A 72,089-nucleotide genomic window follows, 5' to 3' on the forward strand; every position below is an offset into this window, starting at 1 on the left:
TATCAGCAAAGCCAGTCTTTTATTTTTTTCTTTGTTTCTTTTTTTTTTTGCCACCTCACCTTTTGGGAGACTTAATTCAACTCTTATGTTCATCTTAGTCTCAACCCGATTCAACATCATCGTAGCAAAAATATATCTGTTGAGTGTGGTATTTTCTCTCTTTTATTTTGCCCCTTGGGCAGCAGAATAAACATTTCACCGTATACAATGTTACTAAATAATATCCCGTCTAGCCCATCTCCCCACCCGCTACCCGCCCTCATCCAATATCAAAAATCCTACCCTTTTGGCCCTGGATCATGTTATGCATCCACCATCCTTTCGGCATATCTCACTGATTGCTTATATTTTTTCCCAATCTTTCCATCTTGTTACAAACCCCACTTCACCTATTTCTCCACTGAACTTTAAATACTCTAAGTTGTAAATATTTATTTATGTTGCAGAACCAACTTTTCAAAGAGGGACTTTTGGGGTTTTTCCACATCCGAGGAATTAAACTCTTTGCTGCATTTAAAAAGCAAGGTAAAAGTGTTTACTTGTATTGTTTAACGGCCCCCCACCCTATGTGAATGAGTATGGGGTACCCATTCACCTGTGAAAAAAAGTAAAAAAAAACACAACCCGCAAGGGTTAAAATAGTTTATTGCACGGGGGTCTTCTTCCGTCTTCGGGGGTCTTCTCGCCGGACTCCTCCGCTATCTTCTGCTCTTTTGCTAGCTCTTTCACTAGCGGAGGAGCCCGGCTTTCTTCTTCGCCGCCCTCGTCTTCCGACTTCGGGGGTCTTGTCCCCCTCTTTGGGGGTCTTGTCCCCCTCTTCGGTTCTTCCCTGCCCGCAGACCCTGACAACCAACGGCCAGGGTTGTCGGGAAGAGGCCCTTGTCCTCATCAACATGGGGAAAAGGTGCTTTGGGGTGGCGGGGCCGCGCGGCCCCCCCTTCCCCAAGGCACCCCCCCATGTTGAGGGCACATGGCCTGGTACGGCTCAGGGGGGGGGGGGGCGCTCGCTCATCCCCACCCCCTTTCCTCGGTTATTAATATTACCTCTTTCCAGAATCCTCTAATTTTGGGGCACGTCCACCATATATGGATCATGGATCCTATTTCTGAACATCCTCACCAACATAAATTAGAAGCTTCTCTTTGAAAGTGGCTGTGCTTTGTCTGGGGTTAAATACCACCGAGCCATACATTTAGAATTCATTTACAAAACACTACAATTTGGTGAAATTGCATGCGGCATCCTTAGTATTTTATGCACTTCTGCCTCTGTGCTGCCGGTCCCAATCTCTTCATCCCATTTTTTTTTATATATGGGGGTGGCTCCGATATAGAGAGTTTTCCCAAAGTGTTTTAGCTGTGTGCACCTCCACCAATTTATATCTGAGGCCGCGTACACACGCGCGGACTGTTTGCCCAACCTTGTCCGTCAAACAGTTTCGGCAAACAGTCCGCTCAAAATTTGCATGAGCGGACTTGCCCACACACGAGCGGACTGTTTCAGCGAACTGTTTGCCAAACAGTTCGCTCAACTTTTGAAATGAACGGACTCGCCCACGTAAAGAGGAGGCAAATCCGCCCATTTCGAGCGCGTGTACAGGTAGGCGGGGCCCGCGAAGGAGACGTCGCGGGCTCCGCCACCTGGAATGGGCTTAAAGGGGAACCCCAACGCCGAAAAAAATCGGCGTGGGGGTTCCCCCAAAGTCCACACCAGACCCTTGTCCGAGCACGCTACCCGGCCGGCCAGGAAAGGAGGGCGAGCGAGCGCGCCCCCCCTCCTGAGCCGTACCAGGCCGCGTGCCCTCAACATGGGGGGGGGGGGGTGCCTTGGGGAAGGGGGGGCCGCGCGGCCCCCCCACCCCAAAGCACCTTGTCCCCATGTTGATGAGGACAAGGGCCTCTTCCCGACAACCCTGGCCGTTGGTTGTCGGGGTCTGCGGGCGGGGGGCTTATCGGAATCCGGGAGCCCCCTTTAAGGGGGCCCCCGGATACCGGCCCCCCACCCTATGTGAATGAGTATGGGGTACAATGTACCCCTACCCATTCACCTGTGAAATAAAGTACAAAAAAAAAACACAACACAGGGAAAAAATATTTTATTGCACAGCTCCGGGGGTCTTCCGTCTTCGGGGGTCTTCTCGCCGGACTCCTCCGCTATCTGTGTGTAGCTCTTTTACTAGCGGAGGAGTCCGGCTTTCTTCCTCCTCGCCGCCGGCCTCTTCTCCCGACTTCGGGGGTCTTGTCCCCCTCTTCGGTTCTTCTGCCGGGCCACCGCGCCTTCTTGTAGCTCTTTTACAGGCGGTGGCCCGGTCTTCTGTCGCCGCTGCCTTCCGTTCTTCTGTCGCCGCCTTCGGTTCTTCTGCCGGGCCACCGCGCCTTCTTGTAGCTCTTTTACAGGCGGTGGCCCGGTCTTCTGTCGCCGCTGTCGTCGCCGCCGCCGCCGCCTTCCGTTCTTGTTCTTCTTCTTGTTGTTCTTCTTCTTCTCCTGGAGATGTTGACTCGACGAGCTCTCCGGCCGGAATGCCAGGGACACGCTCCGCTGCCACTTATATAGTGACAATGGGGCGGTGTCACATGGTATATGTCACATGGGTTGGTCACATGGTGACCCCGCCCCCTTACGATGTCATAGTCCCCATGTGACATCAACCCATGTGACCAACCCATGTGACATATACCATGTGACACCGCCCCATTGTCACTATATAAGTGACCGCACAGCGCGGCTCTGGCATTCCGGCCGGAGAGCTCGTCGAGTCAACATCTCCAGGAGAAGAAGAAGAAGAACAAGAAGAAGAACAAGAACGGAAGGCGGCGGCGGCGGCGACGACAGCGGCGACAGAAGACCGGGCCACCGCCTGTAAAAGAGCTACAAGAAGGCGCGGTGGCCCGGCAGAAGAACCGAAGGCGGCGACAGAAGAACGGAAGGCAGCGGCGACAGAAGACCGGGCCACCGCCTGTAAAAGAGCTACAAGAAGGCGCGGTGGCCCGGCAGAAGAACCGAAGAGGGGGACAAGACCCCCGAAGTCGGGAGAAGAGGCCGGCGGCGGGGAGGAAGAAAGCCGGACTCCTCCGCTAGTAAAAGAGCTACACACAGATAGCGGAGGAGTCCGGCGAGAAGACCCCCGAAGACGGAAGACCCCCGGAGCTGTGCAATAAAATATTTTTTCCCTGTGTTGTGTTTTTTTTTGTACTTTATTTCACAGGTGAATGGGTAGGGGTACATTGTACCCCATACTCATTCACATAGGGTGGGGGGCCGGTATCCGGGGGCCCCCTTAAAGGGGGCTCCCAGATTCCGATAAGCCCCCCGCCCGCAGACCCCGACAACCAACGGCCAGGGTTGTCGGGAAGAGGCCCTTGTCCTCATCAACATGGGGACAAGGTGCTTTGGGGTGGGGGGGCCGCGCGGCCCCCCCTTCCCCAAGGCACCCCCCCCCATGTTGAGGGCACGCGGCCTGGTACGGCTCAGGAGGGGGGGCGCGCTCGCTCGCCCTCCTTTCCTGGCCGGCCGGGTAGCGTGCTCGGACAAGGGTCTGGTGTGGACTTTGGGGGAACCCCCACGCCAATTTTTTTCGGCGTTGGGGTTCCCCTTTAAGCCCATTCCAGGCGGCGGAGCCCGCAACGTCTCCTTCGCGGGCCCCGCCTACCTGTACACGCGCTCGAAATGGGCGGACTTTCCGAGCGGGAACAGTTTGCTCATTTCGAAAGTAGCCTACACACGGGCGGACTGTTTGCTCAAACACAGTTTCAGCGGACAGTTTTTCGGAATTTCCGAAAGACTTTGTCCGTCCAACTGTCCGCTGAAACTGTCCGCTGAAAGCCCACACACGGGCGGACTGTCCGCCCAAACACTGTTCAGCGGACAAGGTTGGGCGAACAGTCCGCCCGTGTGTACGCGGCCTAACACCTCGTGTTTACTCCTGAGCTCCTGAAAAGTGCGTATTTTACCGTTACTTATGATGTCTTTTAATTGTGCATCCTTATTCCTAAACCACCCTCCCTGGGAACGTTCTTTCCCCGGTGTGAAGTAAGCCAGTCTTAAACCAGAACAGCAGGAGATGGTTTCTTGTGATGTGACCAAGGCGAAGGCAGAGATGAAGTGAGCTGGACAGCTTTAAGTAGGCAGGTCAGACGAGCATCATCAGGAACAGCTGGTAACTGTGGAGAGAGAATAGAGCTGGCAAATAGCCGACAGCTGAGCGGCCAGCCCAGAGAAGGAAGGGCTAAGCCAGCCCTGACATTTATATACTGAATAATATTATTTATAGGGATGGACCTGATACCGGTAATATAGGAAAATAACTTCGGAGTGGGAGAAGTAAGAAATAAACCTAAAATTCTATTAGATTTGTACAAATAAAAAAATTCCTGTAATAACTTTCAGTTTTAACCACTTCAATACTGGGGGGGGGGGGGGGCACTTATACACCTTCCTGCCCAGGACAATTTTCAGCTTTCAGCGCTGTCGCACTTTGAATGACAATTGCGCGGTCATGCTACACTGTACACAAACTACATTTGTATCATTTTGTTCCCACAAATAGAGTTTCTTTTGGTGGTATTTGATCCCCTCTGCGGTTTTTATTTTTTGCGAAACAAATAAAAAAAGACCGAAAATTTTGAAAAAAAATAACAGTTTTGGTTTTGTTTCTGTTATAAAATTTTGTAAATAAGTAAATTTCCTCTTTCGCTGATGGGCACTGATATGGCGGCACTGACGGGCACTAATAAGGTGGCAATGATGAGGTGGCACCAATGAGTGGGCACTGACGATGGGCGCTGATATGCGGCACTGGTAGGCGGCACTGATGGGTGGCACTGATATGCAGCACTGATGGGCATTGATAGGGGGCACTGGTGGGCACTCATGAGTTTGCACAGGTGGGCACTGATGGGCACTGATAGGCGACACTGATGGGCACTGGAAGGATGAAAACATGGGTACTTATGGGTGGCACTGATAGGCGGCACTGCTGGGCACCGATGGGCATTGATACATGGCACTGATGGGCACTGATACACGGCACTGATATGAGGCACTGATGGGCATCCTTGGTGGCACTAGCAGTGGTAGGCATTGTCAGTGGGCACTGATTTGCAGCTGCCTGGGCATTGATTGGCAGCTGCCTGGGCACAGATGTACATTTCCCTGGGGGTCTGGGAGGGGCATACCTGGTGGTCCTGGGCGGCATTATGGTGGTCCTGGGTGAGATGCGAGGGGGGGCTGCGCTGATAATCGATCAGCACAGACCCCCCCATCGGCTCTCCTCTACTCTAGTCTGTCAGACGCGGGTGAGGAAAAGCCGATCACCGGCTCTTCCTATTTACATCGTGATCAGCCGGCCATGGCTGGACACGTGGTAAAGAGTCTCCGTCAGAGGCTCTTTACCTAGATCAGAGTTGCGGGGTGTCAGACTGGCAAACGACAACAATGATCACCACGATGCTGAATATCCTGAGGACGTCATATGACGCCCAGTCAGGATTTTGAATTTACTTTGCCGACGTCATTCTGCTATATGGCGGGTGGCAAGTGGTTAATCCGGAACACCTCCGCATTCATTATGCAATGGGGTTGATTTACTAAAGGCAAATAGACTGAGCACTCTGCAAGTACAGTCGCTCCAGAGCTTAGTAAATGTTGGGAAGTTTCACTTTGCAATGAATACCCAATCACATGCAAGGAAAAAAAATAAATAAAAAAAAATAAAAGCCTGTTTGCTTGCACATGATTGGATGATGGAAGTCGGCAGAGTTTCCCTTCATTTACTAAGCTCTGGAGCATTGCCCTTGCAGAGTGCTCAGTCTATTTGCCATTAGTAAATCCCCCCCCCCCCCCCCCAATGTATTTACACAACATGAAGTTTGGAGCCCCTGTAAACACACCTGGGGCCAGTGGAGAGTTCCTGAAGACAGAGGATTGTGTATTGTGTGATTGTGCGGTGTGTGGATCCGGTGTGTATGCAGCATTGGTGTACTGACCATTGTCTCCATTCTGTGTATTGCCTCTATGGAGGCCTCTATGCAGCGCCAATGTAATGCACATTTCTAGAGGCTGAGGAAAGGGACGCAATAGGGGTGCAAATTGTGAGCCGACAAAGAAAATAGACAATTTATGGAACAATTTGTTTCCTTTCATTACTAAAATGGAGCTTTTATTTGTAGCATTGAATGTCAGTTATAACGATACTGAGGCTCCGTTCACATCTCCGCGTATTGGGGGGGGGGGGGGGGGTGACAATCGTGGTAAAAACGCACAAATAGAATAGCGGGACGCCCATCGCCCCAAAAGAAGCTCCTGTGTTTCTTTTGGGGGCGACGGGTGTCCCGCGATTCCGTTTGCGTGTTTTTTAACCAACGCGATTGTCGCCCGACGAATCGCGTGAACATCGTGCTGCGTTCGAAGTGCTAATAAAATCAAACGGGCAGTGCCCCAGGGAACACACGGCACGACCTTGCGTTCCCTGGTGCACTGCCCATTTAATTTTATTAGCACTTCGAACGCAGCACGATGTTCACGCGATTTGTCAGGCGACAATTATGTTGGTTAAAAAACACGCAAACGGGAATCGCGGGACACCCGTTGCCCCAAAAGAGTTCGATTTGCCACTATTGTGAATTGCATTGAGAATGGCGGCGATTCCGCCTCGCAATTCGGGAACGCGGAGATGTAAACGGAGCCTGAATGACGACACAACAGCTTTCCATGTCGGGGGAGGGGGATCTGCGCTGGAATTTTTGACATAAAGGCGGGAGATTTACTAAAACTGGAGAGCGCAAAATCTGCTGCAGCTCTGCATAGAAACCAATCAGCTTCCAGGATTTAGCCTCCCTCCCCCCCGTTCACACCAGTGCGACTTCAGTTGCGACATGCGCTTTACAAAATGCTTCATTGTATATTGTTACTGCTATGTCATCATTTATACTGTTGTATATGGATCAAATAACATATATTCAGCTAATGCCGACCATCTATTGTAATTCTGATGGACGGCTACAAATGAAAGTTACAATGTATTCCTGGGAGAGATATATATACAGACCTTTCATGTATTATGTGGCCCTGCATGTCATTCCATAGATGGATCCATATGGGGGGTAATACACAACAACTGTAAATATACAAAATCTCATCCATCACAAAGATCTCCATCCAGACAATGGTGGGATCCCGGACACACAATATACAACGCTGAGTTCACTCACACAGCACACCGACACAACCTCCCCACCGGAGGGCGCTCCGCTGCAGGCTTGTGTCTATCTTCCTTTATAAAAGGTGAATGTGTTATGTTTTTTATATCGGTCTTTTAAAGAGAGTTGTAACCTACATAATATATTATATGACTACAGTATATATATATATATATATAAAAGCTTTGAAGTTTTTGCCTTTCTTAGGGCTATTTTAAAAAGTTGTAAATATATATAAATATATATATATATATATATATATATATATATATATCTGCGCCATGACACCAGCACAGGATATAAATGCATTTTACCACCTCCCGCCTGTGTATTGGCAAATGATGGGGGCAGGGCGGCTCTCTCATTCTGGGGCGATGTCATATGACGTTGAACCACCCTTGAGCACCTGCGGGGGGGTGCGCGGTGGTGCGATCGGTGGTGCGCTGTGTCCCTGGGATACCGATCTCAGTAAAGAGCCGATGAAGAGGCTAATCACATATAAACAAAGAAATTCCGGTTATCAGCATTCCTTTCCTCACACTGACATAGTGCTAGAAGAGGAGAGCCGATCAGCGGCATTTCCCCACAGGAGATTATCAGTGCAGCCCCAACAGTGCCCATCAGTGGTGCCAGTCAGTGCTGTCTTTTAATGCCCATCAGTGTCACCTATCTGTGCTGCCTTTTCGGTGCCTGTAACTGCCGCCTTATCTGTGCCACCTATCAGTGCCCATCAGTATCGCCTAGTCATGCTGCCTTTCGGTGCCTGTAAGTGCCACCTTATCAATGCCACCTATCAGTGCTCATCAGTGCTGCATATTAGTACCTCCGCATCAGTGTCCTTTAGTGGCGTCTCATCAGTCATGTCTTATCAGTGTCCATCTGTACCCGCTTATCAGTGCCCACCAGTATCACCTATCTGTGCTGCCTTTCGGTGCCTGTAAGTGCTGCCTTATCAGTGCCCATCAGTGCCACCTATCTGTGCCCATCAGTGCTGTCTTTTAATGCACATCAGTGTCGCCTAGCCGTGCTGCCTTTCGGTGCCTATAAGTGCCGCCTTATCTGTGCCACCTATCAGTGCCCATCTGTGGCTGCTCATCAGTGCCCATCAGTATCGCCTAGCCGTGCTGCCTTTCGGTGCGTGTAAGTGCCGCCTTATCAGTGCCACCTATCAGTGCTCATCAGTGCTGAATATTAGTACCTCCACATCAGTGCCCTTTAGTGCCGTCTCATCAGTGCCCATCTGTGCCACCTATCAGTGCCTATCAGCGTTCATCAGTGCTGAATATTAGTACCTATACATCAGTGCCCTTTCGTTCTGTGTAATCAGTGCCACTTATCAGTGTCCATCAGTGCCTCCTATTAGTGCTCATCAGTGCTGCATATTAGTACCTCCACATCCATGTCCTTTAGTGCTGTCTTATCAGTGCCCATCTGTGCCACCTATCAGTGCCTATCAGCACTCATCAGTGCTGAATATTAGTACCTCCACATCAGTGCCCTTTAGTGCGGTCTCATTAGTGATGTCTTATCAGTGCAGCCCATCAGTGCCACCTCATTAGTGCACATCTGTGAAGGAGAAACATTTCTTATTTACCAAATTTTGGAACAGAAACTAAGAATTTTTTTTTTCAAAAATCTAAAAAATGATAAAAAATTTCATATGTGTAACAGTGTTGCATGACTGCGCAATTGTCATTCAAAGTGTGAAAGCTGAATATTGGCCTGGGCTGGAAGGGGGTAAAAGTGCCCAGTATTTGGTATATAGGATATGAAAGCAGCACAGTCCTCTAATAGAATATTTTTTAGTTATAGGAGGCTTTTGACTTTTTACTACAAAATGTTGGTCCCAATAACAAAGCCCCTTTTCCCTGAAGACCCCAATACAATATTCTTCACTATAGGGGGGCTTTTACCTTTTATGATTCAAAATGTTCATCCCAATTACAAAGTCCTATACAGTCCAACTTGTTTCCCAAACGTCGGCCCTTTGAAGGCGTCCAGCACTGAAAACAGACGTAATCCACACACTTCTATATCATGGATATCAAGAAATACAAAATTCAAAGTCCTCCAGGGCTGCTCAGATATGCATAGAATACACAGGCGCACAATGGCGCGTCTGGCGAGGAGTGGGGTCTATTGACTGATGATGTCATGCATGCGATCAGAGTCCCCATTGGAGATCTCCGGAATATACATCACTTCTATGGCACAAAGGGACCCTGATATACATACGCTGAGCAACCCATAATAAACACACCGACCAATACAAATCCCTCATCCAGCACAATACAGCAATCACTACACATCCTCCGTCCCCCCCATCCCCCATCCATGACTACCAATACATCCCAATAATCAATTACTGGACACCCCCAATACTAATGTCTGTCACCCAATACTCTTCTCACATGGAGGACCAGACTGGTCAAATAGAATAAAGTTTGTAAACTCAATTTTAAAATGATATATTTTACAGACATGTGCAATTCGTTTTTTTTTTAAAGAAATTTTGACAAATTCGTCCATTTGGAAACATTCGTTCAGTGAATTTTTCTGAATATTTGTATATTCGTAAATTAGAGAATTCGTAAATTAGAAATTAAATCCAAAAATTCTAAAATCTGAAATGATAACTAATAAATTATAGGTATTGGAATTTCCTTTAAAATTTGGCAAAATTAGCGAACGTAACGAATAAAAATGTATCCGAAGTTACCAATCACCCGAAATAACAAATGCCGTATCTAAACGAGTAGAACGCAACTAATTAATAATCATAATAATAAATACTTATTATTATTATTATTTCTTTTTTATTTCGATCCATTCTATTTGTTTAGATACGACATTCGTTATTTTGGATAATTCGTAAATTTGGATAAATTCCTATTGGTTACATTCACCAAGCCAAATTTGAAATCCTTTACTTTACTATCCTTGAAATTCCAATACCTATTATATATATATATATATATATATAATAGTTAGTTATTATTAGTTAGCTATTATTTAGAATTTTCCAATTTTTGTTCTTTTGAATTTTTTGATTTTCTTTCTTATATTCGAATATTCTTATTTTAGAATTTACGAATTTACAAAGTAAGGAGTGGGGTCTATTGACTGATGATGTCATGCATGCGATCAGAGTCCCCATTGGAGATCTCCGGAATATACATCACTTCTATGGCACAAAGGGACCCTGATATACATACGCTGAGCAACCCATAATAAACACACCGACCAATACAAATCCCTCATCCAGCACAATACAGCAATCACTACACATCCTCCGTCCCCCCCATCCCCCATCCACGACTACCAATACATCCCAATAATCAATTATTACTGGACACCCCCAACACTAATGTCTGTCATACATACATGGAATGGAGATAGATAATAGAAAAGATTCAACCTTTTCAGGATTTTCCACTCTCAGTACCTTTGTGCTTAAAGAGTAGAGGAGAGTATTACAATAAGGGGTTAAATGACGGAATATTAGTATATTTTTTTTTTTTAGCAGAGAATCTGGAGAATAAACTAGTGATTGTCACACGATTTTATGTCACATGGTATTTGTGCAGCTGTGTTTTAAACGCAACTTTTTGGGGAAAAAAAAGGACACTTTCATGAATATTTAAAAAAACAAGAACAGTAAAGTTACCCCAATTGTTTTGTATAATGTGAAAGGCGATGTTATGCCGAGTACAGGCATACCCCCACATTTAAGTACACAATGGGGGTTTATTTACTAAAGCTGGAAAGTACAAAATCAGCCTCACTTCTGCATGGAAACCAATCAGCTTCTAACCCCGGCTTGTTCAATTAAAGCGGTTCTGCACCTTTAAAAAAAATATTAAAAGCCAGCAGCTACTAATATTGCAGCTTCTGACTTTTAATAAATCACACTTACCTGTCCCGCGGTCCAGCGAGGTCGGCGGCAGATGACAAGCGATCGTTCGTCTCTCTGCTGCCCCCGCCGCCATCTTCTTGCGTTGCGACTTCACTGCCCGGTTCCCTACTGCGCATGCGCGAGTCGCGCTGCGCGTCTCTGCTGGTCCCCGCTGTGTCCAGGGAACTGTGTGTTTCCCAGAACACAAAGGGGGGGGGGATCTGCGGCGGTCTGTCCCAGAAGTGGGTGCGGATACCTGGATTATCCAGGTAACTGCACCCCCCTCCCCCCTTAAAGGTGCCGATTGTGGCTAGAGTTGCCACCTGTCTGGGATTCACCCAGACAGTTCGGGTTTGGAATCATGTGTCCGGGTTTCAGACTGCCTGAAACCCGGACACATTATTCAGACCGAACTTGGCTTCCAGATGCATCTGGATGAGAGGTGCTGACTGCCAATGAGTGAGTGAGCTCACCATCCATCCCTGTCTGTGATTGAAGTCTCCTCCCTTCTCTCTCCTGCCTCTGAGTGAGCACACTAAGGTAATTCAGGGTTCTCAGAGCACCCCTTTAATCAGAGTTCCTCTTTACACCAGAGGCCACAGTATTCCCCCTTACATCAGAGTCCTCTCCGTACATCAGAGTTCTCAGTGTTCCCCCTTAAATCAGGGTTCCCAGAGCATCCCCTTATGTTAGAGTCCCCAGAGTCCCCCCTTAGGCTCGGTTCACACAGGGGGCGATGCGAGGCGACACGACTTGCCTCGCCGCGACCTCAGCGGCGACTTGCAAATGACTTCTGTATAGAAGTCAATGCAAGTCGCCCCCGAAGTCGCCCAAAAGTAGTACAGGAACCTTTTTTCTGAGTCGGAGCGACTCGAGTCGCTCCTCTCAGAACGGTTCCATTGTACAGAACGGGGGCGACTTGTCAGGTTGCGGCGCGGCAAGTCGTGTCGCCCCCGTGTCGCCCCCTGTGTGAACCGGCCCTTACAGTGAAAGGCAACTCTGCAAATTCAGATGTAAAAGGGGAACTCTGTGGACTCTGATGTAAAGGGGGACTCTTGTTATTAACGTCATATATGATTAGAAATGCTATTTGATAGAAAATTATATGTATAGTTTATACTATAAAAAAAATAAAGATTCCTGTGTGCCACTAAAGTGTTCGGGTTTGACTTGAAGAAAAGGTGGCAACGCTAATTGTGGCACCGGAGGGGGGAGGGGAGGGATCACATGAGTGGAACTTCCACTTTAGGGTGGAGAACCGCTTTAAACTTTGGTAATAAAACCTGGAAGCTGATTGGTTTCTATGCAGAAGTGAGCCTGATTTTGCACTTTCCAGCTTTAGTAAATAAACCCCGCATTGTGTACTTAAAAGTGGGGTATGCCCGTAAATAGATACCAAACACGCCACGCTTTATAATTGCACGCACTCGTGGAATGGCGATAAATGACGGTACCTAAAAAAATCTCCATAGGCGACGCTTTACATTTTTTTTCACGGTTACCAGGTTAGAGCTACAGAGGAGGCCTAGTTAGGGTCGCCACCTTTTGTTCAAGTCAAACCCGAACACTTTAGTGGCGCACAGCAAAGAGTCCCCCTTTACATCAGAGTCCACAGAGTTCCCCTTTTACATCTGAACTCGCAGAGTTCTCTTTTACTGTAAGGGGGGACTCTGCAGACTCTGATGTAATGGAAGAACTCTGGGGCCTCTAACATAAGGGGTGCTCTGGAAAACCCGATTTAAGGGGGAACACTGAAAACACTGATGTACAAAGAAGACTCTAATGTAAGGGGGAAACACTGTGGCCTCTGGTGTAAAGGGGAACTCTGATGTAAGGGGTGCTCTGAGAACCCTGATTTACCTTTGTGTACTTACTCACAGGCAGGGGAGAGAAGGGGGGTGAGACTTCAATCACAGACAGGGATGGATGATGAGCTCACTCACCCTTTGGCAGCACCTCTCATCCAGGTGTATCTGAGGCTGCTTGACTTCAAATTTCCGGGCCCCAACTTTCCTTTTCTGAGGCACAGCACCAGGGAATTGAGTGAGAGAAGACAAAGAGGGGGTAGGGGTGGGGTAAGAGGTGCAGATCGAACCCTCTCTCCTCTCCCATCTGTGTGGTTTTTTTTGGGGGGGGTTGTTAGTGTTGCCTTTAGGCAGTGTGAAAGAGTCTAACAGACACTCTCAGCTGAGACAACTGCAGCCAGCAATCCTGCTGGGAAGCCATAGTCCAGTGTAAATAATGTGTCCGGGTTTCAGACAGTCTGAAACCCGGACACATGACTCCAAACCCGAACTGTCCGGGTGAATCCTGGACAGGTGGCAACCCTAGGCCTAGTGCTAGAGTTATTTCTCTCGCTCTGGCGATCGCGGGATACCACACATGTGTGATTTGAACACCGTTTACATTTGCGGGCGCGACTTCCGCTTGCGTTTTCTTTGCTTCGCGAGCTTGCGGGGGGACGGCGGGGGCGCTTTAAAAAAAATATAAAATAAAAAAAATTGCTGTAATAAATTTCAGGTTTGATCCGGAACACCTCCGCATTCATTATGCAATGGAGTTGATTTACTAAAGGCAAATAGACTGCGCACTGAGCTTAGTAAATGAGGGGAATATTCACTTTGCAAAGAATACCCAATCAGGTGCAAGGAAAAAAATAAAAACAAAATTAGCTGTATTTTTGCTTGCATATGATTGGATGATGGAAGTCGGCAGAGATTCAATGTATTTACTAAGCTCTGGAGCATCGCCCCTTGCTCAGTCTATTTGCCATTAGTAAATCCCCCCCCAATGTATTTACACTACATGAAGTTTGGAGCCCCTGTAAACACACCCGGGGCCAGTGGAGAGTTCCTGAAGACGGAGGATTGTGTATTGTGTGATTGTGCGGTGTGTGGATCCGGTGTGTATGCAGCATTGGTGTACTGACCATTGTCTCCATTCTGTGTATTGCCTCTATGGAGGCCTCTATGCAGCGCCAATGTAATGCACATTTCTAGAGGCCGAGGAAAGGGACCCCATAGGGGTGCAAATTGTGAGCCGACAAAGAAAATAGACAATTTATGGAACAATTTGTTTCCATTCATTACTAAAACGGAGCTTTTTATTTGTAGCATTGAATGTCAGTTATAACGATACGGAATGACGACACATCAGCTTTCCATGCGCTGGAATTTTTTTTACAAAAAATGGGGAGATTTTCCAAAGCTGCAGAGAAACCAATCAGCTTCCAGGTTTTATTATCAAAGCTCAATTGAAGAAGCTGAAGTTAGAAGCTGATTTGCTACCAATGCGCAGCTGCGGCAGAGTCTGTGAGCTCCAGTTTTAGTAAATCTCCCCTAAAGCTTCTCTAACTGAAAGTTAACACTGCATGCTAAGCTTCCCCACAAACGAACCCTCCCGGTACCAATCAGCGGTGGCCCGTCCATACAGAGCGCATGGATGCCACCCCCCCATCCATGCATCCGGCCCCCTAATCTACATACCGGACGCATGGATTCCAATAGGGTTTTTGTTTTGAAGCACATGATTAGAGTCAGAGGCTCTAACTGGCTTAAAAAAACAGCGGGCTCGTGGCATAGAGCACTGCGCCCTGCGCCCACCCAGTTGTGTGACAATAGGGAATTCATATTTGCTATTGTCTTCCTGATTCTCCTCTCATCCAATCCAGACCTGAGCCCTGGTTGGCCGGGAGTCTAAGGACTCCCGACCAATCGGGTCTCGGTTAGGACCCACTTCCTGTTTGGCCCAGAGGAGAAGAAATGGCTCTGGAGCAAAGAGCAGCAGCCCAGATCCATGTCTACCTCCTTCCTAAAGTAAGGTCCTAAAATTGCTGCCGAATTCCCCTCCGACTCCCATGGGTGCACAGGAGGAGGGGGGGGGGTAATTGCCGCATTTCTGTCCCTCTCCTGTGTGGGGGGATTTGGCGTTGGTTTGCCGCACCAAAAAAAATATCGAACACCAGTCGCCACTGGTACCAATCACTGACTCTGTTCATCCATAACTAAAGTGTAGTAAACCGCGTTTACTATGCTTCAGTTTATGAATGGACAGGAAGCATCTGTACAGAGCTATTCCTGTTTATTCATTATGTGCAGTTGAGGCTGCAGAGATGGAGATTGAGGGCTGCGTCCTACATCACCTGTCTCAAAGGTAAAACATCAGAGGCCTGTTTAAAACCCTGATACCTCACCAAACCCCCCCCCCCCCCAACAGTGCTCCTAAAAAATAGTAAAAAAAAATAGTTAAAATAATATTGTGAAAGGAAAAATAAAATTGTTAATGGTACCATCCATTTTGTTCTTTGCAAAGTGACACCATTGGTGGAAGTACCAGGGTCGCAAAGGTCTCACGACCGGGCCCTAGTGTTCCACCACTGGGCTCGGAGGGAAGGGCCCCCGGCCTGGGGTCAGGGGGGGCCCTTCATGTTGTCTTGCATCCGAAGGTTCTAGTTATGCCTCTGCATTGGGCTACAACACTTGTCTGTCATCAAGGTGCATTGAGGTGCCATTCATTGCCAATCCATGTAATGAGCATTGCTGCACACCGGCTCTAACAGAAAATCTCCAACCAAATCAGTGCAAATCAAAGCCAATATATATATATAAAACACGTTGGTGTGCTCTGCAAAAATCAGGACCGTACTGCATTGCCATGTACTGCAAAAACCAAAGGCCTACCAGTGCATGCGCTATCGTGCAAACAAGCCCTGATTGTGAAAAGTATAAATAAAAAAAGGAATTCTTATCGGATAATAACCCAATATGGAGACCCTAATGCAATATTCTTCACTATTCTACAATATTCTTCACTATTCTACAATATTCTTCACTATTCTACAATATTCTTCACTATTCTACAATATTCTTCACTATAGGGGGGCTTTTACCTTTTATGATTTAAATGTTCATTCCAATTACAAAGTCCTATACAGTCCAACTTGTTTCCCAAACGTCGGGCCCTTTGAAGGCGTCCAGCACTGAAAACAGACGTAATCCACACACTTCTATATCATGGATATCAAGAAATACAAAATTCAAAGTCCTCCAGGGCTGCTCAGATATGCATAGAATACACAGGCGCACAATGGCGCGTCTGGCGAGGAGTGGGGTCTATTGACTGATGATGTCATGCATGCGATCAGAGTCCCCATTGGAGATCTCCGGAATATACATCACTTCTATGGCACAAAGGGACCCTGATATACATACGCTGAGCAACCCATAATAAACACACCGACCAATACAAATCCCTCATCCAGCACAATACAGCAATCACTACACATCCTCCGTCCCCCCCATCCCCCATCCATGACTACCAATACATCCCAATAATCAATTACTGAACACCCCCAATACTAATGTCTGTCACCCAATACTCTTCTCACATGGAGGACCAGACTGGTCAAATAGAATAAAGTTTGTAAACTCAATTTTAAAATGATATATTTTACAGACATGTGCAATTCGTTTTTTTTTTAAAGAAATTTTGACAAATTCGTCCATTTGGGAACATTCGTTCAGTGAATTTTTCTGAATATTTGTATATTCGTAAATTAGAGAATTCGTAAATTAGAAATTAAATAAAAAAAAAACTAAAATCTGAAATGATAACTAATAAATTATAGGTATTGGAATTTCCTTTAAAATTTGGCAAAATTTGGCAAAATTAGTGAACTTAACGAATAAAAATGTATCCGAAGTTACGAATCACCCGAAATAACAAATGCCGTATCTAAACGAATAGAACGCAACTAATTAATAATCATAATAATAAATACTTTTTATTATTATTATTTCTCTTTTTATTTCGATCCATTCTATTTGTTTAGATATGACATTCGTAACTTTGGATTAATTCCTATTGGTTACATTCACCAAGCCAAATTTGAAAGGAAATTCCAATACCTATTACTGTATATATATATATAATAGTTAGTTATTATTAGTTAGTTAGCTATTATTTAGAATTTTCCAATTTTTGTTCTTTTGAATTTTTTGATTTTCTTTCTTATATTTGAATTTTCTTATTTTAGAATTTACGAATTTACAAAGTATCTTTGCCATCATACCGAATGACTCGAAAAACTAAAAAAAAACCTGAATGAAATGGAAAGTAACAAATTTTTCGGCAGTGCATATCTAAAATGTTATATAAAATGTATACCTTTATTTTTAATTATATATTTTATTCTAAACACATCTATCTATCTATCTATCTATCTATCTATCTATCTATCTATCTATCTATCTATCTATATATATATATACACACAGGGCCGGACTTACCATTAGGCTTGACTGGGCTCAAGCCCACCATGGGCCCCGCCGAGATACATAGCCACACGCCCAGTCCCGCCCTATGATGGACATAGCACAGGGACTGGGTTTGACTGTGAGCTGAGCCGAGTACACTTGGCTACTCTCGGCTCTGCTCGGGACTGTGAGAGGACCCGAGAGCCGTTGTAACAACATATTCGGTGATCCATCGCAGTTTGCTACGGAAGTGACATTCTGTCACCGCCATCTTGCTACACCCCACGCTCGTCCACAGTAAGGATACACTAAGCCCTTGTACACACGGTCGGAAATTCCGACGGAAAATGTCCGATCGGACCGCGTTGTTGGATAATCCGACCGTGTGTGGGCTCCATTGGATTTTTTCCGTCGGAATGTCCGACCAACAAAGTTTGAGAGCTGGATATAAAGAATTTCCGTCAACACGATCCGATCGGACTTTGTCCGATCGTTTGTAGAGAATTCCGATCGGACAAAGTGCCACGCATGCTCAGATCAAATTCCTACACCAAAGCTATTGGCTACTCGCCTGACCGTAGTCTCATCGTAACGAAATAACGTCATCACGTTCCGAACGATCTGATTTTTCCGACAACTTTGTCCGACCGTGTGTATGCAACACCAGTTTCCGACAAAATCCGTCTGAAAAAATCCAACGGATTTTGTTGTCGGAATGTCCGACCCGAGTGTACAAGGGCTAAGAAGGGGTAAAGCGGACATCTTGTTACACCCACCGGAGCATTTTAGACGTATTTATAACAGTAAAGTGAGTTTCTATAGTGAAATACAAGACTTACAACTCCGTCTGACTACTTAAATCTTGAATTTTAAAAGCAGCGGACTTCTGTCAGATTAGCAAACCTGTGAGATGAGCAGGGATGCCGCTGCTTTTAAAATTCCAGATTTAAGTAGCCAGACGGAGTTGTAAGTCTTGTATTTCACTATAGAAACTCACTTTACTGTTATAAATACGTGTAAAATGCAAAACTCCGGTGGGTGTAACAAGATGTCCGCTTCCCCCCTTCTTAGTGTATCCTTACTGTGGAGGAGTGTGGGGTGTAGCAAGATGGCGGCGATGGAACGTCACTTCCGTAGCAAAGTGCGATGGGTCGTCGTATATGTCGTTACACCACCGAGAGCCGCCGAGATGCACAGGACTCTGTATCTCAGCGGCGCCATTTTTAAACTTCAAGCCTGCAAGGACAAGGCTGCAGATGGACACTGATAAGGCTGCATTGATGGGCATTTAGATGTAAGTTTTTTCCTTAAACTTCCCTCCTAAAAGATTTTTCCTTAAAATTCCCTCCTAAACTTGGGGTGCGTGTTATACGCAGATAAATACAGTAATGTATAGAAGGTAGGGCCCGAAAGTGACTAAAGCCCAGGGGCCCCCACCACCCTAAGTCTTGCCCTGTGTATATATATATATATATATATATATATATATATATATATATATATATATATATCTCAAATCTACATACAACAACTAAGGAAATAAGCAGTGACAGCTGGTGCTCAATATTTGAGGGGAGGGGGGGGCGGCGGCGGCGGCAAACCAACAGCACCCTCTCTCCCTGGCGGGAGACGGATGAAAAGGCAGCAATCAGCTAGCTGCCCCCTCACTGGAGAAGGACGGATGGGAAGGCAGCAGTCAACCTCTCTCCCCCCCATTGCGGGAGAAAGAAGGATGGGGGGCGATTAGCCCCCCCATGGGTGATGGACAGATTTGATATATAAATCTAAAGTGACAATTTTACAGGCTTATATGCAAGTTATTGTAATAAAAAGGGTTTGGGGACCTGGGTCCTGCCCCAGGGGACATGGATCAATGCAAAAATTTATTTTTAAAACGTTTATATATATATAACCGTTTTTTCAGGAGCAGTGATTTTAATAATTCTTATAGTGAAACAATAAAAGTGAAATATTCCTTTAAATTTCATACCTGGGGGTGAGTATAGTTTGCTTGTAAAGGGGCGCATGTTTCCCGTGCTTAGAACAGTCCCTGCACAAAGTGTCATTTAAAAGCACTCGCAGCTATAATGAATTGTCGGCTCCTGGTAATACAGAAAACAGTCATTGAAAGTCATTGATAAAAAAAAAAAAAGCTTGGGGGTCCACCCAAAAATCCATACCAGACCCTTTATCCAAGCATACAACCTGGCAGGTCGCAGGAAAAGAGGCGGGGACAAGAGAGTGCCCCCCCCCTCCTGAACCGCACCAGGCCACATGCCCTCAACATTGGGAGGGTGCTTTAGGGGTAGCCCCCCAAAGCACCTTGTCCCCATGTTGATGGGGACAAGGGCCTCATCCCCACAACCCTGGCCGGTGGTTGTGGAGGTCTGCATGCGGGAGGCTTATCGGAATCTGGAGGCCAACTTTAACAAGGGGACCCTGGACCTGGAGAGGAGAGATCACCCATCGCAGGATACCGAGAGTGGATTACCACTGCGGAAAAAATATTTTTAATAAAAGACTTTTCCCAATAGTGTCTGTGTTTTTTTGCAATCTTTTTACACTTTCTTTGTGAAATGATAGGGGTACAATGTACCCGTTACCATTTCAAACGGGGGGGCAGGATCTGGGAGTCCCCTTGTTAAAGGAGGCTTCCAGATTCTGATAAGCCCTCCACCCGCAGACCCCCACAACCACCGGGCAAGGGTCTCTATCAACATGGGGACAAGGTGTTTTGGGGGGCTACCCCCAAAAGCACCCTCCCAATTTTGAGGGCATGTGGCCTGGTACGGTTCAGGAGGGGGGGGCGCGAATTTATTATAGCCGCAAGTGCTTTTAAATGAGTTTTTTTCCTTCAGAAATGACACTTTGTGCAGGGACAGTTCTAAACACGGGAAACATGCGCCCCTTCACAGGCATACTATAGACACCCCCCAGGTATGAAATTTAAAGGAATATTACACTTTAATTGTTTCACTTTAAGCATTATTAAAATCGCTGCTCCAGAAAAAACGGGCTTTTAAAAAAGAAAAAAATTTGCATTGATCCATGTCCCCTGGGGCAGGACCCGGGTCCCCAAACACTTTTTAGGACAATAACTTGCATATAAGCCTTTAAAATTAGCACTTTAGATTTTTCATGTTCGAATCACATAGACTTTAATGGTGTTCGGATGTTCGAAGAAATGTATTGCCTGTTCGCAGTTTCTGATGCGATGCGAACCGGGGGAGGGGGTGTTCGGCTCATCCTTACTTGTAAACAACAAATGTCAGAAAAAGGGTTTGGCCTTTAAGTGTTTAAAACTTGAAAAAAAATGGCTTGATCTTATAGTTAATTGCAGACATGCAATGGTGATTAGAAGATCCAACTGCCCAATGTTTTTTTTTTTTAATTACTGCCACCTAAATAGCACCATCAATGTATGCAGCACTTTACATATACATTGTACATTCACATTAGTCCCTGCCCCCAAGGAGCTTACAATCTAAGGCCCCTAACTCACACTCATACATACACATATCAGGGGCAATTTTGACAGGATCCAATCAGTGGCGTAACTAGAACCTTCAGGGCCCCGATGCAAGAAACCATGAAGGGCCCCCCTGAACCCCAGCCAGGGCCCTTCCCTCTGAGTCTGGCGGTGGCGTGGTCACAGGTATGACCTTTGTGAGCCCTGTAGTTCCACCACTGGTATTATTTTATTTTTTATTTTTAGATGCCCCATTGGGGGACTGTCCCTAGGCAGGATGAGGTCCCCATCCCCAGAAGAGATGAGGTCCTTTTCTCCAGGGCAGATGAAGTTACTGCCCCAGGTGAGAAGGGGTCTCTGTCCCCAGGGGAGGTGGGGGGTGACTATATATATTAGCAGAGACCCCAGAGAATAAAATAGAAAGTTTTTCTTAGTTTCTGTTATAACATTTTGTAAATAAGTACGTTTTCTCCTTCACTGAAGAGGCTGCACCACCAATCACTGATGAGGTGGCCCTGATGAGCACGGATGAGCTGGCACTAATGGGCCCTGATGATGGGCACTGATATGCAGCACTGATGAGCACTCATAGGTGGCACTGATGTGCACTCATAGGTGGCACAAATGGGCACTGAAAGGCTGCACTGATGTGCACTCATAGGTGGCACAAATGGGCACTGAAAGGCTGCACTGATGGGTACTTATGGGTGGCACTAATAGGTGGCACTGATGGGCATTGATAGGTGGGCATAGATGGGCTCTGATAGGGGGCACTGATGGACACTGATGAGTGCCACTGATTGACACTGATATATATGGCACTGATTGGCATCACTGATTAGGAGGAACTGGCAGATATTGCTGGTGGGCCCTGATTGGCATCATGTGTGGGCAAACATTGCCACCCATGGCCACCAGGGATGCCATGCCTGGTGGTCATCAGTGGTGGACATCCCTGGTGATCCTACGTGGGCATCCACTGGGGGGCTGCGCTGATAAATAATCAGCGCAGACCCCCCTCCCCGTCAGAGGAGCAGCCGATCAGCTCTCCTCTACTTGCGTCTGACAGACGTGACTCACCTGAGTGAGGAAAAGCCGATAAACAGCTCTTCCTGTTTACATCGTGATCAGCCGCGATTGGACACGGCTGATCACACGGTAAAGAGCCTCCATCGGATCGGAGTTGCGGTGTGTCAGACTGACATGCCACAACAACGATCGTTAGAATGAGCGCCCCCCCACCCCCCCCCCCCCGGCTTGTTATCCTCACCACGTCATATGACGTCCGATCAGGATAACGCAACCACTTTGCCGACATCATTTTGTTATATGGCGGGCGGTAAGTGGTTATCGAAACGAAACAAATTTTTTCGTCATGCGCGGGTCTAGTTAACCCTTCAAACGACGAGAAAAACCAGCATGTCAGATTTATCATGTGATTATTGTCAGCGTCCGTAGCCGCAAGCAATAATCATTGTGTGTTCTCCCAGAAGGGACAGCTCTCCGTGAAAAATTATTCACGGTAAAAGGCAGAAACTTTTTTTTTATTATTTATTTTTGTTTGTATTTTATTGATACCTAGTCAGATGAATTCCTAAGAGCGTTTTCCCCAAAAAAATATTGTATGAATTCGTGACCTTTTATTCAAAATGTGAAAAAAACTGGGAGATCGTTAAGTGCGTTATCAGCCGATTGTAATTTACTGAAGACAACTGAAAAATAAATTCTGATTGGGTTATCGCACTTTTGCTTTGTGTTACTAAACAATCTGACATACCTGCAAGGAAAATGTTATCTTTAAAGAACAACAACCATCTCTCCCAAGTTACTTTTTACAAAAAGTATTTATTGATCAACCTTTTTGTATATATTGCCGTCCAAAAAAAGGTGCAAAAGCAGAACAAAAAACATCAAATAAAACACATTTTCAAAAACAAACAAACAAAAACAAAAACAAACACTTTTCTCAGAAAAGAACTTTTCGATTTCAGCACTTTTTTTTGCCAAAACTTCCCAACACATAATAATCAGACGAGACATGAGATGAGCGTGCGGTCCTTCTCTGAAGGGAAATGGCTCCATCTGCGTGTCAATAAAAAAAAGCACCACGCTCCTTTCTGTTCACCGAAAACATCGACAAAGGACGTATACTCTTCATTTACAAAACATGTTCGCAATGTAAGCAGGAGACCCCCGAAAGCGTCATCCTGTTTTACCAAATTAACATTTGATTCACACTTTAGGTCAAGCGTTAGAAGAAATAATATCTACGTTTGACGGCGAGGCTCGATGGATAAGGCGATACAATAGGCGTACATTTCTGCTCAATTTTCTGACAATTTCTTTAGATGCCTCGAAGATACAAGGACCCAACCGTGATTCTTGGAATGCTCCAGGTTCTTGGTCGCAACGTCTGTGTACAAAATAATTAGCGTGTGTATAACACACAATTGTGTCCTTGTGAGAAATAAAAACACAACAATATATATAAATATATTAAATTTCTAATGAAAAAAAATAATTTGCTGTCTTGGAAGACTTTAGATGCGAAGATTCTCTCCTTCTTTTGTAGTCTTTAGATATTTTAGTTTTTTTTTTTTTGTGAGACCTGATATTAGTTGCTCAATGCAGGAAACAGGCCAAAGGGCGGCCATTTTGTTCACCATGGCCGCCACAAATCTGCTGCATTGCAAGCCTGAGCTGCCTGTTTGCCTCCTTGGTTAAAGTTGGCGAGGGGGTGACAGACGTTCTCTTTTGTGGACCTCAGTTTGTTGGGCTCACTCCAGAAACCCATTTGTATAGTTGAGTATTTGTTATTTGGAGGAAAGCTCGCTTCCTTCATCGATGATGGGAAAGCTGGTTTGCAGGGAGCCATGGCTGTAACAGAAGAGACAGAAAGACGATTAGTATCACTGAAATAAGTCAAAATATAAAATGTTATATCATTCTTAAACATGGCGGAGGTGGATGGGGAAGTAGGTAAAATTTGTAGCTGAAGAAAAATTGGGTGTTCCCCAAAGCGACCCAACTCAACTCAACCCAACACAATCCAATCTAACCTAACTCATCCCAATCCAATCTAACCTATCCCAATCCAATCCAACCTAACCTATCCCAACCCAATCCAGCCCAACCTAACACAACCCAATCCAACCTAACCCATCCCAACCCAATCCATAATAACCCATCCCAACCCAATTTAACCCGACCTAACCCAACCAGCTGTGTGACTGCCTTTCCGCACCCAGGTAGCCCTGAATTCTTTTTCAAATCCTATTGGGTAGTAGAACTCTATTTCTGCTTTATTTTATTAACCTAACCCATCCCAACCAAATCCAACCCAACCTAACCCAACCCATCCCCAATCCAACCTAACCCAACCCACCCCAATCCAACCCGACCTAACCCAACCCAATCCAACCAAACCAAACCTAACCCAATCCAACAAAACCTAACCCAACCCAACCCATTCCAACCAAACCTAACCCAATCCAACAAAACCTAACCCAACCCATTCCAACCTAACCCAACCCAATCTAATCAAACTCAACCCAACCCAACCAAACCCATTAAAACCTAACCCAACCCAACCCAACCAAACCCATTAAAACCTAACCCAACCCAACCCAATTCAATCAATTTGGATGGGCCCATGGTGTTTCGATTAGCTGGTATTTCCACAAAGATATTCATTTAACTTTTTTTTTTAATAAATCTCCTTGATAAAATGATGCATTGACATGATCAAGGTAATCTGAGAACTAAACCATACTTGGTCCCCAAATATTTAGTCATGGCACCAGATAATATTCAAAAACATTTATCACACCAAAGGTAGGTCTATGCCCACGCAATGCACACAATGGTGACAGGAAAAAAATTATTTAAAGGCCCTGTCCTTTCACTAGAATCTTTTGAGGTCAATTGGAGACAAAATGGCCATTGTATGATATCGCAAAGTGGACATTATGCCTGCATTTGTCCAAAAAAAAAAAAAATGGGTATATAGCATAATGTTAATAACTTACCTTTTGTTGCCCTGTGGAGCTGATCTCTTAGTAAATTGACGGTCATCTCCAGTATGTCGGCCTTCTCCGGTTTGGAGGGAAGTTGGTTTTTCTGGAACTCTTTCTCCAGTAAGAGCCGCAGTTGCTCAATGCTGCTGTTAATGCGATCTCTCCTCATCTTCTCAATGACGGGCTTCCTCAACTGCCAGGAAAAGATAGAAAATGGTTAACATGCAGCCATGACTGTAAGAACGGTTCTATATGAGCAACATAGCAGGTCAACATCATCCTCACAGACAGGCAGGTCTGAAGGACTGAAGTACTCAGTATCACCACATGGGGGAGCCCTACACAGCACAATCATTGCATGTAATATGTAAATCTGAAGCATCTATTGCAAAGGTCTGGCTCTGTTTACCTTCAGCTGCATGAGAGTAACTTGCCTACCATGCTATCTTATCCACATGGCCACTACAGACCTGCAATTACTCAAGAACTAAAGGTACTTAGGTATTTAGGATCTGCAAGCTCTAAAATCCTCCAGGTCTAATCTGCGATAGCTCAATTGTTTGCTTTCTATTGCTGGGGACTGAGTCATAAAATGTATAATACGATCAAAAATGATATAAAACGCACACAAAAAAAATATAATAAAATCATGTCCTCAAAAATGCACCAATTTGCCAACCAAAAGCGATACCATCCTAAACCAACTTAATCCAAACCACAGATAAGTGTTTGATGAATATGTGCCAATAATACATGTTCAAATTATATGTTAAAAGTTTAAAAAAAAAAAAATATTTGTTATAACTAAACAAAAATATAAAAAAACAAAACTAAACTAAAAATACAAAAGTTTGTTATAATAAAAAAAAAAAACAACTAAACTTTAAAAAAATATAAAAAATAAAAGTAATCATTTGCCAGAACTGAATCAATCAAACCAGGACTAATCTTACACCCCTTTCACACCGTTTTCAGGCGATTTAGCGCTAGAAATACCCTCTGCTAAGCGCCTGAAAAACCGCCTCCTATTCATTCCAGTGTGTCTCTTGACTCTGGGGCGGTGCACTTGCAGGATGGGGAAAAAAGTCCTGCAGTCCTTGTGAGACGGGAAAAAAAAGTCCAGCGCTCCCAAAATGCCCCTGCCCATTGGAATGCCTTAAAAGCGCAGCAAAACAGGAGTTTTTAACCCCTTTTTTGGGGGGAAAAGTGCCGAAAAGCGCCCCTTAAAGTGGTTGTAAACCCATTACAACCACTTTAACCTACAGGTAAACCTAGATTAAGGCTTACCTGTAGCTGCAAGAAAGCTTCTTTTATATATATATATATATATATATATATATATATATATATATATATATATATATATATATATATATATATATATATATATATATATATATATATATATATATATATATATATATATATATATATATATATGATTTTATTTTTTTTCAAAATAAAGATTTGTATATTTTTAACTTTTAAAGCATTTTGTTAAAAGATAAATAAATAAAATATATATAAATGCTTTACAAGTTCAATCTATTTTTATTGCAAACTATTTTTATATATACATAAAACTACAATACACAAATGATATAGATATATATATATATATATATATATATATATATATATATATATATATATATACACAACTCAGAAAAACAACAATGCCCAAATCTCTAACACTACAATTGTACGGTGTGTATATAATATAATATTTGACATAACACCCCATAGGAACCATTACATCTATATAATAGAAGTTAATTCTAATACTAATAGAGTAGGACGGACTATAAAAAAATTAGACACATCCCAACTTTTTAGTACTAAAACGATTATAATATCTTGGTCCTTATCATGTATTATCAAAACTAGGGGGACGTAGATAAAATTTAAATAAAAAAGATGGGGGGTGTGGAGGGTAAAGGAGTATTACAACCAGATACTGCTCCACATAGGGAAACGTTGGGCCATTTTAGATCCTATATTTCCTTCTAAATGCTTTTAAAAGTAAAAAAAAAAAAAATCTAAATCTTTATTTGAAAAAAAAAAAAATCATATAATAATAATATAAATCTCAAAAAAAAAATACAAAATGCTCCAAAAGATAAAAAGTTTTATATAAAAAAAAATAGAATAAGTTTGAAAAAATTGCTTAAAGCTTTTACATTTTCACCCTTTTAACTTTAGAACATTCTTTAAAAGATAATAAAAAGATAGAAACTTTAAGCTTTTTTAAAACTATATATACATATATTTAATATATATATATATATATATATATATATATATATATATATATATATATGCATATATTTTACAAAATGCTTCAAAAGTTAAAAGGATAAAAATCTTTATTAAAAAAAAAAAAAAAAAAAATGATATATATATATATATATATATGTGTGTGTGTGTGTGTATGTATGTATATATATAATATATGAATATACACATACACATATATATATATATATATATATATATATATAAATATATATATATACACATACATACACACACACATATATATATTTTTTTTAAATAAAGATTTTTATCCTTATAACTTTTGAAGCATTTTGTAAAATATATACATAGATACATACATACACACACACACACACATATATATATATATAAATGTGAAATAAAAAAAAAAAAAGATTTTGAAAAGAAAAGCCTAAAAGAGTGTTAAGCTTTTTTTTCAAACTTTCTCCATTTTTTAAAATGAAAGTTTTTATCTTTTTAACTTTTGAGGCATTTTGGTTTTTATATATATATATATATATATATATATATATATATATATATATATATATATATATATATATATATCTATGTGTGTATATATAACCAAAATGTCTCAAAAGTTAAAAAAGATAAAAACAGCTTAACACTTTTTCATGTTTATAAAGAGAAGTTCAAAAGTTAAACAGATTAACTTTTTAGGCTTATCTTTTCAAACTTTTTTTTTTTCCACATTTTTATTTATTTTTTCCAACAAACGAGGGTCCTACCTTTCTTGTGTCTTTGCCCAGGTTGCTATCCAAGTCCTCCTCAATCCTGTTACAAGGAGCCATGCTAGCAGGTTATATCCCCAGTAAAGTAGTAATCCTCCTTTGTGGCCAGCCAGCCAGAGTGTGTCTGAGTGTGAATTGCTCCTTCCTCTTTTATACCCCCCCCCTGTTTGCATAATAAAGTGTGAATAGGGGACTCTGCGAAGGTTCCCACAGTCGGCAGCCAATGGCGGTGCAGAGGGGAGACAATGGAAGTGTGCAAGCAGGCAGTCTGTCCAGCAGCATCTGTAACAGGCCATAAACCTTACAGAGGAAGAAGAGTGTGGGAAAGCCTCACGGCCCATAACACGGGGGGCAATTGAGCTCCACACTCTTCCTCTGACAGCTGTTGCTATCAAAACAATTCGCTTTTTTTTTTCTTTTTTCTTTTTTTTTTTTTTAGGCTCATTAAAACTTAATATTAACCTGTGGCACATGACTGCTTATAAAGATTCGGCATGTGCGACACTCACAATGCAGGCATCAGCCAGATGCTCAATAGAGTTGAGCGGCACGTTCGGAGGCACATGTCTTATGGCCTGTATGGTGCCGGAGGACAAGCGTCGGCACGTCTCTCAGACTTTGTCCTTGAGTCTTTTCAAATTTAGTACACCTCTAACTTTGCAGGTTAGAAGAATTGCAATTGTTTAGTATATTACAAGTGGTTTTCATGAGACTCACGTGGGCAAGCTTTGAAAGTTCACATATCCTACGTGTGTCTTCAGCATCCTCAAAGTGTCTTGATGTCTTCAATTCAAAAAAAATACAACGAAATGGCGCCCGTCCACACGCTGCCTCAACATACTTCTTGGAAGGTTTCCACATCCTGCGGAGAAGTTATTGCCCTGCTTAGCTTAGTATCGTCCGCAAATACAGAGATTGGACTGTTTATCCCATCGTTCAGGTCGTTTATTCGACCATTCCGAGTACTCCCCATTTATCACCACCCTCTGAACTCGCCCTTGTAGCCAGTTTTCAATCCATGTACTCACCCTATGGTCCATGCCAACCGACCTTATTTTGTACAGTAAACGTTTATGGGGATCTGTGTCAAATGCTTTTGCAAAATTCAGATACACCACGTCTACGGGCCTTCCTTTATCTAGATACACCACGTCTACGGGCCTTCTTTTACCCAGATACACCACATCTATGGGCCTTCCTTTCTCTAGATACACCACGTCTACGGGCCTCCCTTAATCTAGATACACCACGTCTACGGGCCTTACTTTATCTAGATACACCACGTCTACGGGCCTTCCTTTATCCAGATACACCACGTCTACAGGCCTTCCTTTATCTAGATACACCACGTCTACAGGCCTTCCTTTATCTAGATACACCACATCTACGGGCCTTCCTTTATCTAGATACACCACGTCTACGGGCCTTCCTTTATCTAGATACACCACGTCTACGGGCCTTCCTTTATCCAGATACACCACATCTATGGGCCTTCCTTTATCCAGATACACCACGTCTACGGGCCTTCCTTTATCCAGATACACCACATCTACGGGCCTTCCTTTATCTAGATACACCACGTCTACGGGCCTTCCTTTATCCAGATACACCACATCTACGGGCCTTCCTTTATCTAGATACACCACGTCTACGGGCCTTCCTTTATCTAGATACACCACGTCTACGGGCCTTCCTTTATCTAGATACACCACGTCTACGGGCCTTCCTTTATTCAGATACACCACATCTATGGGCCTTTCTTTATCTAGATACACCACATCTACGGGCCTTCCTTTATCTAGATACACCACATCTACGGGCCTTCCTTTATCCAGATACACCACGTCTACGGGCCTTCCTTTATCTAGATACACCACATCTACGGGCCTTCCTTTATCTAGATACACCACATCTACGGGCCTTCCTTTATCTAGATGCACCACGTGTGAGGGGCCTTCCTTTATCCAGATACACCACATCTACGGGCCTTCCTTTATCCAGATACACCACTTCTACGGGCCTTCCTTTATCTAGATACACCGTGTCTACGGGCCTTCCTTTATCTAGATACACCACATCTACGGGCCTTCCTTTATCTAGATGCACCACATCTACGGGCCTTCCTTTATCTAGATACACCACGTCTATGGGCCTTCCTTTATCCAGATACACCACGTCTACGGGCCTTCCTTTATCCAGATACACCACGTCTATGGGCCTTCCTTTATCCAGATACACCACATCTACGGCCTTCCTTTATCCAGATACACCATATCTACGGGCCTTCCTTTATCTAGATACACCACGTCTACGGGCCTTCCTTTATCCAGATATATCACATCTACGGGCCTTCCTTTATCCAGATACACCACGTCTACGGGCCTTCCTTTATCTAGATACACCACGTCTATGGGCCTTCCTTTATCCAGATACACCACATCTACGGGCCTTCCTTTATCTAGATACACCACGTCTATGGGCCTTCCTTTATCCAGATACACCACATCTACGGGCCTTCCTTTATCTAGATACACCACGTCTATGGGTCTTTCTTATCTAGATGGCAGCTCACCTCCTCAGAAGGTTAAAAGATTGGTTTGGCAAGAATGATTCTTCGTGAATACATGCTGATTGCTGTTGTCATTACTAAAATCTTGTATATAGTCCCTTATCATCCCCTCCAAGAGCTTACATACTATTGATGTTAGGCTGACTGACCTGTAATTCCCAGGGATGTATTTTTCATAGTAAGCTCCTCTTAGTAGACAATGGCTTCAACTATGTATTCTACCAATGGGAGAACCCCCTTTAACATATTTCACCCAATAGGGGTTTAATTGTAGAGCACATCTATGATCAAGCCCCTATGGGGTGAAACATTTTAGAGCAGATTTCTCCAAACTTTCTACACAAAGGGTCCGTTTGCTGTTCTTTGGATTTTAGGGGGACCGGAGTGTAGCCATTGGTAGTAGAAAAGGTCCTGATAACAGTGGAGGTAAACAATGCCCCATCTTCAGTATTAGGGGGAGGAATAGTGCCCTGTCATTGGTGTCAGTGGGAGGAATAGTGCCCCATCTTTAGTATTAGGGGGACGAATAGTGCCCCATCATTGATGTCAGTGGGAGGAATAGTGCCCCATCATTGATGTCAGTGGGAGGAATAGTGCCCCATCATTGGTGTCAGTGGGAGGAATAGTGTCCTATAATTGGTGTCAGTGGGAGGAATAGTGCCCCATCATTGGTATCAGTGGGAGGAATAGTGTCCCATCATTGGTGTCAGTGGGAGAAATGGTGTCCCATCATTGGTGTCAGTGGGAGGAATAGTACCCCATTATTGGTATCAGTGGGAGGAATAGTGCCCCATTATTGGTGTCAGTGGGAGGAATAGTGTCCCATCATTGATGTCAGTGGGAGGAATAGTGCCCATCATTGGTGTCAGTGGGAGGAATGGTGTCCCATCATTGGTGTCAGTGGGAGGAATAGTGCCCCATCATTGGTTTCAGTGGGGGGAATGGTGTCCCATCATTGGTGTCAGTGGGAGGAATGGTGGGAGGAATAGTGCCCTATCAGTGTCAGTGAAAGGAATAGTGCCCTATCATTGGTTTTAGTGGGAGGAAAAGCATCAAAAGGGCCGGATAAAGGCAAGCAAAGGGCCACGTCTGGCCCCCCCGGTACAGTTTGGAGACCCCTGTGTTAGAGGGTGTTCTCCAATGTGTATTTTTCAATAACCGTTTGCCAAGGCAGTGTGTGGATGGGCGCCATTTTGTTGTAGTCCTTGATGTGTCTGATAAGCCAGTATTAAACCCAACCAGCACCTCCAAACATTGTGGCCAGTAGGCTGCGATCAACGATTGAGGCACTGTGGTCGGCATCAATTCTTTTAGGTTTTTGGTCTAGACATGAGGAGCTGGACACTGACCCTTAGAAATGAGAAAAAAATGTCTTTAGTTGAGCCTAATTGCTTTGGTTGAACATGTGGTTGAATTTTATAGACGGTTCTTGGTTTCTAAATTTTAGCTCCAGAAAAAGTTTGTTCCAGATCCCCAGATCTCTTAACACTAAAGGGTTACATTCCATGCTTTTTACATTTAATGAATTGGCTGAATCATAAGACCACGTAGTATAACACCTTTATGGTAAAGCTTTGATGGGAGCAGCCAATCCGTATACATCATGCTGGTTCTGGGGCAGTGCAGCTAAACCTAGTCACCTGGGATATATATCAAACATGACCTGGATGCAGGGCAGGATTAAGAGCCTCATGTGCTTGGTGCTGAGGATTTTGATGGGCCTTTTACTGGGCACCCTTTTGCTTTCCAAGAGCCTGTGCTGGCATGCGCCCAAACTCAAAAGTGCGCAGCCACACAGGCATAACACTAGGGAAGCCTGGCATTTGATTTCAAGTTTCTGTAAGGGCCGTGCATCAGTGTGCACTCTGAGCTGAAAGAGTGCAGGGGCACAGGCCTAACACTATGGAAGCCCCAGACTTCTGTAAGAGCCCTGCATTGGCGTGCCCCAGGCTTCTGTTAGGACTGCTCATGCAGTGCCCATTATCAATCCCACCATCCTGCCCAGGAGCATGTGGAATGCAGGGCCCATCAGGAGAGATCTCTTCCCACTGATCCATTGCTTTCCATGTCCTTTTTGGGTGGCTGGGCCTATATTAAGGTAGGGGCCTGGAGCTGCAGCTCCAATAGCCCCTACGTTAATCCAGTTAATCCAGCCCTGCCTGGATGCTTCCATCAGAGGCTAAGCACTTTTGGTTTTGTGTCCGTTTATGTTAGAACCCAACTCTAGTCAATATATATATATTTTTTAATAGAGTGAGGAAGGGATATAACTTGTAATGTTGCCAAGATATTGGCTCACTCCCAGTCCTGATGACCACATCAAAAGTGAGGAAATCTATTCAATGGTGGCACAGATTACAATAAATGTCTAAAGGGATTTCTTACAGGCTCTCTTTTTTTCTATAGTTGGCCCCTATTGGAAAAACTTTGTTCATTTCCTGTCTTGGTGACCACACGGGAAGTTATGGAGTGCTCCCACCCCCTCCCCCCCCCCATCTAAAGAAACAACAATAAACCACCGTTATCGGTTCAAAATCCCCCCAATCTGTTCATTTTGATTGTGTCTTAAACAATTAAACAATGCATATGCTTTTATAAAAGTTGGATTTCTTTATCATTTAATAAATAGCTGATATCTGGCCAAATATGTTACAATTTACTACTAAGGATACATTTCTAGACGTGTGCCGGCCTACATAAGAGGCAATTTAATTATTACATGATTGGATAAGTTGCCGAAGTTCTTCCTTATGCCGCGTACACACGACCGGACTTTTCGAGGGACTAGGTCCGACGGACTTTCGGCGGAGTTCCGACGGGCTTTCCGAATGAACGGACTTGGCCACACACAATCACACCAAAGTCCGACGGATTCTAACGTGATGACGTACGACCGGACTAGAATAAGGAAGTTCATAGCCAGTAGCCAATAGCTGCCCTCGCGTTGGTTTTTGTACGTCGGACTAGCATACACACAAGCGGATTTCTCGGTCCGGTGGAAAAATTTAAAACATGTTCTATTTCTAAAGTCCGGCGGATTTTTGGCAAGCAAAGGTCCGATGGAGCCCCACACACGATCGAATTGTCGGACTCGTTCCGTCGGACCTTTGCTGTCAAAAAGTCCGGTCGTGTGTACGCGGCATTAGACTAAAGCCTCATACACACGGTCGGACTTTGTACAAACTTTCCCGTGGACTTTTGTACAAAGGGCGTGGTCCACAAGTTTGTATTGCATACACACGGTCGGACTTTTTGACAACAAACACGAACGTAATGACGTCACAACGTACTGACGCCGCTTCAAAAGAGGACGTTCAATGACTCCAGCGCCACCTTTGGTGAACTTCTGTATTGTAGTCTGATCTTTTGCATTGGTTCTGAGCATTGCGTGTTTGTACCTTGTACAAAAGTCCGATGCTTTTGCGTACACACGGTCGGACTTTGCTCCATCGGACTTTTTGTTGCCAGAAAGTTTGTCCGTTCGCACAGCCAACAAAAGTCCGATGAAAACAGAAAAAGTTTGTCCGATGGAGCGTACACACGGTCGGATGTTGCTCCAAAACAGCTAATTTGCATGTTTGTTGTCAAAAAGTCCGACCGTGTGTACGGGCCTTAAGGGTCACAATGCATGTTACAATCTCTATACAATCGACTTTAGATCTACCAACTATGAGGTCCTATCCAAATTATCCAGTCCGGCAGGCCTTTACACCACATATTTGTTTGTAGAGCTAATGGAGATTGTACAGTCAGATGGTAACGTGGCTGGTGAGCTTTAAGTAAATTGCAAAGGTGGCCATGCACCCTACAACTCAACTTTCAATCAATTTTATTACATTTTCCTTAATTGGAAGATTTTACCATTTTTGTACAATTCGTGATTTATTTTTTATTTGTTTACATTTCAATAAAGCTTCATTTAGGTTACATAAAGGAGTTAATGCATTAATTTGGTTACGAAAAGAAGTGTAGTATACATCTATTAAGTAGAAAAAGAAAGAATGTAGCACATTAGTATAAGAAAATTCCATCCAGTGGTGTTATCTAGAAGGGCATTCGGGGTAGTGCCTAATAAAGAACCAGCCACGGGTCTATTAAAGTTGCTTAGCATCACAATACGTAAATTTGTCCTACTTTCCAGGCCTGGGTTCCCATAGGAATGGTCCCAGAAGCCTTTTGATGTGGTCTTTCCTTTGATAAGACCAAGGAGCCAGCTCCACCCAGTCCCTCCTTCCCTCACCTTATCTGTACTTGGCACTCCCGTGTCACATCTCACAAGTTGATGTAAAGCACACTCTGGTGTGTAGGACAGGGTGGTAGGCAGGATTTTCCCATACAGACACATTGAAGATCGTGGAACAAAATTTTTTATAACGTTTGAGAAGAAGAAGATGACGGCAAAAGGTTCATAGCCGCCATTTCTTCTTCCCAGCTTGAAAATGGATATTAACAAATTGTTCCTTTTGTCTGACATTGGTGGTGTCTTTAAATGATGTATTTGTAATGCATTTTATGAACTAATAAAGGCCACATGTACAGGGTGGCTATCGGACAATCCAGTGGTATTTTATATGGGTCTTCTCAAAAGGAGTATTGATTGGCCATGTTTGGAATGCCAATGATGGAGGAAGTGCGCATCCCCCTCCCCTCTTCACTGGTCAAATATGAATAGTCAACGATTAATCTTTAGGACCGCGCTGGCGTAACCCATGGGATTGAGTGCCAAATGTTCATCTTTAGGATCCCACTGGCACAAACGATGTAACTGAGGGACAACTATTTGTCTTTAGAACCCCACTGGTACAACTTATGTAATTGAGGACAACTATTCATCTTTAGGACAAAGCAGGCACAATCCATGTGATTGAGGGCCAACCAATTATCTTTAGGATCCCACTGGCACAACTCATGTGACTAAGGCCAACCAATTATCTTTAGGATCCCGCTGGCAAAGCCTATGTGACTGAGGCCAACCAATTATCTTTAGGATCCCGCTGGCAAAGCCCATGTGACTGAGGCCAACCAATTATCTTTAGGATCCCACTGGCAAAGCCCATGTGACTAAGGCCAACCAATTATCTTTAGGATCCCGGTGGCAAAGCCCATGTGTCCAAGGCCAACCAATTATCTTTAAGATCCTGCTGGCACAACCCATGTGACTGAGGGCCAACCAATTATCTTTAGGACCCCACTGGCGCAATTTATGTGATTGAGGGCCAGCTGTTCATCTTTAGAACCCCATTGGCACAACCCATGTGACTGAGGGACAACTATTTGTCTTTTAGAACCCTGCTGGCACAACTTATGTGATTGAGGACAACTTTTCATCTTTTGGACCCCCCTGGCACAACCCATGTGACTGGGGACCAATCAATCATCTTTAGGACCCTGCTGGCACAACCCATGTGACTGAGGGCGATCCAATGATCTTTAGGATCCCACTGGTATAACCAATGTTATATAGAGCCAACTATTTGTCTTTAGGACCCCGCTGGCACAACTCATGTGACTAAGGGTGATCCAATCATCTTTAGGACCCCACTGGTATTACCCATGTGACCGAGGGCCAATCAATCATCTTAAGGACCCTGCTGGCACAACCCATGCGATTCAGGGCCAACTATTCATCTTTAGGACCCTACTAGCACAGTGCATATGACTGAGGGCCAACTGTATTCATCTTTAGAACCCCATTCTGACAATTCATGTGATTGAGGGCCAATCAATAATTTTTAGGACACAACTGGCACAGCGCATATGATTGATTGCCAACTATTCATCTTTTGGACCTTGCTGGCACAACCCATGCGATTGAGGGCTAACCAATCATCTTTAGGACCCTGCTAGCACAACCCATGTGACTGAGGGCCAGCCAATCATCTTTCAGACGCTGCTGGCATAACCCATGTGACTGAGGGCCAACTGTTCGTCTTTAGAACCCTATTCCGACAATTCATGTGATTGAGGGCCAACCAATCATTTTTAGGGCACCGCTGGCACAGCGCATATGATTGAGAGCCATTAATCTTGTGGACCTTGCTGGAACAACACATGGGATTGAGGGCAGTTGGATAGTGCCTTTATGTTTGATGGCTGTCTATGGGCGTCATTGGAAGAAACCAAAGACCACTGTTTATGGTCATGTTGCTACATGAAATTGGACCGCCAGGTGATTAACATAGGAGTGCTTATGGCAAAATTCCTTGGCCTCATATCTGCACATAACGCCACCTATCCATTAATACACAGAGATCCTAAAGGACAATATCTGACATACATGCACAGTCTGACCACCCTGGGCATCATAAACAGAAATGCTCTGCTCTCCATGTAAACATAGAGGAGAAATAGGGGAGCTGGAGATCTACAGCCCCAGAAGATTGCTCAAAACGCCAGATTGGTCCTTTTATATCAAAGAGTACCCTAAGGCCAGCTTTAGGACCGAGCCCCACATAGGAAATGTCATGATTTAATAAAAGTCGATTTTATTATCTTTCAAGGTGGGCCAAAATCACCTGCACACACTTCAGCCCCTTTTGGTTATTGTTGTTGTGACAGAATATATTTGCAAACAAAGTGAATCGACAGTTTCTTTATTTTGCCTAAAAACATGCATAACGTGTTACCCGAAAGTAAGACCAGATCTTATATTAATTTTGGCAACAAAAGACACAGTAGGGCTTATTTTCAAGGTAGGTCTTATCATGCAATGTGTATTTGCTAGTTCCTGTGCCCCCTGTCTTCTTTCCCCCTCTCCCTCCCTGCCTGTCAGCTCAGGAGTCATTAGCATTTAGCATTAGTGCTTGTAAAATCCTATAATCTACTCTATTACCATATTGTATAAGGTACAATGTGTCTGTTTCTGTAAGATAATTGTGCCAAATATGTTCCTTACGGTGCCGCTGGGCGCTTCCGTGACCCGCCGGAGCTCTCCTCCCCGCTCTGAGCACTGCAGAGGGAGGGGCCAAGATTCCCAGCTGAACGCCGAGAGAAGAGGAGGAGAACAGCTGGAGGTCAGCGGGGCTATAAATGAAGGTATTTGGCACAATAATACAGAAAAACACACACATTGTACATTATATAATACTGTAATAGAGTGGATTATAGAATTTTACAACCACTTTAACCACTTAAGGATCGGGCCTATTTTTTTTTTGTTTACAAGTTAAAGTCTGTTTTTTTTTGCTACAAAATGACTTAGAATCCCCAAACTTTATATATTTTTTTGTTAGAATGTAATATAAAATGGCGGTCGTTGCAATATTTTATGTCACAACGTATTTGCACAGCGGTCTTACAAGCGCAATTTTTTTTTTAGAAAATATACACTATCTTTTTAATTAAAAAATAAAACATCAGTAAATTTAGCCCAATTTAGTTCTATATTTTGAAAGATAATCTTACGTCGAGTAAATTGATACTGAACACGTCACGCTTGAAAATTGCGCCCCCGCTCGTGGAATGGCGACAAATTTTTGTCCCTTAAAAATCTCCATAGGCGACATATAAAAAAATTTCTAGAGGTTACCAATTTGGAGTTACAGAGAAGGTCTAGGGCAGTGATGGCGAACCTTGGCACTCCAGATGTTTTGGAAGTACATTTCCCATGATGCTCATGCACTCTGCAGTGTAGCCGAGCATCATGGGAAATGTAGTTCCAAAACACCTGGGGTGCCAAGGTTCACCATCACTGGTCTAGGGCTAGAAGTATTGCTCTCGCTCCAACAATCGCGGCAATACCTCACATGTGTGGTTTAAACACCGTTTTCATATGCGGGCGTGACTTCCGTATGTGTCCGGTTCTGCGCGGGAACTCGGCGGGACGTGACACTTTCAATTTTTTTTTTTTCTTATTTATTTTACCCTTTTCTTTTTTTTCTTTTTACACTGTCTTTTTATGAAAGAAAATGTTTATGCCTATTACAAGGAATGTAAAAATACCTTGTGTTAGAAAAAAAGCTTGAAGGGTCCTCTTAAATATGAGATCCGGAGACCTCAGATCTCACATTTACACTTTGAATTATACCAACATTCCAAAGCCCTGCTTACCTGCTGGCCGACTAGTTGATTTGTGTTATAATCTTTGGACGCGGTCTAAAGTGTCTCCGTTTTTTTTGGTCCTTTATTGGTGATTTAAAATGTCGAACATGTAGGCGTAATGCCCAGTAGTGACCTGCAGGGGTCACCAAAGCTTTTATTTTAGCCTAGAGGCGATTCAGTTCGCATTGTGCGCTATATAAGTATTTCATTCATTCATTCAATAATAGAAAAGAAAGCACGAGACCCAGGAGGCCACATCTCAGCGTCCCCCCGAAATTTAATGATTCTTTCAGAGTAAAAAATCTTCTTGCTTCATATTAATAAACCGTTTTCTCTTTTCTTGTGATCGGGTTTTCTTTGCAAAGTGAAATTTCCCTTGCAAAGTTTGCAAAGTAAACAGCCTTATTTTCTTTAGTAAATCAACCCCGTGATCTTGGGCCGCCAATCATTATGTATCATCTCCAATCAGCATTGTTTTCAATAAGCAGTGAGGTGAGATGATGAAAGAGCTTGCCTATCTTCTACCTGGATAATGACAACCTACATTCAGAAGATGATATCCTGTAAAGTTTCAGGATCGGAGCCTGGTGCTGGGATGATGTAAATCCAGCTCGCAGGTGCAAGAATGGTACCCTGGTCTTCTTCTGGGCCCATCATCATAGTCTGCCACAAGAAATAATACCATTGATGGTGCCCAATGGTGGACTAAGACAGGGGCGGACTGACAACTCATGGGGCCCCCCAGGCAATAGGAGATTATGGGGCCCCCGGGCAATAGGAGATTATGGGGCCACACAGTATACACACACACACACACAGACACATACTGTCCCTGGTTTTATTGAGGCTGACAACCCTGATGGGGCCCCCTAGTGGCATGGGGACCTCTGGCAGTGCCCCAATGGTCAGTCCGCCTCTGGACTAAGATGATTTCGGATCCAGAACAAGACTTTGCTCTACTATCTTCTCCTGGTCTTCTTCTGGGCCTGACATCATCTTGGTCCACCACTGGGCACCATCAATGATATAACTTTTAGTTGCAGACTATGATGATGTTGGACCCAGGAGAAGATAGAAGTGACAGAGACAGAGTGACCAGGTGGAGCGCTGACCTTGCACCACCAGAGGAGGGCACACTAACGGTGGAAGTGTGCTATAATGTGGAAGTATGCTGTGCATGCTAAGACTTTATAGCAAGGCAGGGGCAGACTGGGACGGCGGGCAGAGGGGGAATTACCCCATGAAAAAGGCTGCATTGTTTCTGCCACAGACATGGTTAATGGCTTCCTCGGGAAGAGGAATGAAAAGTCTTCGAGTTGCGGGATGAAGATGAGTAAGGCCGTGTACACACGATCGAATTGTCCGGTGTACTTAGTCCGGCAAACAATCCGGCGGATAGTCCGGCGGGCTTTCTACCCAACGGACTTGGCCACACACGGACACACAGAAAGTCCGGCGTTTGCTAGCGCGATGACGTACAACACGTACGACGGGACTAGAAAAAGGAAGTTCAATAGCCAGTAGCCAATAGCTTCCTTCTCGTACTTGCTTCTGAGCATGCGTCATTCTTAGTCCACTGGACTAGCATACTGACGAATGTATTATCCGCTGAAACCCAAGTCCGGCGGAAAGATTAGACTGCAAAAATACTTTCTAAGTCTGCCGGACTTTACGCTGAGAAAGTGCGCTGAAGCCCACACACGATCGAATTGTCTGGTGAAATGCGTTTCGGCGGACTAAGTACGCCGGACAATTTGATAGTGTGTACGCGGCATTAGCCTTTTTTTAAACTGAAGCCAGCTCCATGCCCCACAAGATGCTCTTCTTCCCCAGCCTGCCCCGACCAAGCCTCCTCGGCTCCCCCCTGCTGGACAGGTAGGGAACTCAGAGTCGGTGCAGCAGGCACTGTCCAGCTCGACCCGCCTGGTGAGCAGAGAGTACTTGGAGTGGAGCTTCAGCCTGGGATGGGGGTCATAAGGAAGAAAACAAGAGAGAGAGCGGGAGGGGGGCCGAGTCGCTGCACCATGGGCCTTTGGGTTGTACTTGCCCCCTGGGCCAAAAGTTTTCCTGGCAGCCCCTGTAGCTAGAGCTATATTGACAATTGGAATAATTCAAGAGACAGGCAACAAAAACGGGGGAAAGGTCTAAGGGAAAAAAGGGAAAGGTTGGGGGGACATGAGTGAAACCTTTAAATATAGAATGTTAAAAGGGTGTCAGGAGAGCAGTATTTTCCATATGCCGCGAAGATCAAGATCGCCGGGACCTGACCTTAAACTAGCAGGGGGAAAGTTCAAAACTAATCTTAGAAAGTTTTCTAAAAGTGTAGTGGATGCTTGGAACAGATTTCCAGCAGAGGTCAGTCAACAGTAAGCCAATTTAAACATGCTAGGTTCAAACATAAATCTATATTAAAAAAAACAAGGTTTAATAACCCCCCCAAAAAACCCAAATATCAAAAAAGGGGCAGGCTCAAAAGGCCACTTTGTCTTTTTCTGGGATCGATCTTCAGGAACCAACACTGGATTCAGTTCTGCTTAAAACAACAGAGACTATAAAGCCGGCCATACACCGAAAGAATTATGTACAATGTTTTTTTTGTTTTTTTTTAATGTTTGTTTTTGACTGCATTGATGAGAAAGTTTCCTCAGATGAATGAAATTCTAATTCTCCTTTTCTCAACTTGGCCAACATAAGCTATTTCTAACAAATTTTCTTTAAACATTATTTTTTATGGAGGAGGGAGGGGTAGCACTGCAAATGCTGACAGACATGGAGGACATATGTTATTGTCTGGCTAAACTCCACCCTGGCCAATCAATTTTCCCCAAAGGTGGCTCTACCAAGGAGTGTTGACAGGGGCCATGGAGGGGACATGAAGAGGAAATGGTTGGTCCGTGGAGGAGACATGGAGGGGACATGAAGAGGACATGGTTGGTCCGTGGAGGAGACATGGAGGGGACATGAAGAGGACATGGTTGGTCCGTGGAGGAGACATGGAGGGGATATGGAGATACATGATGGATACATGGAGGAAACATAGATAGAGGGGACATCGAGGGAACATGGAGGGAATGTTTATGAGACATGGAGGGGACATGAAGGGACTTGGTGGAAACATGGAGAGGATATGGTTGGGCTGTGGAGGAGACATGGAGGGGACATGGAAGGGAACATAAAGGATACATGATGGATACATAGAGGAAACATAGAAGGGCATAGAAGGAACATAGAGGGAACATGGAGGAACCATGGAGGGATTGTTTAGGAGACATGGAGGGACCATGGAAGAGACATGAAGGGATATGGAGGAAACATGGAAAGGACATGGAGGGTACACAGAGGGAAGGACATGGATGGACCATGGAAGAGAAAAAGCGGAAACATAGGGGGAACATGAAGTTGCCATTGAGAGAACATGGAAGGGACATGGAGTAGACATGTAGGGGACATGGAAAGAACATATAGAGGGCATAAAGGGGACATGCACAGAAAATAGAGAGTACATGGAGGGGAAATGGAAGGGACATAGAGGGAACATGGAGGAGACATGTAGGGGACATGCGCTTTTTTGCCCCCTTCCTCTGGGGGTGGGGCTGGTTGGGTCCCCGGCGGCTGCCGGGCTGGGAAATGTCCTGGAGCATATGTTGCCGGCCTTCAGCTTGGGTTAGGCTCTCTCTCTCAGATCAGCAGGGGGGACCCCCCTGGAAATGTTACCATGTATGCTTTCGTTCTCTTCCCTAATCTTCTACCCATTCCCCCATTACCCCCCTGTTCCCAAGCTTTACGGTTAAATCTGCTATCTTTTAAACCCTCTTTGTCAAGGTATTGTTGACTCTGTTGCATTTTATATGTCAAATTAAAGTTAAAATAAAGATTAAAAAAAAATAAAGGGGACATGCACAGAAGAACATAGAGGGTACATGAAGGGAACGTGAAGGGGACATGGAGGAGACATGTAGGGGACATAGAGAGAACATGTAGAGGGCATAAAGGGGACATGCACAGAACATTGAGGGTACATGGAGGGGAAATGGAAGGGACATAGAGGGAACACGGAGGAGACATGTAGAGGGCATAAAGGGGACATGCACAGAATATTGAGGGTACATGGAGGGGAAATGGAAGGGACATAGAGGGAACACGGAGGAGACATAATGGGGACATGCACAGAAGAACGTAGAGGGTACATGAAGGGAACGTGGAGGGAACATGGAAGGAATATGGAGGGGACATGGAGGAAACATGGAGAGAACATGTAGAGGGCATAAAGGGGACATGCACAGAACATTGAGGGTACATGGAGGGGAAATGGAAGGGACATAGAGGGAACACGGAGGAGACATGTAGAGGGCATAAAGGGGACATGCACAGAATATTGAGGGTACATGGAGGGGAAATGGAAGGGACATAGAGGGAACACGGAGGAGACATAATGGGGACATGCACAGAAGAACGTAGAGGGTACATGAAGGGAACGTGGAGGGAACATGGAAGGAATATGGAGGGGACGTGGAGGAAACATGGAGAGAACATGTAGAGGGCATAAAGGGGACATGCACAGAACATTGAGGGTACATGGAGGGGAAATGGAAGGGACATAGAGGGAACACGGAGGAGACATAATGGGGACATGCACAGAAGAACGTAGAGGGTACATGAAGGGAACGTGGAGGGGACATGGAAGGAATATGGAGGGGACGTGGAGGAAACATGGAGAGAACATGTAGAGGGCATAAAGGGGACATGCACAGAACATTGAGGGTACATGGAGGGGAAATGGAAGGGACATAGAGGGAACACGGAGGAGACATGTAGAGGGCATAAAGGGGACATGCACAGAATATTGAGGGTACATGGAGGGGAAATGGAAGGGACATAGAGGGAACACGGAGGAGACATAATGGGGACATGCACAGAAGAACGTAGAGGGTACATGAAGGGAACGTGGAGGGAACATGGAAGGAATATGGAGGGGACGTGGAGGAAACATGGAGAGAACATGTAGAGGGCATAAAGGGGACATGCACAGAACATTGAGGGTACATGGAGGGGAAATGGAAGGGACATAGAGGGAACACGGAGGAGACATAATGGGGACATGCACAGAAGAACGTAGAGGGTACATGAAGGGAACGTGGAGTGGACATGGAAGGAATATGGAGGGGACGTGGAGGAAACATGGAGAGAACACAGTGGGAAGGACACAGAGGGGCCATGAAAGGGACTTGGAAGAAACATGGATGGAACATGGAGTTGCCATGGAGAGGACATGGAAGAGAGAACATGTAGAGGACATAAAGGGGACATTCACAAAACACAGAGGATACACAAAGGGGACATGGAGAAGACTACAAAACCACAATCAGTCCCCTAACGTTCCTGATTGGTAAAGATCTGGATCGGTCAAACATTATCTCACATCTTTAGACATCCAAACTGTACTTAAAGCTGTGACCATGAGCTGCTGTAGACATCCCCAAACCTGTCTGACCAGCCTCTGATAAAACAACTGGGGGGGTAATTCTTGTACCAACAAAGTGTGTCTTGTGACACCTCCATGTCCTCTCCCAAGTCTAAAGCCTCTATAAGGTGACAATCTGTCAGTCCGCCCCACCCCCACCCCACCCCCCCCCCCCCAACTGGCATTCCTCCATTGTTGTGAGACGCACAGTAGGAGCTCCTGCTAAAACCCGACACACTTGTATCCTGGCTACACGTTTTTTTAGGGGTGGAAAAAAAAACACTTAGGGCTGGTTCATGTCCATGTACAGAGTATAGTGCGCCATAACCCATGGGCGGATGTATTGTGTATATAAATTATTAACATTTTTCATTTAGCGAACCATCAACTTTCCCAATGGCGATGGCTCATTTTTATATTTCCTACTATTTTCATAATTTAAAAAAAATGTTTTGTTTTTTTTAATTGTTTTTATATTTTTGATTTAATTCCTTTTTCGGGTGACTGTATTTCTATGGTCTCTTCAGCAAGTGTTTAATATTTAAAAGCCCCCCCGCCTGAGGAAATAAACCATTTTTAAATCCATTTTCTACGTGCCGCAATGCGCCAATAATGGGTCTCCAATGGTAGCATTTAAAATGAAAAAAAATTTGATTGGGCGCTATTCTTTAAAATGTTACAAGCCCTATGAAAGTGTCTCTGCATTCCAAGATCCTTAAAACCCGGCAACTCAATATCTATAATATTTTTTTTTTAATTAAATTAGATAAAAAATTGCTTTGGGAACATTTCTTTGCTCTTCTGATATTTAATTCCGATTGTTTTCTTGGACAAAATTCTAACTGGGAATGTGGTTTGGGGGAAAAAAAATCATATTTATTGTAATTCGTTGGGGAAATGCAAAATCATAGAAGAATTCAAAACATTGGCATCCCAATTGAACAACATTCTCGCCTAGCAGTGAAAACGAGTCGCTGGTTCGAATCCCAACCACGACACTAACTGCCTGGAGTTTGCATGTTCTCCCTGTGCCTGCGTGGGTTTCCTCCGGGTACTCCGGTTTCCTCCCACACTCCAAAGACATGCAGGTAGGTTAACTGGCTTCTGTCTAAATTGGTCCCTAGTATATGAATGTGAGTTAGGGAAAAATGGAAAATACCGCACTCTAAACAAACAAAACTAAGCCCCCGCACACACGGTCTGGAAATTCCGACCACAAAATCCATCGGATTTTTTTCCGGCGGATTTTGTCCGAAACTGGTGTTGCATACACACGGTCTGACAAAGTTGTCGAAAAAAAATCTGATCGTTCGGAACGCGATGACGTTCGTTCGTTACGACGGGACTACGTTCAGGCTAGTAGCCAATAGCTTTGCTCTCGTACTTTGATCTGAGCATGCGTGGCACGTTGTCCGATCGGAAATTCTCTACAAGCGACTGGAAAAAGTCAGATCGGATTTTGTTGTTGGAAAAATGTGAGATCCTGCTCTCATTTTTTTTTTTCCCCGTCGGAATTACCGACGGAAAAAGTCAGATAGAGCCCACACACGCTCGGATTTTCCGACAATATAATCCGATCGGACCTTTTCCGTCGGAATTTCCGACCGTGTGTACGGGGCGTAACGCTAAGCAGCAGCTAAAATGTGAGATACGCACACATAGACAAATAGACAACAGAAATGGCTGCGCTGAAAGTACTGATAAATACAAACAATATGCAAATTAATTGTAATTAATCAAACCAAATGACTCTAATTACATAGTGAATGTGAAAAAATAAACAGAAAATAAAAGGGAAAAAGTCCAAAGCTGAGAATAATTCCAATAAATTGAATTGTTCAAATAACTTTGAAAACAGTCCGTGATTCTTGAAATATTAACTCAAATAAGTTAATAAATAAGACTTAATCTTCCACCACCAAAAAGCGACAAGCGCCCAATGAAATGCACGCTTACCAAAAGGCGAGCTATATATATATATTGAGCTTGCGGCTATATACCCAGCAGGTCTTTCATCCAGGGAATCAGGACAACAACTTCAATGGTGTCAGCACAATAGAGGAGAGATGGGCAGCCGGTGGACAGGTAGCTCGATCGAGCAAAATACACGGATGGATATCAAATGTCACCCAAAATATGAAAAAAGGAAGCTTTCCATAGTGTAAATCTGGTATTAAAGTGGTTGGAAACCCTTACAAACCACTTTGACCTACAGGTGAGCCTAGATTAAGGCTTACCTGTAGGTACAAGAAATATCTCCTAAACCTACACGGTTTAGGAGATATTTGCCCAAAGACAGGCACCGCTGTCTACGGTGCATGCGCCGTAGACTGCGGCGCGCAGGCGCACTGAGCGCATCATTTCCAACAATGGAGCTGCCGCGCGTGTCGGCTCCCGTGTGCATGCGCAGGAGTGACGTCATCGCGGCTTCGCCGAATGACAGCGGCGGAGCTGCGAGACCCCACCGAGAAGATGGATGCGGCGGACTACAGGGGACAGCAGCGACTTCGCTGGCTCCTGTGTCAGGTAAGTGACAAATAATGGGCTACTATGCGATGCGATGCGATGCGATGCATAGTAGTCCATTATGCTTTACCTTTGCAGGGAATGAAAGAGGAAGTAACACCCATCAGGGTTTACTTCCTCTTTAATGTTTAATAAAATAAGGAAAAACACACTTACAAAAAGCACCGTTAAAATCAGCAAGAATAGCCGGCCGGCTTGCGAACGCCCGTTCGCTCAAAAGCACCAAACGCGATGGCGTCAGCACGTTTGGTGCTTCTGAGCGAATGGGCGTTCGCAAGCTCAATTAGCTTTGCCTTTTGGTAAGCGTGCATTTCATTGGGTGCTTGGCACTTTTTGGTGGTGGAAGATTAAAGTGATTGTAAACACTTAAAAAGGAAGCTTTCCATAGTGTAAATCTGGTATTAAAGTGGTTGGAAACCCTTACAAACCACTTTGACCTACAGGTGAGCCTAGATTAAGACTTACCTGTAGGTCCAAGAAATATCTCCTAAACCTATACGGTTAAGGAGATATTTGCCGAAAGACAGGCACCGCTGTCTAAGGCGCATGTGCCGTAGACAGCGGCGCGCAGGCGCACTGAGCGCGGCAGCCGTTAACAGCGATATGCCGCGCGTGGCGGCTCCCATGTGCATGCGCGGGAGTGACGTCATCGCAGCTTCGCCGAATGACAGCTGCGGAGCTGCGAGACCCCACCGAGAAGATGGATGCGCTGGACTACAGGGGACAGTGGTGACATCGCTGGCTCCTGTGTCAGGTAAGTGACACATAATAGGCTACTATGCGATGCGATGCGATGCATAGTAGTCCATTATGCTTTACCTTTGCAGGGAATGAAAGAGGAAGTAACACCCATCAGGGTTTACTTCCTCTTTAAGTCTTATTTATTCATTTATTTGAGTACTATTTCAAGAATCACGGACTGTTTTCAAATTTATTTGAACAATTCAATTTAATGGATTTATTCTCAGCTTTGGACTTTTTTCACTTTTATTTATTTTTTCACATTCACTATGTAATTAGAGTCATTGGTTTGATTACTTACCATTAATTTGTATATTGTTTTAATTTTGTATTTTTATCAGTACTTTCGGCGCAGCTATTTCTGTTGTCTATGTGAGTAACGCCTTGTACACACGGTCGGAAATTCCGACGGAAAAGGTCCAATGGGATTATATTGTCAGAAAATCTGATCGTGTGTGGGCTCTATCAGATTTTTTCCGTCAGAAATTCTGACGGAAAAAGAATTTGGGAGCTGGATCTCAAATTTTCCGACAAAAAAAAAAAAAAATCAGATAGGACTTTTTCCGATCATTTGTAGAGAATTTCCGATCGGACAAAGTGCCACGCATGCGCAGATCAAATTACGAGACCAAAGCTATTGGCTACTAGCCTCAAAGTAGTCCCGTCGTAACGAACGAACGTCACCATGTTTTCAAACGATCGATCGGATTTTCCGACAGCTTTGTCCGACCGTGTGTACGCAACACCAGTTTAGGACAAAATCCGTTGGAAAAAAATCAGACGGATTTTGTTGTCGGAATGTCCGACCCGTGTGTACGGGGCATTAGAGACCTTAGGTTGTAAGCTCCTTGAGGGTAGGGACTGATGTGAATGTACAATGTATATGTAAAGCGTTGTGTAAATTAATGGCGCTACATAAGTACCTAAAATAATAAAAAATAAACAACATTTTTTTTTTTTTTTTTATCTGAAATTTGGAACTATGGAATGCTCTGACCAATGATTTTCCTGAATTTCCATACAAATTTTTTTAACCAACATTCTACTGGTGTATGGTCAGCGTAAAATGAATGCTGAGGATAGACAGACATTTTATTGCTGTCTAAGCATTGGGAGATTCTTTCCCAGCCACACACTCCCATGTGTGTGAAAGTGTGCCTGGCAGAAGAGTGTGACATTCGCCATGTGTGTGTTGGAGGAATTGTTCACTTTTATCCACACTTGCCTGAGTGTCCTGAATTCCCAGGGACTGCCATGGTTTTGATTCTTTATTCCTAAAACTATTTTCACCCCAAAATGAATCGGCTATGCAACAAAATCTTTTTGGCGCATTAAGTTGACTTCTTAATTAATAATACCTGTTACAATAATAAAAAAAAAAAGCATCAAAAATTGCCAATTTTTTTCTTCTTAACGTATATATATATATATTTATTTATGCTATAATACAAATAAATTTGTTTCACCATTAAAAATCCCTTTGCCTTTGCTCTCCTATCATTCATATTTCATGAATGATAGGAGAGCAAAGGCAAAGGGATTTTTAACTGTGAAACAAATTATTTGTATGATAGCATAAATTTTAGCCAGAAAATAGTTTATATATCAAATATTTATTGAAATCAAGGTTAAAATTCATTTCCATGCAATTGATGAAATGTACAGATGATAAAAGATGATAAAAGCTTTGGTGGTCATGAACAATACTATAGTGTTTATCTTAAACGCACATTATCCCGACATGTTTTGCAAAGAGATTTGCTTCCTCAGGGGATGTGTGAATATTATTCCAGTATAAGAAGTTCTAAATTAGAAAAAAAAATAGAAAAAAAATATACATAGTTACAAATAGATAAAACAAAAAATACATAAGGACACGCACAAGCCTAGGAGCACCACATTGAATGGCGGACCACAGTGAACAATTATATATATATATATATATATATATATATATATATATATATATATATTTATATATATATATATATATATTATTTTAATTATTTTAAAGAAAATATAACAAAATGACAGGCTAATGACACTGTACAGCACCAAGGCTTTGGGTTAATTTCCAATGTGGTTATGGGGATCCAAAAAATATACTATTGGGTTCATCAGTTTCCCAAATCAAAAGAACACAGAACACTTTGCAAAGCAACATTGTAAATACTATTTTAATATTAATAAACAATTTTTTCTAATTTTATATATATATATATATATATATATATATATATATATATTCATTCAATTTTCTTTGTTTGTAATAATCATGTGAACCATATATACATCAAATATGTTTGGAATTGTATTTATTTGCTGCCATGAATTTTACTGTTTGTCACAAATCATGTTTTAGCAATTAATTTTGTATTAATAAATGTATTATGATTATATCAACATCTGTTGAATTTTTACGATTGTATTTTTACATTGTAAATGCCTCATTATATTGTCTAATTATGCTCTCCAAATATCACTATCATGAACCACCCTTAGGGGTCTGTGACACCCAGGTTATTTTCATGTGATATACTTACCGTATATACTCGAGTATAGGCCGACCCGAATATAAGCCGAGGCCCCCAATTTACCCCCAAAAAAACTGGCAAACTTATTGACTCGTGTATAAGCCGAGGGTAAGACATGCCTGTCCATCCCTGTGTGTGTGTCCGTCCATCCCTGTGTGTCCGTCCATCCCTGTGTGTCCGTCCATCCCTGTGTGTCCGTCCATCCATCCCTGTGTGTGTGTGTGTCCATCCATCCATCCATCCCTGTGTGTGTGTGTCTCCATCCATCCATCCCTGTGTGTGTGTCTCCATCCATCCATCCATCCATCCCTGTGTGTGTGTGTATCCATCCGTGTGTGTGTGTGTGTGTGTGTGTGTGTGTGTGTGTGTGTGTGTGTGTGTGTGTGTGTGTGTGTGTGTGTGTCCAGCCTACCTGTGTCCCGAGCCTTTGTCCCGAGCCTCCGTCCCGTGCCTTGCCTCCTTGCCTCCGTGCCTCGCCGCCGTGCCTTGCCTCCGTCCCGTCCCGTCCCGTGCCGTGCCTTGCCTTGCCTCCGTCCCGTGCCCTCTTCGTCGGCGCATCGGCGGCCATTGTAAAATTCAAAAGCTGCGCCGCCGCCTTCGCCTGTGATAGGCGGAACACTGAATTTCCCAGCAGCCTGTGTTCCGCCTATCACGTACATCGTATCATCCTCGTCCGTAGTACGAGGATGATACGATGTCCGTGATAGGCGGAACACAGGCTGCTGGGAAATTCAGTGTTCCGCCTATCACAGGCGAAGGCGGAGCCGGAGGCGCGGCTTTTGAATTATAGAATGGCCGCTGTCTGTCTGCTCGACACGCTGATCGAGCGGGCAGACAGCGATGACTCGAGTATAAGCCGAGGGGGGCACTTTCAGCCTCAAAAAAGAGGCTGAAAATCTCGGCTTATACTCGAGTATATACGGTATATTTAAGTATAACAGGCCTCACTCAAAGTCCCAACCCTATCCCCCCCCCCCCCTTTTGTTTATATATATATATATATATATATATATATATATATATATATATATAAATGAGCAAAAATAGTTTAATAATATTAAAATAGTATTTACAACGTTGCTTTGCAAAGTGTTCTGTGTTCTTTTGTTTTTTTTGTTATTTTTTTTTTCTCCATGTTATTATATTTTTTAATTATATTATTATTATTATTATTATTATTATACAAGATTTATATAGTGCCAACAGTTTGCGCAGCACTTTACAATATGAAGGGGGACAGTACAAATACAATATAGTTCAATGTAAGCTCCTCTGATCAGGACCCTCTGATCTCTCCTGTATTGATTTGTAGTGTAAGTGTACTGTCTGCCCTCATGTTGTAAAGCGCTGTGCAAACTGTTGGCGCTATATCAATCCTGAATAATAATAATAATATACTAGGAATAGGAGTTTAATTTATAAACAAAGAGGTTCAAAGAACTTAGAGAAATAACTTGGCATTATTGACAAATGACAATATATATATATATATATTGACATTATAACTTGACAATAACATTTGCCTATTCAAGTGTAGGCAAACATTGTGTATAAAAAAAATAGGGAAAAACAAGTATGTGAAATGCATTAAAATTGTATTACTGTCTGACTTTTTTCTCAGTAAAAAAAAAAAAAGTGAAACAATGTTGCTTTAAATATTTTGAATTTAAATTTTTTTTTTCTTGTAAAAAATTCAAATAAAAAAACAAAAAGTAACCCCCCCCCAAAAAAAAAAAAAAATAAAAAAAAAAAACAACAACAACCCCCAGGACATATTTACAGCATCTTGCTCTCTCCAAAAAATAATAATCTTGTCTTCCCCATTGACTTTAATTACTTTTTTCCAAAATGTCCCATTTTTTGTCATTTTAGCAAAGTGAAACTGGTCAAGTATGTTCATCCCCTTCTTAAAAAAAAAAAAAAAAAAAAAAAAGATATGTTCATTAGTGATGGACGAACTTCCGACGGGACGTTTCGCGAACGCGAAACGCGAACGGGCACAAACGTTCGCGAAAACGACCGTTCGCCGCGGGCTCCATTGACTTCAATGGGAGGCGAATTTCGCAAACCTTTAGGTCGAATTTGCGGCCACGGGGTAATTATTAGGGGGTAGCACGTAGTCCCACCACCTGGACAATAGCATAATACATGTATGAGGTGAATTTGGGATCGATAACTACAAGCATTTTTTTTTTATTTGGGAAATTGTTCTGACAATTCAGGACTATGGAGCTAATGAAGGCAATGGAGGAGAGGGAAGGTCAGGGACCAGGGTAGGCAAACAAGAGGGTGCAGGAGATACAGAGCACTGACAGCAGCACCGTAATACAGAGCACTGACATCAGCACCGTGACATACAGCGCTGACAGCAGCTCCGTGACATACAGCGCTGACAGCAGCTCCGTGACATACAGCGCTGACAGCAGCTCCGTGACATACAGCGCTGACAGCAGCACCGTGACATACAGCGCTGACAGCAGCTCCGTGACATACAGCGCTGACAGCAGCTCCGTGACATACAGCGCTGACAGCAGCTCCGTGACATACAGCGCTGACAGCAGCTCCGTGACATACAGCGCTGACAGCAGCTCCGTGACATACAGCGCTGACAGCAGCTCCGTGACATACAGCGCTGACAGCAGCTCCGTGACATACAGCGCTGACAGCAGCTCCGTGACATACAGCGCTGACAGCAGCACCGTAAGCAGCCCCAGGAGGAAGTCAGCACAGCACAGGGATGGTGTGATCCCTTCATAATAAGAACCCCCAGGAGGAAGTCAGCACAGCACAGGGATGGTGGGAGCCCCTCATAATAAGAACCCCCAGGAGGAAGTCAGCACAGCACAGGGATGGTGGGAGCCCCTCATAATAAGAACACCCAGGAGGAAGTCAGCACAGCACAGGGATGGTGGGAACCCCTCATAATAAGCAGCCCCAGTAGAAATATGACACCGCTCAACCTCTTCAAAGAGGAGGGTAGGGGCATATAGTACGGTGTGCTTTTTTGGGTCAGGGAAGTGAGCCAAATGAATTAAGAAGGTCTGTGTGCTTGATTCCAAAAATTGTTTATAGACATATACATGGTCTACTGATCACATGTGTTGAATTCCTCCGAGATCCATGCCTCATTCATTTTTAGAAATGTGAGGTAGTTAACACTGTCGTGAGCTAGGCGAGTACGCTTATCGGTCACAATCCCCCCTGCTGCGCTGAACGTCCTTTCGGACAGGACACTGGATGAGGGGCAAGCCAACAGTTCGATTGCAAATTGGGCAAGCTCTGGCCAGAGGTCAAGCCTGCCCACCCAGTAGTCTAGGGGTTCATCACTCCTCAGAGCGTCCACATCGGCCGTTAACCCAATGTAGTCGGACACCTGACGGTCTAGGCGTTCCCTGATGCTGGATCCGGATGACACCTGTCGATGGGTCGGCTGAAAGAATGACCTCATATCCGAAGTCACCAACACATCTTCAAACCGGCCTCTTCTTGCAGGCGCTGTTGGATTGGTACCCGCAAATCCTTCTCTGGGAGTGGGAATTGCTCCTCTGCCAGCGCACGCAAAAGCAGAATGCAGCATTTCTCGAAGCAAGGCCTGGAAGTGCTGCATTCTGACAGCCCTCTGCGACGGCGGTAACATTTCCGCCATTTTGTGTTTGTACCGGGGATCTAAGTACGTTGCCACCCAGTACTGGTCCTTGACCCTCATGCTTTTTATACGGGGGTCCCTATTAAAACACTGGAGCATGAAGGCCCCCATTTGCACTCAAGCGGAAGGTATGTGGTGGTGGTGGTGTTGTTGGTGGTAGTGTCTTTGGGGGTGCACATAGCAGAGAGTGAAGAAGAGGGTGCAGATCGAGAGGATGAGGAGGGTGCAGAAGAATAAGGCTGAGTGAGCCACTCAACCAAGTCTGGTGCGTCCTTTAAAGTAATTGAACGCACCTTCTGCAACTTCCCACTTTGGCTCAAGGCTGTTGCTCCTGCCCTACCCCTACCACCCCTGCGGAAGGGCCTGCCTCTTCCTCTGCCTGTCATTTTTTAAATCACCCTGTGACAAAACTCTTAGTCCCTATACCGCTGAAGGACTGCTGCAGTATAGGGCAGCGGTCAGCAGTAGTGCACGTCAACCCTATGTATTGTGGACCGATAGCGGTCCTTACAGAACAGCAGACTGTACTGCACTCAGGCCTATGTACCGTAGCACCCTATACCAAGTTACCAGTCCTTATAAGAACTTTTGTGGACCAAGCAGGTTGTGTGTTAGTGATTAGCAGACTGTACGTCAGTCCCTATACCAATGAAGGACTGCTGCAGTATAGGGCAGCGGTCAGCAGTAGTGCACGGCAACCCTATGTATTGTGGACCGATAGCGGTCCTTACAGAACAGCAGACTGTAACGCACTCAGGCCTATGTACCGTAGCACCCTATACCAAGTTACCAGTCCTTATAAGAACTTTTGTGGACCAAGCAGGTTGTGTGTTAGTGATTAGCAGACTGTACGTCAGTCCCTATACCAATGAAGGACTGCTGCAGTATAGGGCAGCGGTCAGCAGTAGTGCACGGCAACCCTATGTATTGTGGACCGATAGCGGTCCTTACAGAACAGCAGACTGTAACGCACTCAGGCCTATGTACCGTAGCACCCTATACCAAGTTACCAGTCCTTATAAGAACTTTTGTGGACCAAGCAGGTTGTGTGTTAGTGTTTAGCAGACTGTGCGTCAGTCCCTATACCGCTGAAGGACTGCTGCAGTATAGGGCAGCGGTCAGCAGTAGTGCACGGCAACCCTATGTATTGTGGACCGATAGCGGTCCTTACAGAACAGCAGACTGTAACGCACTCAGGCCTATGTACCGTAGCACCCTATACCAAGTTACCAGTCCTTATAAGAACTTTTGTGGACCAAGCAGGTTGTGTGTTAGTGTTTAGCAGACTGTGCGTCAGTCCCTATACCGCTGAAGGACTGCTGCAGTATAGGGCAGCGGTCAGCAGTAGTGCACGGCAACCCTATGTATTGTGGACCGATAGCGGTCCTTACAGAACAGCAGACTGTAACGCACTCAGGCCTATGTACCGTAGCACCCTATACCAAGTTACCAGTCCTTATAAGAACTTTTGTGGACCAAGCAGGTTGTGTGTTAGTGTTTAGCAGACTGTGCGTCAGTCCCTATACCGCTGAAGGACTGCTGCAGTATAGGGCAGCGGTCAGCAGTAGTGCACGGCAACCCTATGTATTGTGGACCGATAGCGGTCCTTACAGAACAGCAGACTGTAACGCACTCAGGCCTATGTACCGTAGCACCCTATACCAAGTTACCAGTCCTTATAAGAACTTTTGTGGACCAAGCAGGTTGTGTGTTAGTGATTAGCAGACTGTACGTCAGTCCCTATACCAATGAAGGACTGCTGCAGTATAGGGCAGCGGTCAGCAGTAGTGCACGGCAACCCTATGTATTGTGGACCGATAGCGGTCCTTACAGAACAGCAGACTGTAACGCACTCAGGCCTATGTACCGTAGCACCCTATACCAAGTTACCAGTCCTTATAAGAACTTTTGTGGACCAAGCAGGTTGTGTGTTAGTGATTAGCAGACTGTACGTCAGTCCCTATACCAATGAAGGACTGCTGCAGTATAGGGCAGCGGTCAGCAGTAGTGCACGGCAACCCTATGTATTGTGGACCGATAGCGGTCCTTACAGAACAGCAGACTGTAACGCACTCAGGCCTATGTACCGTAGCACCCTATACCAAGTTACCAGTCCTTATAAGAACTTTTGTGGACCAAGCAGGTTGTGTGTTAGTGATTAGCAGACTGTACGTCAGTCCCTATACCAATGAAGGACTGCTGCAGTATAGGGCAGCGGTCAGCAGTAGTGCACGGCAACCCTATGTATTGTGGACCGATAGCGGTCCTTACAGAACAGCAGACTGTAACGCACTCAGGCCTATGTACCGTAGCACCCTATACCAAGTTACCAGTCCTTATAAGAACTTTTGTGGACCAAGCAGGTTGTGTGTTAGTGATTAGCAGACTGTACGTCAGTCCCTATACCAATGAAGGACTGCTGCAGTATAGGGCAGCGGTCAGCAGTAGTGCACGGCAACCCTATGTATTGTGGACCGATAGCGGTCCTTACAGAACAGCAGACTGTAACGCACTCAGGCCTATGTACCGTAGCACCCTATACCAAGTTACCAGTCCTTATAAGAACTTTTGTGGACCAAGCAGGTTGTGTATTAGTGTTTAGCAGACTGTGCGTCAGTCCCTATACCGCTGAAGGACTGCTGCAGTATAGGGCAGCGGTCAGCAGTAGTGCACGGCAACCCTATGTATTGTGGACCGATAGCAGTCCTTACAGAACAGCAGACTGTACTGCACTCAGGCCTATGTACCGTAGCACCCTATACCAAGTTACCAGTCCTTATAAGAACTTTTGTGGACCAAGCAGGTTGTGTGTTAGTGTTTAGCAGACTGTGCGTCAGTCCCTATACCGCTGAAGGACTGCTGCAGTATAGGGCAGCGGTCAGCAGTAGTGCACGTCAACCCTATGTATTGTGGACCGATAGCGGTCCTTACAGAACAGCAGACTGTAACGCACTCAGGCCTATGTACCGTAGCACCCTATACCAAGTTACCAGTCCTTATAAGAACTTTTGTGGACCAAGCAGGTTGTGTATTAGTGTTTAGCAGACTGTGCGTCAGTCCCTATACCGCTGAAGGACTGCTGCAGTATAGGGCAGCGGTCAGCAGTAGTGCACGGCAACCCTATCTATTGTGGACCGATAGCGGTCCTTACAGAACAGCAGACTGTACCGCACCCAAGCCTATGTACCGTAGCACCCTAGACAGACCAAGTTACCAGTCCTGATAAAGAGCTTTGTGGAACAAGTGAGTTGTGAATGATTAGCAGACTGCAGCAGAAGGGCAGCAGTCAAGTATAATATTCTTTCTATATTTGGAAGAAAGAATATTATACGTGTACAAGCCTATTACCGTACCACTGATACCAGTCCTGAAAAGAACCTTTGTGGAACTAATAGTAACAGCAAGTCTTTAAAATTATCCTCACTGCCTGACACACTGCTTCCTGCCTGTCCCTATACAAATTGGCAAAAAAGAGTAGGCTGGAACGATTAGCTGGAACAGCTCTTTTGTGGACCTGATAGTAACAGCTAATGATGATGATGATGATGATGATGAAGAAAGACTAATCTGGCTGAGCTGTCCCTAAAATAGCAGCATACAGCGCTCTGTCCCTTTATCTAAACTGACAAAAGAAACTCAGGCTGCTGACCTAACACCTATACCAGTCCTGAAAAGAACTTTTGTGTACCAAATAGCTAGCGTTTTCTCTGTCCCTACTCCACACAGGATCCTTTCCCTACAGTGACAGAAGAAAGAATGTAAAATGGCCACCGGATCGGGTGTATTTATAGGTTAGGGGGAATGTCCAAGTGTCCATGAGCTGTCATGTCTCAATTGGTTGTCCTGTAACACATGATAAACGTGTCACGAAAGGTTAAAGTTCTTGTATACATTAAACACGTAAGTCCGCCGGGGCGAACGACGGAAAAAGGCGTTCGAACCCGCGGACGGCGAAAGTCGGAAATTCGCCGCGAAACGACCGCCGGGCGAACCGTTCGGCCATCACTAATGTTCATCCCTAATTTTAAGATCTAATAATTATTCAGAATATTCTAGTGTGACATAATTCAGTACCCTGTGCACCAAAGGAGTCTTAAAATTATTTTCAAAGGTTTTGGTGACAATGCTTTTTATGTGTCTTTTATGGTTCATCTCATAGTAGTCCAATGTATGTGTGCCGCCCCTCTGTACAATAGTTGTGTCCTGGTTCTTGGTGCTCAGTAATAAGAGGGGAGATGTAAGCAGCACACTTCCTTCTCTCCCATGGACGTGTGACAATTCACAGCGGTATGTCAGGCACACTTCCCGGCTCATAGACCAGTGCCTTCACCACCATTAGGTCTAATCACCTCTCTGCTGTCTTCTCCCAGGACGGCATCAAAAGGACACGAGGTGTGGAAGTGTGCTTCTCCCAGGGGTCCTTCACACTTCACCATCATCAAAGGGCAAAGGGGGAGCTGAGGGGGTCTGAGACCAAAATCTGATTCCTACAGACATGAGAAGACCGTTTGACAGTTGGATCATCTTCATATGTCTGAAGGTTTGCCCCTTGTTGGAATCTTCTTGGCAACACAATTGATCGGCCACAATAAATTTTTCTGGTTGTCATTTTTTAAGACAATCAATTTCTGCCCCCCCCCCCCTCCAACCTATTCTCAGTGTAGAAACAAACTTCCAAATATTCATATAATGATCACTTCTGAGAACGATAGTTGACCATCTGGATCAAGTATGATTTCAGCAAAATTGCTTCTAATTTTGCCAAAATTTTTACTCAAATTTTGCCATTAAAAACAAACCTTGGCGCTCAGCAGTTACATAGTAGTTGACAGGAGGAACCACTGAACGTAGTGACGCTACCTGAAATGACAGGAGGAACCACTGAACGTAGTGACGCTACCTGAAATGACAGGAGGAACCACTGAACGTAGTGACGCTACCTGAAATGACAAGGGGAACCACTGAACGTAGTGACGCTACCTGAAATGACAGGAGGAACCACTGAACGTAGTGACGCTACCTGAAATGACAGGAGGAACCACTGAACGTAGTGATGCTACCTAAAATGACAAGGGGAACCACTGAACGTAGTGACGCTACCTGAAATGACAGGAGGAAGCACTGAACGTAGTGACCCTACCTGAAATGACAGGAGGAAGCACTGAACGTAGTGACGCTACCTGAAATGACAGGAGGAACCACTGAACGTAGTGACGCTACCTGAAATGACAGGAGGAACCACTAAATGTAGTGACGCTACCTGAAATGATAGGAGGAACCACTAAATGTAGTGACACAGCTGCACTCCAAGATCCATCAAAATTCTTATTTAATAACGAACACCCCAAGTGTTAGGCCGCGTACACACGGGCAGACTGTTCGCCCAACTTTGTCCGCTGAACAGTGTTTGGGCGGACAGTCCGCTCGTGTGTGGGCTTTCAGCGGACAGTTTCAGCGGACAGTTGGACGGACAAGGTTTTTCGGAATTTCCGAAAAACTGTCCGCTGAAACCTTGTTTCAGCGAACAGTCCGCTCATGTGTAGGCTTGTTCGTCAAACAAAGTTGTGCGCATGCTCAGAAAGGATTTTCACGCCGAAAGCTATAATGCAGTGTATAGGACGTCGTATTTTTCGTCCCGTCGTACGTGCCGTTCACGTCATCGCGCACGGTTTCAGCAAACTGTTCGTCCGTCGTGTGTGGCCATGTCCGTCCATGCTAATTTTGAGCGGACTGTTTGCCGAAACTGTTGGACGGACAAAGTTGGGCGAACAGTCCGCCCGTGTGTACGCGGCCTTACAGACAGAACTGATGTTCCTTATTAAATAAGAATTTTGATGGATCTTGGAGTGCAGCCATTTCTTCAGTGTCGATCGTATGTGGAGGCAAGCCGAGGCGGGGCACCTGTGATATCATTAGGCTTCCTGTCTCACCTGGAGCAGCGAGTTCTTTTGTTTGGATAATGTGACAGTGAATGTAGTGACGCTACCTGAAATGACAGGAGGAACCGCTGAACGTATTGACGCTACCTGAAATGACAGGAGGAACCGCTGAACGTATTGACGCTACCTGAAATGACAGGAGGAACCACTGAACCTATTGATGCTACCTGAAATGACAGGAGGAACCGCTGAACGTATTGACGCTACCTGAAATGACAGGAGGAACCGCTGAATGTAGTGGCGCTACCTGAAATGACAGGAGGAACCGCTGAATGTAGTGGCGCTACCTGAAATGACAGGAGGAACTGCTGAATGTAGTGGCGCTACCTGAAATGACAGGAGGAACTGCTGAATGTAGTGGCGCTACCTGAAATGACAGGAGGAACTGCTGAATGTAGTGGTGCTACCTGAAATGACAGGAGGAACCGCTGAATGTAGTGGCGCTACCTGAAATGACATGAGGAACAGCTGAATGTAGTGGCGCTACCTGAAATGACAGGAGGAACCGCTGAATGTAGTGGCGCTACCTGAAATGACAGGAGGAACTGCTGAATGTAGTGGCGCTACCTGAAATGACAGGAGGAACTGCTGAATGTAGTGGCGCTACCTGAAATGACAGGAGGAACTGCTGAATGTAGTGGCGCTACCTGAAATGACAGGAGGAACCGCTGAATGTAGTGGCGCTACCTGAAATGAGCAGACAAACCAGGACTTTATGGTCCAGGTGTCTGGAACGTTTTTTTCCGGGGACAAATCTTGGACCTGGGATTGCTCCAGGAAATGAGGGACTGTTGGCAATGTGTCCATAAATGGAAGACCTCAATAGGTTGCAGTCCTTGAAACTCCACTTTTTTCGTCATTTCTGCAGTTTGTCTTTCAATGATAACCATACAGGTTACGTTGAGAAGGAACTAAAGCAACTGGAATGTCCTCACTCTATATTTATATCGCACTGAGAATTTACACAACGCTGTACATATTGTGCGCTAACATCACTCTCTGCCAACAAGGAGCTTACAATCTAATGTCCCTATCTCACATCCTAATTCCACGGTCCAATTCACCTATCTTTGGATTGTGGGAGGAAACTACTTCCCCAGAGGGACCCCCCACAAGCACGGGGGGGGGGGACATGCAATTCCATGCATGTGGCGTTATGGTTGAGGTTCAACCCAATGATGCTAATACTGCAAGGCAGAAGTACTAACCACTAAGTCACAATGTAAAGCCTTCTTAGAAGGTATTCACATGTCTTATACCGTCACATATCCCAAAAATAAGAGTGATATCATGTAAATCTGAGCTCTGTACAATACAGTGCCCTTAAACAGTAGGTGAGATGTAAGCAGCACACATGACTCTCCCAGAAACAGTGGAATATCCAATAAATATTATATGTACCAGAATCATTAATAATTAGTAGGGGTGCAACAGATCGGCACCGATCCACGATCCTAACGGGTCACCCCGCTCGGATCGGGACACGCCGCGATCCGCAGAGCGCTCCGCGGTCTCGGCCTTAGGAAAGGCCGCGGCTTCAGGCTAGTTCCTGAGCGGCAGCCATCTTGGTACACCCGTCGGCGTTTACAATGTAACCTCTGATGTGATGGAGGACCTCTGATTTGATGGGGTAACCTCTGATGTGATGGAAATGCTCTGATGTGATGGAGGACCTCTGATGTGATGGGGGGGCCTCTGATGGGATCGGGGACTTCTTATGTGATGGGGGGACCTCTGATATTATAGGAGGACCTCTTGTGTGATGGGATAACCTCTGATGTGCTGGGGATACTCTAAAGTGATAATGAAATCCGTCATGGGGGAACTCTGGTGTGATGGAGGGATTTTGATGTGAAGGGGGCCTCTGACATTAAGGGGGAATCTGATGTGAAAGGGGGCACTCTGACTTGAATGGGGCTTTTGATGTGATAGGGGGACCTCTCATGTGATTGGAGGACCTCTGATGTGAAGGGGGGGCTTCTGATCTTATAGAGGATCTCTGGCATGATGGGAGACCTCTGGTGTGATGGGGTAGTCTCTGAGGTGATAGGGGAGTCCTCTGATGTGATGGGGGACCTCTGGTGTGATAGGGGAACCTCTTATATGATGGGGTAGCCTTTAATGTGATGGGAGGACCTCCGATGTGATGGAGTAGCCTCTGATGTGATGGGAGGGGGGTATCTAATGTGATGGGGAGACCTCTGAAGTTATAGGAGGACCTCTGGTGTGATGGGGGGGGGGACCTCTGGTGTGATGGGGAGACCTCTGATGTGATGGGGGGACCTCTGATGTGATGGGGAGACCTCTGAAGTTATAGGAGGACCTCTGATGTGATGGGGAAACCTCTGGTGTGATGGGGAGACCTCTGGTGTGATGGGGAGACCTCTGGTGTGATGGGGGGACCTCTGATGTGATGGGGGGACCTCTGAAGTTATAGGAGGACCTCTGGTGTGATGGTCAAAACCTCTGATGTGATGGGGGGACCTCTGGTGTGATGGGGGAACCTCTGATGTGATGGGGGGACCTCTGGTGTGATGGGGGAACCTCTGGTGTGATGGGGGAACCTCTGGTGTGATGGGGGAACCTCTGGTGTGATGGGGGAACCTCTGAAGTTATAGGAGGACCTCTGGTGTGATGGAAAAACCTCTGATGTTATAGGAGGACCTCTGGTGTGATGGGGGACCTCTGATATGAAGGGGGCTTCTGATGTGAACCTAATCTCATCAGGGTGGATGTGTTTTACACTATAGACTGGAGTGCCCTTATTTTAAAGGGTGCCATGACTAAAAAAAGGTTGAGAAACTCTGTTCCAACATGACATTATTGGCATCCTGATAGGGGGACCTCTCATGTGATTGGAGGACCTCTCATGTGAAGGGGGGGCTTCTGATCTTATAGAGGATCTCTGGCATGATGGGAGACCTCTGGTGTGATGGGGTAGTCTCTGAGGTGATAGGGGAGTCCTCTGATGTGATGGGGGACCTCTGGTGTGATAGGGGAACCTCTTATATGATGGGGTAGCCTTTGATGTGATGGGAGGACCTCCGATGTGATGGAGTAGCCTCCGATGTGATGGGAGGGGGGTATCTAATGTGATGGGGAGACCTCTGAAGTTATAGGAGGACCTCTGGTGTGATGGGGAAACCTCTGGTGTGATGGGGGGGGACCTCTGGTGTGATGGGGAGACCTCTGATGTGATGGGGGGACCTCTGATGTGATGGGGAGACCTCTGAAGTTATAGGAGGACCTCTGATGTGATGGGGAAACCTCTGGTGTGATGGGGAGACCTCTGGTGTGATGGGGGGACCTCTGATGTGATCGGGGGACCTCTGATGTGATGGGGGGACCTCTGATGTGATGGGGGGACCTCTGAAGTTATAGGAGGACCTCTGGTGTGATGGTCAAAACCTCTGGTGTGATGGGGGAACCTCTGATGTGATGGGGGAACCTCTGATGTGATGGGGGGACCTCTGGTGTGATGGGGGAACCTCTGATGTGATGGGGTAACCTCTGGTGTGATGGGGGAACCTCTGGTGTGATGGGGGAACCTCTGATGTGGTGGGGTAACCTCTGGTGTGATGGGGGGACCTCTGAAGTTATAGGAGGACCTCTGGTGTGATGGGGGACCTCTGAAGTTATAGGAGGACCTCTGGTGTGATGGGGAACCTCTGATATGAAGGGGGCTTCTGATGTGAACCTAATCTCATCAGGGTGGATGTGTTTTACACTATAGACTGGAGTGCCCTTATTTTAAAGTCTGCCACGACTAAAAAAAGGTTGAGAAACTCTGTTCCAACATGACATTATTGCCATCCTGTGAAGTTTGTGGGAATTATTTTCAAAGGTTTTGGTGACAATGCTTTTTATGTGTCTTTTATGGTTCATCTCATAGTAGTCTAATGTATCTCTGTACAATAGTTGTGTCCTGGTTCTTGGTGCTCAGTAATAAGAGGGGAGATGTAAGCAGCACACTTCCTTCTCTCCCATGGACGTGTGACAATTCACAGCTGTATGTCAGGCACACTTCCCGGCTCATAGACCAGTGCCTTCACCACCATTAGGTCTAATCACCTCTCTGCTGTCTTCTCCCAGGACGGCATCAAAAGGACACGAGGTGTGGAAGTGTGCTTCTCCCAGGGGTCCTTCACACTTCACCATCATCAAAGGGCAGGCTGGGGGGCTCTGTAGGACCTGAGCGAAGACTAACTACATAGATCTTGTGGCAAGTTCAAATTCCAGCTTTGTGAAATGAGTGTTTGATCTGTTGGACAAACTGTTTTCTTTCGTACTGAAGGTAGGTTTCCATTATTTCATGAAGCCCACCATAATAATAACATTGCAAAACTTTCAAGAAACCTCAGATATACATGTTTGTCTAAACCAGGGATCGCCAAACGTTCTAAGCAAAGGGCCCATTTAGTGCCCTTCAGGCTTTAGGGGGCCTGACTGTGGCTAGTGGGCGTAGAAAATGCTCGGCGTCAGCGCCCCATCATTGGTTTTAATGGGAGAAATAGTGCCCCATTGATGGTGTCAGTACTGGGACTGGTGGCCCATTGATGGTGTCAGTACTGAGACTGGGTGCCCATTGATGGTGTCAGTACTGGGGCTGGTGGCTCATTGATGGTGTCAGTACTGGGACTGGTGGCCCATTGATGGTGTCAGTACTGGGACTGGTGGCCCATTGATGGTGTCAGTACTGGGACTGGTGGCCCATTGATGGTGTCAGTACTGGGACTGGTGGCCCATTGATGGTGTCAGTACTGGGACTGGTGGCCCATTGATGGTGTCAGTACTGGGACTGGTGGCCCATTGATGGTGTCAGTACTGGGACTGGTGGCCCATTGATGGTGTCAGTACTGGGACTGGTGGCCCATTGATGGTGTCAGTACTGGGACTGGTGGCCCATTGATGGTGTCAGTACTGGGACTGGTGGCCCATTGATGGTGTCAGTACTGGGACTGGTGGCCCATTGATGGTGTCAATACTGGGACTGGTTGCCCATTGATGGTGGGAGTTACTGGGAATGGTACCCCCTCATTCGTGTCAGTTGATGGAATTGTGCCCGAGGGCCACATAAAGGAAAGCGAAGGGCCACATCCTGCCCCCCAGGCCGAGTTTGGAGAACACTGGTCTAAATCGAAGCCCAGAAAGTCCATACATGGAATGACTGGGCCATCTGTAACTGGGAGTTCCTCAGAACCCACTTTATTGATTGAGTTAAACCAATCTATGGTAGATCTGGTCAGATAGTCTGCTGTTTGACGAGAAACTTTGATTTATGCTTCCTATCAGCATAAGATATTGTATTTGTCTCCAAACAACAGTTGAAGAGGGCCTTCTTTGTCACCCGTCCCTAAACATTTGAACCTGCCTAGGGAGTAAATGAACAATCATTCTTATCTACAGTGACTACTAGTCTACTTACCTATTTCTCCATACTTACCTTGGTCCCCATTCCCATGCCATCATTTTTAAAATGCTGCATTAGATCGGGGGTCTCCAAACTTTCTAAACAAGGGGCCAGTTTACTGTCCCTGAGACTTTAGGGGGGGGGGGGGGTAGATGTATAAAATGTCCCATGCACTGTCAGTGAGAGTAAACAATGCCACATATTTAGCACCCCATCATTGGTGTCAGTGGGAGGAATAGTGCCCCATCATTGGTATCAGTGGGAGGAATAGTGCCCCATCATTGGTATCAGTGGGAGGAATAGTGCCCCATCATTGGCATCAGTGAGAGGAATAGTGCCCCGTCATTGGTGTCAGTGGGAGGAATAGTGCCCCATCATTGGTGTCAGTGGGAGGAATAGTGCCCCATCATTGGTGTCAGTGGGAGGAATAGTGCCCCATCATTGGTGTCAGTGGGGGGAATAGTGCCCCATCATTGGTGTCAGTGGGAGGAATAGTGCCCCATCATTGGTGTCAGTGGGAAGAATAGTGCCCCATCATTGGTGTCAGTGGGAGGAATAGTGTCCCATCATTGGTGTCAGTGGGAGGAATAGTGCCCCATCATTGGTATCAGTGGGAGGAATAGTGCCCCATAATTGGTGTCAGTGGGAGGAATAGTGTCCCATCATTGGTGTCAGTGGGAGGAATAGTGCCCCATCATTGGTGTCAGTGGGGGTAATAGTATAACTTCCTCAAGATCTTGTAAGATCTCTGGAAAGGGGTCTTTTCCCCACCTGATATCCTGTAGTGTTGCCTGTGAAGGATGAAGTACATGAGGTCGCGCATTTCATCTCGTGGGATTTCCCTGAAGGAAATGGTAACTTTTATCACTATACTAGCACCTAAAAAATCCCGCCAAAAAAATTAAATCTCTTCTCCGTTTCCATCGTCTACCAAGGGATGTCGGTGCCTGTTTTGAAACTGTGACCAATCCATATCGCCACCTTTGACCTATAAATATATATCGTTTTTTTTTTTTGTCTTGTTGTTTGAACATAGGAAAATAGAAGTTTTTTTTTGATTCTAAGGGGCAGGGAATGGAAATATTGACTTGATTTGTTTTTCTTGCTTGTACAGATATGTATTATTATATTATATTATTATTATACAGGATTTATATAGCGGCAACAGATTTCGCAGAGCTTAACAAATATGTATATAATGTAGTGGCTTTTTGATGTATATATACAGGCTGTATAGATATGATTTTGCTCGTTTTGTGAGCGTCAATAAAAATGTATATTTAAATATATATCGTTTTTTAATAATATATATATATTTGTTTTGTTATTAATTTAAAAAAATGATTAAACTCATTAATTATTTAATAATTAAAATGAAATACATACCTAGATTGTAAGCTCTAACGAGCGGGACCCTCTGATTCCCCCCCCCTGTCTTGAATTGTATTGTATTGTAATGTCTACCCCAATGTTGTAAAGCGCTGCGTAAACTGTCGGCGCTATATAAATCCTGTATAATAATAATAATAATAATAATAATAATGATTTGTTGCCAAATGCAGCTTTGTTTTATTTATGTAGGTTCAATTTCAGGTTCAGATGGACTTTTGTCTTTTTTTTCAACCTGACTAACTATGTAATGTAAAAATATAAAATGATATATTCATAAATTGAACCTTTCTAAATAAAACAAAGCTGAATTTGGCATCAAATTGTTATTCATCTTGGAAACTTTAATCAATACTCGTTATTGGATAACTTGTCATTTAAAAATATCACTCGTTTCCAACCCATGAAGTTGCTACATCTGCCATTTCTGTTGTTTACAGTAATTCAAAACCTTCCTTTATTGCATATTAATTATTTGTGTTTAGCTGATAACATTTTTAATGCACCCCCTGTAATGAATATTGATGGCACTGGGGGGGAGGTGTAGCTTTCCCATGTCTTCTGTCTGGTACAATATGCTGCTTACCGGTGTTTATGGTATCAATGTCATTATTAGAGTCAGTGTTTAGTGCAACCGCAGCAGATGTAGCCAGGGGATTTTATGGTGTGTGTCTTTCCCACACTTTCATGTCTTTCCAACACAATGCCAGCTCCAGATGCTCTGCTCCAGCTTCAGATGACACACGTCCATTGTCCCCGCCGCTCTGTGATTGGCTGCTGAGTGTGGGAACCTCTTCCAAGCCAGCTCTCCATATATTGTTATGCAGAGAGAGGGGTATATATATAGAGGGGTGGGCTGATCACCAGCAGACACACAGCAACTGGCTACCCCAGCACACCTCTGCCTGACAGCTACCAGCTCCACCAACATGGCACCCTGCTTTATAAGGACATTGGATCACCAAGAGGCCAATGGGCTCCGAAAGGTGAGATTTCCCTCTAGTGCCAACTTCCCATTTCCATTCCATTATTATGTATTTCATTGAAGTTTTGCTAGAGCAGTGTGCCAATGCAGCAATTTATCAGACCCCTATCAGTTATCATGGATCATTGCTTTGGTTGCCTTCAGTGTGTTTCCACTTTTGCAATCAAATTATAATTATTTTTATAAAATCTGGGTTATCGAGTTTATTTAATTTTTTTATAAACGAAGCTTATCTTCAGAACCTTTGTAGCTGCTGAACATTCCAGAATTCAGGAGCCAATTCTTTTATATCAACTGTTAATTTGTATTTATTAAGGGATACATTTTATCTATATGGGGTTCAAGTTTTGTATAATGGATACATTGTATCTATATGGGGGTTCAAGTTTTTTATAATGGATACATTTTATCTATATGGGGTTCAAGTTTTGTATAATGGATACATTGTATCTATATGGGGGTTCAAGTTTTTTATAATGGATACATTTTATCTATATGGGGTTCAAGTTTTGTATAATGGATACATTTTATCTACATGGGGTTCAAGTTTTGTATAATGGATACATTGTATCTATATGGGGGTTCAAGTTTTTTATAATGGATACATTTTATCTATATGGGGTTCAAGTTTTGTATAAGGGATACATTTTATCTATATGGGGTTCAAGTTTTGTATAAGGGATACATTTTATCTATATGGGGTTCATGTTTTGTATAATGGATACATTGTATCTATGTGGGGTTCAAGTTTTGTATAATGGATACATTGTATCTATGTGGGGTTCATGTTTTGTATAATGGATACATTGTATCTATGTGGGGTTCAAGTTTTGTATAATGGATACATTTTATCTATGTGGGGTTCAAGTTTTGTATAATGGATACATTTTATCTATATGGGGTTCAAGTTTTGTATAATGGATACATTGTATCTATGTGGGGTTCAAGTTTTGTATAATGGATACATTTTATCTATATGGGGTTCAAGTTTTGTATAATGGATACATTTTACCTATATGGGGTTAATATTTTATATTTATTAAGGGATATATTTGAACTTTATAGTCTATATATGTTTGGTATCAGCCAATCAATGTTAGATTGCTATAGACTCTACTGGTGATGACAGAGGTGCTAACCATCCCTTATCTTGTTTTGTGCAGTTGAGGAAGCCCGCCATTGAGAAGATGAGGAGAGATCGTATTAACAGCAGCATCGACCAGCTGCGTCTCCTACTGGAGAAAGAGTTCCAGAAACATCAACTGCCCTCCAAACCGGAGAAGGCCGACATACTGGAGATGACGGTCAACTTCCTGCAGCAGCAAATGGCTGAGAAAAGTAAGTGCCCCCCTTGTCCTTGACTTTGATTCTTGCTGAGAGATGTTTGCATTGAGGAATGTAGAAGGTGACAGTGGACCTCATATAACTGACATGTGTCTTGTCTATTCCAGATGTGACAGCGACCTCCATCCAAGCCTATAATGATGGCTCCAGCTCTCCGGCATGTTACTTGGCAGCAGATAATCCTCAGGACCAGCTGACCAGACATTTCAGCCGTCATTCTGCCAGTTATGAACTGCCCAACACTTTGACCTCAAAAGCCCCTGGTCAGCTCAGTCAAAGCAAAACCCTCTGGAGACCCTGGTGAAGGAGACCCAAGACATCAGTCAATGGAAGTCCCACAAGGATGGACTTATTGCATTCTGGGAGTTCCCAGAATCCTTTGCGCTCACCCTTACCAGCCTATACTTCTAGGTGTGATGCTTTTGCACATCTATTCTTACCCAACCCTTTCTCATAGAAAGATTTTTGGTTTTCCTTCATTTAGGAAACAGTATTTGATTTCTTCTGATTCAGGAGGAATGTATGTGATGTTAAGATGCATAGAGTCTATGTGATGTGTATAGAAGGTTATATATAGTACAAGGCATGTAGTAACAGAGGCGGCTCTAGACTTTCTGAGGCCTTAGGCAAAACTTAGACATGAGGCCCCACTCACGCCCATAATGGGAAAAATATTATAAAAATGATAAAAATTAACTGTATGAATGCATATATTAACTTAATTCCTATGAACTATGAATTCACCGTTTCTATAAATTTCTCTAGCCAATTATTCTTTAATCAAATATCATTAAACATAGGGTGGGTGGGTATATATGTTACACGCACACAGATATAGATCAAATTGTGCAGCTGCCTACTCATTATCCTTTGTGCTGTCTCATAAATGTGAAATTAATTTGTCAACAAAGTATAAAACAAAAAAAAAAGTAATTTTACAACATATTCTAAAACATAACCTGTTTAATGCAACAAGTCCAATCCAGCTAAGGAGCAGTCCCAGCTGAGGGATATAGTCATAGTCCAACCCAGCTGATAGACATAGTCCGACCCATCCAATCCAGCTAAGGGACAGTCCCAGATAAGAGACAGCCCAGCTAAGAGACAGTCCAATCCAGCTAAAGGACAGTCACCGACCTCACATCCATGATACAAGAGATGGTCAGAGACTGTGTACGGGCAATAATACAGGAGATGGTCAGAGACTGTGTGTGGACAATGATACAGGAGATGGTCAGAGACTGTGTGTGGACAATGATACAGGAGATGGTCAGAGACTGTGTGTGGACAATGATACAGGAGATGGTCAGAGTCTATGCAGACAATTATACAGGAGACGGTCAGAGACTGTGCAGACAATGATACAGGCAAGGGTCAGAGACTGTGGACAATGATACAGGAGATGGTTTTATTATGGTAATGACAAGCAAACTCTTACCTGGCTAACATGGTATCAAACGTTGGAGCCACTGACAGGGTGCTGACAGACAATCATGCAGGAGATGGTCATAGACTGCGGAAAATTATACAGGAGATGGTCAGAGACTGTGTGTGGACAATGAATCAGGAGATGGTCAGAGACTGTGTGTGGACAATGAATAAGGAGATGGCCAGAGACTGTGTGTGGACAATGATACAGGAGACGGTCAGAGACTGTGTGTGGACAATGATACAGGAGACGGTCAGAGACTGTGTGTGGACAATGATACAGGAGACGGTCAGAGACTGTGTGTGGACAATGATACAGGAGACGGTCAGAGACTGTGTGTGGACAAGGATACAGGAGACGGTCAGAGACTGTGTGTGGACAAGGATACAGGAGACGGTCAGAGACTTGCAGAGACAATGATACAGGAGACGGTTTTATTATGGTAATAACAAGCAAACTCTTACCTGGCTAACACGGTATGAAAAGTTGGAGCCACTGACAGGGTGCTGACAGACAATCATGCCACAAAGATGCAGGAGATGGTCAGATACTGTGCGCAGATAATGATACAGGAAATGGTCAGAGACTGTGGGCGGACAATGATACAGGAGCCACTGTGCCATCAAAAGCAGCCACCGTGCCAGTAATCGCAGCCACTGTGTCATCAAACACAGCCACTGTGTCATCAAACGCAGCCACTGTGCCCTCAAACGCAGCCACTGTGCCAAAACGCAGCCACTGTGCCCATCAATTGCAGCCACTGTGCCCATCAAACTCAGCCACTGTGCCCATCAAATGCAGCCACTGCGCCATCAAACGCAGCCACTGTGCCATCAAACGCAACCACTGTGCCATCAAACGCAGCCACTGTGCCCTCAAACGCAGCCACTGTGCCCTCAAACGCAGCGACTGTGCCCTCAAACGCAGCCACTGTGCTCATCAATTGCAGCCACTGTGCCCATCAAATGCAGCCACTGCGCCATCAAACACAGCCACTGTGCCATCAAACGCATCCACGGTGCCATCAAACGCAGCCACTGTGCCCATCAAACGCAGCCACTGCGACATCAAACGCAGCCACCGTGCCAACAAAAGCAGCCACCGTGCCATCAAACACAGCCACTGTGCCCATCAATTGCAGCCACTGTGCCATCAAACTCAGCCACTGTGCCCATCAAATGCAGCCACTGCACCATCAATTGCAACCACCATGCCATCAAACTCAGCCACTGTGCCCATCAAATGCAGCCACTGCGCCATCAAACGCAGCCACTGTGCCATCAAATGCAGCCACTGTGCCCTCAAACGCAGCCACTGTGCCCTCAAACGCAGCCACTGTGCCCTCAAACGCAGCCACTATGCCCATCAATTGCAGCCACTGCGCCATCAAACACAGCCACTGTGCCATCAAACGCAGCCACTGTGCCCATCAAACGCAGCCACTGTGCCCATCAAACGCAGCCACTGCGACATCAAACGCAGCCACCGTGCCAACAAAAGCAGCCACCGTGCCATCAAACACAGCCACTGTGCCCATCAATTGCAGCCACTGTGCCATCAAACTCAGCCACTGTGCCCATCAAATGCAGCCACCGTGCCCATCAAATGCAGCCACTGCGCCATCAATTGCAGCCACCGTGCCATCAAACTCAGCCACTGTGCCCATCAAATGCAGTCACTGCGCCATCAAACGTAGCCACTGTGCCCATCAAACGCAGCCACTGTGCCATCAAATGCAGCCACTGTGCCATCAAACGCAGCCACTGTGCCATCAAACACAGCCACCGTGCCCATCAAATGCAGCCACTGTGCCCATCAATTGCAGCCACCGTGCCCATCAATTGCAGCCACCGTGCCATCAAACTCAGCCACTGTGCCCATCAATTGCAGCCACCGTGCCCATCAAACTCAGCCACTGTGCCCATCAATTGCAGCCACCGTGCCATCAAACTCAGCCACTGTACCCATCAAATGCAGTCATTGCGCCATCAAACGCAGCCACTGTGCCATCAAACGCAGCCACTGTGCCCATCAATTGCAGCCACTGTGCCATCAAACACAGCCACCGTGCCCATCAAATGCAGCCACCGTGTCATCAAACTCAGCCACTGTGCCCATCAAATGCAGCCACTGTGCCATCAATTGCAGCCACCGTGCCATCAAACTCAGCCACTGTGCCCATCAAATGCAGTCACTGCGCCATCAAATGCAGCCAC

The 72,089-nt window shown here is 44.7% G+C and overlaps 2 protein-coding genes across 2 annotated transcripts; one reads left to right on the forward strand and one right to left on the reverse strand.

Annotated features, from left to right (window-relative positions):
- Positions 1–22,640: 22,640 nt before the first annotated feature.
- On the reverse strand, positions 22,641–28,015 carry LOC143934597 (helix-loop-helix protein lin-22-like). The gene is made up of 3 exons (XM_077458344.1): positions 27,858–28,015; positions 24,844–25,024; positions 22,641–23,692 (listed from the first exon to the last, which is right to left on the reverse strand). The coding sequence occupies exons 1-3, from the start codon at positions 27,918–27,920 to the stop codon at positions 23,475–23,477; spliced, it is 462 nt and encodes a 153-aa protein (XP_077314470.1). The 5' UTR covers positions 27,921–28,015; the 3' UTR covers positions 22,641–23,474.
- Positions 28,016–66,969: 38,954 nt separating this feature from the next.
- On the forward strand, positions 66,970–69,032 carry LOC143934600 (transcription factor HES-5-like). Its single transcript, XM_077458346.1, has 3 exons — positions 66,970–67,101; positions 68,264–68,438; positions 68,552–69,032. The coding sequence occupies exons 1-3, from the start codon at positions 67,045–67,047 to the stop codon at positions 68,746–68,748; spliced, it is 429 nt and encodes a 142-aa protein (XP_077314472.1). The 5' UTR covers positions 66,970–67,044; the 3' UTR covers positions 68,749–69,032.
- The last annotated feature ends 3,057 nt before the right edge of the window (positions 69,033–72,089 follow it).

This window comes from Lithobates pipiens, unplaced genomic scaffold, assembly GCF_037356315.1.
Source record: "Lithobates pipiens isolate NorthernLeopardFrog02 unplaced genomic scaffold, aLitPip1_a1.2 Scaffold_27, whole genome shotgun sequence".
Lineage (NCBI taxonomy): Eukaryota > Metazoa > Chordata > Amphibia > Anura > Ranidae > Lithobates > Lithobates pipiens.

Excerpts from the sequence above, each read along its gene's own strand:
- LOC143934597 (XM_077458344.1), bottom strand. The coding sequence starts at position 27,920 with ATGGCTCCTTGTAACAGGATTGAGGAGGACTTGGATAGCAACCTGGGC. Across the intron at positions 25,025-27,857 it reads TGGGCAAAGACACAAGAAAG|TTGAGGAAGCCCGTCATTGA; the intron begins GTAGGACCCTCG and ends TTTTCCTGGCAG. Across the intron at positions 23,693-24,843 it reads GCTCCACAGGGCAACAAAAG|CCATGGCTCCCTGCAAACCA; the intron begins GTAAGTTATTAA and ends CTTCTGTTACAG.
- LOC143934600 (XM_077458346.1), top strand. The coding sequence starts at position 67,045 with ATGGCACCCTGCTTTATAAGGACATTGGATCACCAAGAGGCCAATGGG. Across the intron at positions 67,102-68,263 it reads AGGCCAATGGGCTCCGAAAG|TTGAGGAAGCCCGCCATTGA; the intron begins GTGAGATTTCCC and ends TGTTTTGTGCAG. Across the intron at positions 68,439-68,551 it reads GCAGCAAATGGCTGAGAAAA|ATGTGACAGCGACCTCCATC; the intron begins GTAAGTGCCCCC and ends TGTCTATTCCAG.